Source organism: Gossypium raimondii, chromosome 3 (assembly GCF_025698545.1).
Source record: "Gossypium raimondii isolate GPD5lz chromosome 3, ASM2569854v1, whole genome shotgun sequence".
Classification (NCBI taxonomy): Eukaryota; Viridiplantae; Streptophyta; class Magnoliopsida; order Malvales; family Malvaceae; genus Gossypium; species Gossypium raimondii.
The window spans coordinates 32,481,617-32,553,705 of record NC_068567.1 but is presented as its reverse complement, the minus strand read 5'-3'; the positions used below and the strand labels follow the sequence as shown (position 1 = coordinate 32,553,705).

General features: G+C 33.9%; 3 protein-coding genes across 4 annotated transcripts; 2 read left to right on the top strand and 1 right to left on the bottom strand.

Annotated features, from left to right (window-relative positions):
- Window positions 1-7,242: 7,242 nt before the first annotated feature.
- LOC105794089 (uncharacterized) lies at window positions 7,243-11,038 on the top strand. The gene is made up of 4 exons (XM_012623080.2): window positions 7,243-7,564; window positions 9,151-9,605; window positions 9,682-9,907; window positions 10,102-11,038. The coding sequence occupies exons 2-4, from the start codon at window positions 9,165-9,167 to the stop codon at window positions 10,608-10,610; spliced, it is 1,176 nt and encodes a 391-aa protein (XP_012478534.1). The 5' UTR covers window positions 7,243-7,564; window positions 9,151-9,164; the 3' UTR covers window positions 10,611-11,038.
- A 12,614-nt stretch (window positions 11,039-23,652) lies between these two features.
- On the top strand, window positions 23,653-24,619 carry LOC105794088 (60S ribosomal protein L19-1). The gene is made up of 2 exons (XM_012623079.2): window positions 23,653-23,881; window positions 24,073-24,619. Exons 1-2 carry the CDS (start codon window positions 23,770-23,772, stop codon window positions 24,552-24,554), a joined length of 594 nt encoding a protein of 197 aa, XP_012478533.1. The 5' UTR covers window positions 23,653-23,769; the 3' UTR covers window positions 24,555-24,619.
- On the bottom strand, window positions 24,591-68,825 carry LOC105794087 (uncharacterized). Of its 2 annotated transcripts, none has more exons than XM_052628264.1 (42): window positions 68,658-68,825; window positions 67,413-67,488; window positions 66,193-66,273; window positions 66,025-66,105; window positions 65,365-65,441; window positions 65,062-65,116; window positions 64,892-64,940; window positions 64,533-64,670; window positions 56,864-56,942; window positions 56,379-56,457; window positions 56,240-56,283; window positions 55,897-56,091; window positions 54,675-54,750; window positions 52,870-52,950; window positions 52,724-52,804; window positions 52,328-52,404; window positions 52,176-52,230; window positions 52,039-52,087; window positions 51,797-51,934; window positions 49,944-50,025; window positions 49,766-49,844; window positions 47,818-47,864; window positions 47,110-47,321; window positions 46,091-46,178; window positions 45,821-45,940; window positions 44,031-44,149; window positions 43,805-43,877; window positions 43,593-43,712; window positions 43,065-43,136; window positions 42,783-42,953; window positions 42,129-42,176; window positions 41,830-41,971; window positions 41,546-41,643; window positions 38,312-38,456; window positions 38,133-38,221; window positions 37,936-38,046; window positions 27,276-27,350; window positions 26,645-26,710; window positions 26,326-26,514; window positions 26,131-26,241; window positions 25,158-25,238; window positions 24,591-25,039 (listed from the first exon to the last, which is right to left on the bottom strand). In XM_052628264.1, exons 1-42 carry the CDS (start codon window positions 68,751-68,753, stop codon window positions 24,860-24,862), a joined length of 4,125 nt encoding a protein of 1,374 aa, XP_052484224.1. In that variant the 5' UTR covers window positions 68,754-68,825; the 3' UTR covers window positions 24,591-24,859. The 2 variants fall into 2 exon arrangements, with proteins under 2 accessions (XP_052484224.1, XP_012478532.1); XM_012623078.2 differs by having other exon boundaries at window positions 43,065-43,133.
- Window positions 68,826-72,089: the final 3,264 nt, after the last annotated feature.

Below are 72,089 nucleotides of genomic sequence, written 5' to 3'. Positions count from 1 at the left end.
CATCATTTATGGTGATTTTTCATAGTTGCCCAACTGCTGCCATTCAAAACAGTTTTGCATTCAAATTGTCTCTTTTTTTATTTTTGATTTTCCTCCCATCTTATACATCGGTTGATTAAGTATCAAACCCAATATTCCTCCCATAAACTTGTCCACCACATATATGAATATTCACCTTCCCAATTTACTCGTTGAACACTCGGAATGTTAACTGTTATCGGTGGATTCCGCACTTAGCAACCACTAATGAATCGGGGAATCAGCACACAGCAACCCCTTGGGGGAATCAGCACTTAGCAACCCCTCGGGGGAATCAGCACTTAGCAACCCCCTTTCACATTTAAAATACGGTGCAATCAACACTTAGCAACCACCAATGAATCGGGGAATCAACACACAGCAACCCCTTGGGGGAATCAGCACTTAGCAACCCCCTCTCACATTTAAAATACAGTGGAATCAGCACTTAGCAACCACCAATGAATCGGGGAATCAGCACACAGCAACCCCTTTATATGCAATATGTTCCGGCCTATTCCGAGTGTTCAACCAAAAACCGTGTTTTGCAACCCCTTACCACCTTTCCCAATTTAACAACATTTTTGGAATCTTGCCAAACATTTATTTTATATTCAAATAAATCTCAACACATATCAAATAATATCAAAATAATACATTAAGTCACATGTTTACTTACCTCGGTGCAAAATATCGAAATTTTGCAATTCACTCCACTATCTTTTCTTTTCCTCGTTTGAGATAATCTTCCCGTCTCTCTTGATCTATAATAGAAAATTTAACTCGTTTAATGTTCATATTTATTAAAATAATCCTTCACCCAACTTTTTGAAAATTTACAATTTTGCCCCCAAACTTTTACATATTTACACTTTTGTCCCTAAGCTCGGAAATTAAACTTCATCACTTATTCTTAGGTTTTATGACATGCTGAACATTTTTCCCTTCTATGGCAACATCAAATTCTCACTCTAACACATACTTTTGAACATTAACTATTTTTACCGATTATGTCAATTTGCCCGTTTTGCTTAAAATCGCTTAGCAAAAGTGTTTAACATAATTTCTAGCTTCATATTCCACCATAAAATAGCAAAATAAACACATTTCACCTATGGGTATTTTTCCAAATATGAACCCTAACACTAATTATTGATAGAATAAGCTAAATTAAGTTAGGGACTCCAAAACGTAAAGAACATTAAAAGCGGGGCTTGGAATCACTTACTATTGAGCTTGGAAGCTTAAAAACCCTAACTATGGCTTCCCCCTTGCTGATTTCGTTCACCATGAAGAAGATGAGCACATTTTGCCATCTTTTTCCCTTTTTAATTCTTTTTATTACTAAATGACTAAAATGCCCCCATTTAAAAAAAATCTATTTCACCCATTTCTTATGTCTATTTTTGTCCATCAATTAACTAATGGTCTAATTACCATATAAGGACCCCCAATTTATAATTTCATAACAATTAGACACTTCTAACATGTAGAACTCAACTTTTGCACTTTTTACAATTTAGTCCTTTTGACTAAATTGAGTGCCCAAACGTCGAAATTTTCGAACGAATTTTTTTTGAAATTTATCCGTAAAATTGTAGACCATGAAAATATAATAATAATCATATTTTCTCTCGTCGGATTTGTTGTCTCGAAACCACTATTCCGACTAGGCCTAGAATCGAGCTGTTACATACAGTGTGGGCAACTTGACTAAATGTTTCTTCAGAAAAGCCAGCCAAGCAAGAAGGCATTGTAGCACGTCAGTGATAAAGCCTTAATAAACTTCGAGTAATGACAACCTAAGCGGGATCATTCTCGGGAAAAATAAAATTCTGCATTCATGCAAACACTATTCACACATGTCTAGTTAGGAGCATTCGATTCATTTTGATCATGCCATCCTAATCATTAGGCATAATTAGGTTCATTATACAGGTCATGTTCCCCAGAGAACAGATCAGTGAAGAGAGCAGATCTTGCCTTCCTGCACTGACAGTGAAGCAGATCGAAGACACCAGCCTTGCCTCCCTGGGTTGCAGCAAAGCAGGTTAAAAATAACAGATCTTGCCTTCCTGCACCAACAGCGAAACAGATCAAAGACACCAGCCTTGCCTCCCTGGGCTGCAGTAGAGCAGGCTAAAAATAGCAAATCTTGCATTCCTGCACCGATAGCAAAGCAGATCGAAGACATCTAGTCTTATCTCCCTGAAGTTGCAAGTGGAGCGATCAATAAGGTGTTTTATCCCCGAAGTTGCAAGTAAGGACCCAAAATGGCGAATATTATCTCCCTGAAGTTGCAATGGAGTAGATTTAAGCCTATAATCCTATCTCCCTGAAGTTGCAGTGGAGCGGATTAAAATCACAGATCTTATCTCTCTGAAGTTGCAGAGAGCAGATCACATCTAGTCTTATCTCCCTGAAGTTGCAGTGGAGCAGACTGAATAAGCAAGTCTTATCCCCCTGAAGTTGCAATGGGACAGACCCAAAATGGCGAATCTTATCTCCCTGAAATTGCAGTGGAGCAGATTTAAGCCTATAATCCTATCTCCCTGAAGTTGCAGTGGAGCGAATTAAAATCACAGATCTTATCTCTCTGAAGTTGCAGAGAGCAAATCACATCTAGTCTTATCTCCCTGAAGTTGCAGTGGGGCAGACCCAAAAATGGTGAATCTTATCTCTCTGAAGTTGCAGTGGAGCAGATTTAAGCTTATAATCTTATCCCCCTGAGGTTGCAGTGAGGCAGACTGAAGTGGGCGAATCTTATCTCCCTGAAGTTGCAGTGGAGCAGATTAAGGCCAATAATCCTATCTCCCTGAAGTTGCAGTGGAGCGGATTAAAATCATGGATCTTATCTCGCTGAAATCACAGTAGAGCAGATCGCATCAAATTCATCTTTAAGTTGCAGCAAATCAAGTTGAAGCTATAAGTCTTATTTCCCTGAAGTTACAGTGGGACAAATCAAGGATAGCAAATTTTGTTCTCTTGAGAAACTACAACGTATGAATCCTATCTCCCTGGCATTGTAGTGGAGTAGATTGAAGCACTAGTTCCTATACCTCTGAAGATACAGTAGGAAGGAATGAGGCTACTTGAAGAAGAAGAGTACCAAAAGCCAGCACGACCGGGCAAAATTTGGCATTTTTAAAGTCTTTGCTCTGTTCCCGTTACACGATAACGAGCAAAGAGGGGCAACTGTAATACCCAAATTTTTACCCGGCCCACAATAAACAAATAAAGTCCAGTTTTTAAAAACCCAATTACAGGACAAAACACATGGCCCGATTTCAAACGGTGGCCCAATTACAAACGCGGCCCAAAACAGTTTCAAAAAAAAATCCCTAGGGTTTCTAGGGTAAGCATGGCCGCCTCGCCGTCCTCACGCGTACCAGGCCCTTTGCACGCCTTCACCTACACGACAAGGAAAGAAATCAAACAACATATGGAAAGAAGAATCAAAGATTGCGAATCAAATCGCTGAAAAACAGATTTGCTTATTGTTTCATTACGGTTATAAAAAGCCATTGGAAATATTGTAAAGAAAAAAATGAATACAAAAAAAAAGGTTATTGTTTTCACAGCAAACGAAGTACGCAAGAGCAATAGAATAAAATCAAAGATTCAATTGAAAAGGTTGATATATGTTTTGTTTCTTCTCGTTATCGATTTTTTTTATTTTCATTTTTTTCTTGTATGCTGAAATAGAAATAAAACAAAGAGTAAAAAAACTTACCCTCGTTTGCATCTGAAACATCGTTGGAAAGACTGGAGTTTGTCTCCGAGGAGAAATGGCCTGAAGCCGAAAAGTTTCAAGGGTTTTTTAAGGTTTTCTTCGTTGATTTTGGGAATTTTGGGGCCAGATCTGGGCTTAGAGGCTTAAAAGAAACCGAATAGGAGATTTTCTCACTCTCCGGCCACTGCAGATGGTGAAGCCGTCGCCGGAGGCCGGCGACCGGCGCGGTGGCCGATGATTGGCCGACGATCGGACACTGGCCGGACGAGCTGAGAAGGGGAGAGCTTTTTGTGAAGGTTTTTTTGGTTCTTTTTTAAAAAGAATGAAATGAGGTTTTTTTTAACTGATTTTGGGCTTAAATAGCCCTTCAAAACGGTGTCGTTTAAGGCTCGGGTTTGACCCGATCCGGCCTAGGATCCGCGTGTTTTTATGCAGAGGGGCAAATTGCGCTTTAGGCCCCTCCACCTTTTAATATTTTTGCAATTAAGTTTCTTTTATTTTCAAAATTCGCCTTTAATATATTTTCAATTTCAATTCGGTCCCCATGGAATGACGCCGTTTAGAGGAAAGGAAAAATTTCCCTTCCAGTCCCTCCATGATTATGCGCGCGTTCAATTTAGCCCTTGTAACTTCATTTATTTACGTATTTGCCCCAGATTTTTCATATTCAGTTCAATTTAGTTTTTTTTTATTTTTAAACTAATTAATTTCCATAATGTAATTATTATTTTTATTTTATATGTAATTTTTTATCTATATACGTATATTTGTTGTTTTTTGTACATATTCACATTTTTTTCAACTAATATTTTTTTCATATTATATATATATGTATATTTAGTTTTATTTTTAATATGGTAGTTATTATTTAATATTTTTAATCTATATATATATATATATATTTTATGTACATGTATATATATATTTATTTAATGAATATTTTTATATTTATATAAATATGTATATATATATTTTATTTTTAAAAATGCCTAAATACTTACTTATATTTTTAACACATATTTTATATGTATATTTTTATTTTTTATTTTCATAAATACATTATATATTTTATTTAAATTTTATAATCCAAAGTTTTATATGTAAATTCATATGTAGGCCTCTTATTCTTCATAATTTCAACGTATATATTAGGCACTTTCTTTTCTTTTCTTTCTTTATATTTCATTCATTTGTTTATTGATTTGTGTTCTCATATTTCTATGTTGCTTACTTATTTGATATTTTTACATTGTCATTTTTTATTTGTATTAATTTCGTTTATTTACTATTTGTATTATTTATATGCCATTGTTGTATTTGTTATTGTGACATTCATACATACAATAAAACATTACGTCATCTTTTTACTCGAATCTAAAATAGAACTTTTCAAAATAGAGATAATACTCGTATTTAGGATTTTCAAGAAAATTGAGCCCTAATGTATTGGGTTCCGATTTTCTTCGTTAAATCTAACAATCGAGAATTGCTCTTTGATAAAAAAAAAGATTGTTGTTGGGAATTTAATATGTTGTGTCCTAACGCATTGGATGTGACGTATTGATTTCTCGAGACAAAGATTTTTTTATATTTTTTAAAAAAATAAAAGAAATATTCAATGTTTGAGATTTTAAGAAATCGTGCCCTAACGTATTGGGCTGCGATTTATTCATAAATTTTAAACAATTAAATATTTTCTTAAATTTTATTACACGAATTTTTTTTGGACCAACTCATCTTGAAAAGAATAAAATATTGTGCCCTAACGCATTGGGTGTGATATTTTCTTTTTCCAAAATGAGAAAGTCTTAATAAATAATTTAATTTAAATAAGGATAGTATTTATTAACTCTCGACATTAAGACACTAATTAATCAACTTGGTACCAAATTTTGGGCGTTAAGAGGGTGCTAATCCTTCCTCGTACGTAACTGACTCCCGAAACTGTTTTCCTAAAACTCGTAGACCAAAGTCATTTTAGGTGATCCAATCACACCTTAATAAAAGATTGGTGGCAACTCCCTTTTCATCGACAACTAATTTTTATTTCTCAAAATAAAAGTTGATTTCGACATAAATAAAATAATTTTTTAATAATTTCTGAATTGAGTTTAGACCTGATTAATAGATAATATCAACTAAAAGAAATATATAAATATATAGATTATTGTAGAAATTAAAAATCCAAATTTTACAATAGTATAGATTTTTTTTTGACAAATTTAAAATAGTATAGATGATAATGCTACAAAGGGAAATTCTCCCCAAATTTTCAATTCACTTTACTTTGTCAATAGTCGTGTTCGGCAACTTCCATGGAAAAAGGAATTTATGGATTACTTTCGCTTTTACCATTGTTAATGCCGGCGTAATTTTAAAATAGAAAAGTGAATGTCTTAGCTACTGGGACCATACTTCTTCAAAGTTACATTACGAGAAGTCGAGCAAGTTTAACATTTTTGAAAAAGTTTATTTGAGAAATATTTTTAAAAGGAGTAATTTAAAATTTAAGTGTTTAATATTATATTAAAAATATTTTGATAAATAAAATATTTATTTTAGGGATGTTATTATAAAGTAATAAATATACATTTAAATAATATTTAAATTAATTAATATTATGATATTTTAGTAAGAATATAAAAATAATTTATTATAATTTGTTGATAATGTTTTAATATATGAAATATAAACTTTAAATATTTTTAAGCAATTAATATTAATTATTTATAAAATTTAATTGAATATATAAATTATATTTTAAATATTAAAATATAACCTATAAAATTTTAAATATATAATATTATATATTTAAAATAAATTTTAATAGGAAAATAATTACATATTCAATATAAATATTATATAAAATATTTTACAAGAGTTAAAATTATCCTTATTTCTAAAAACATTTTGTCAAAATCAGAAACTAGAAAATACTATTTTTACTTTTGAGTTCAAAAATACTTTTGAGTTCAAAATACTTTTGAGAAGGAATGTCTATTCCTAAAAGTTTTTTGTCAAAATCAGAAGCTAGAAAATATTGTTTTTACTTTTAGATTTAAAAATACTTTTTTTAAGTAATGTTAAATTAAATCGTCCTCTTATATGCATTTAATTGAGTACCCATATTTAAAAATAAAACATGATTGATGGAATTGAAGTTCAATCGCTGAATTAATGACGTTAAAAATTTTCTTCATTTAATACAAAATTTTAGCCGCCATACTTCAAAAGAAAAACATAATCAATGGAATTGAAAGTTCAATCGTTGAAATAATTACATTAAAAACTTTTTTTCATTTAATACAAAATGTTGATCAGGACAATAGCAGGAAAATATCCATGGAGGAAATATAACAATAGACGATGACTGGCAGGTAGAAGAATATATTATATTTTTTATGACGTTAACACTAACTAATTTCTTTGTCTATATGAGAAAAGAAACAAAGAAAAAGAGTATAGATGATATGAATTGATGGGATGAAATACGGGTGGGTTGGGTTGTTTAGAAGAGAAGAGAAGAGAAGGGGCATAATGAAAATGGGCCGAGCTGAACATTGTAGCCGAAAGACAGCACGCACATGTTTGAATAGTAATATATATTAAACCCTGCTCCTGAAGTGAAGCGAGAAGAAAAGCCTCCCGGTAGTGGAGGAGACAGTGGAGAGACTCTGCAAAATTGCTGCCTTTTTCTCTTGCTGGCCTGCTGCTCCTATTACTACTATCACCCTCCTCTCCCGATTTCTCCCTTCAATTTCATGTAAATTAAATTACCCTTTGCACGTCTCCTTCAAACCCCGCTTTTCTCCGGTATTGCTTTTTCTTCTTTCTCTACCAAAACGCAACGTTCCTCCATTTATTCCTTCTTTCCTTACATTTTGATATTATTATTCTTAGAAAAAAACTTTTACTCCACTATAATCTATCTACACCTTCTCCACACATCATTGTTTGTTATATCTGAAATATTTGGTGTTTGTTTTGTTGTTGTTATGTCTCTGCCAGGGAGCTATATTTGTTTATTTATCAGTTTGAGATTGTTGTGGAGGGAATCGCCCTCCAATGTGCCTGATTAGATTTCAAAAGGATACATTGAATCGCATTTCTTGGATATTAGGGTTTTAATCTATACATTGAATCGCATTTCTTGGATTTTTTTTGTTTGAATTTCTTTTTTCATTATAACAAAAGCCTTCATTGTTTATTTATGATCCTTTTCGTTCAGCTTTTATTATGTTCTTTTTGGTTTTTTGTCTTGGGGAAAAAGTCGTGCTACGATATCAGTTGGTGAATAGCTGTGGCTAAACAAAGGATGATTATTCCATTTTTGAACAATATCAGGGATGGCTTTAAAGAGAAAGCAGCTGTTTTGAACACAATAATAGCCATACTTTCTTCTTAAGAAAAATATAGCATTACGCTAGAATGTCCTGCTTTGGTTTGTTGTTGTTATTGTGTACCTCCCCTGATTGACATGAATTGAAAAATGAGAAAATAAGGACCTTATAGCAAAGTCTATGATGGCGTTGGATTTCAGAGCACCCATTGTTTTATCACTGCAACTGAAGCCTCGAAATATCAAATTTCATGATATTTTTACTTATTTCTTGCGTTCACTACCTCATTAGAATTTCTTATTTTTACTTATTTCTTGCGTTACAAATGATATTGAATGTGGAATTTACTAATCAATGGGAACTAGAATATTTCATTTTTTAGGTGGTGATCTGGTCTATAAATTCTTTGTATGTCCTGGATAGAGATTCTGGAGTACTAAAGTTTTTTGCAGCTATAGTTCCATGAACTTTATCGCTTGATCAGTTTGTGCTTTCAGCCAAAAATATTAGCACGAGGGCTTTAGAGGGTGTTTGCATTGATTAACTTCTAACCTGTTGCGTTTAACTGGTGTAGTTACACTATTTATTACTTCATTTCTGTTGTGGTGAGATGGATTCCGGAGTAGTTTCCTATTACTATTTTGTGAGGCTTAATATTTAGCTTCATTATTTCTTTATTAGTAGGGCACCAAACTAACAAATGATATTGAATGTGGAATTTACTAATCAATGGGAACTAGAATATTTCATTTTTTAGGTGGTGATCTGGTCTATAAATTCTTTGTATGTCCTGGATAGAGATTCTGGAGGATTCTTCATGTTGTCTACTAAAGTTTTTTGCAGCTATAGTTCCATGAACTTTATCGTTTGATCAGTTTGTGCTTTCAGCCAAAAATATTAGCACGAGGGCTTTAGAGGGTGTTTGCATTGATTAACTTCTAACCTGTTGCGTTTAACTGGTGTACTTTTGTGCTTGGGTAGGGTAGGGTAGCTCCTTGTTGCATTAAAATTGTTACATCTTTTTGTATGGTGATGATTGATCTGCCTTCTTAAGTGCAGTGGCTGGTTTTCTCATGGAGAGCTCTGATGATGAAAAGGATGGAATCTATGGAAATTTTGTGCCGAAAGAACTGGGCCATAATTTTGCATTGAATGGTACAAAGTTTGTAGATGAGGTCCTTAATGGACAGAGTGAGCGGTGTTTGGAAAATTTTCGCATGGATAAGCCAGTGTTTTACAAATTATGTGATATTCTGCAAGGCAAAGGCTTACTTCGGCATACAAATCGTATCAAGATTGAGGAGCAATTAGCTATTTTCTTGTTCATAATTGGCCATAACCTACGGACTCGGGCTGTTCAGGAGTTATTTAGATACTCCGGTGAAACCATCAGTCGCCATTTCAATAATGTTCTGAATGCAATTATGGCAATTTCATTAGAATTCTTTCAGCCTCCAGGATCTGATGTTCCTCCAGAAATCTCACAGGATCCTCGATTTTATCCATATTTTAAGGTACCCATAAATGATATAGTTCTGCTAATATCTATATTTGGGTTACATTTATCTCATTTTCAACAACATTTCCTAGGACTGTGTTGGAGCAGTTGATGGCATACACGTTCCAGTGATGGTTGGTGTAGATGAGCAAGGACCTTTCCGAAATAAGAATGGTTTACTTTCTCAAAATGTTCTGGCAGCTTGTTCATTTGATCTTAAATTCCATTATGTTCTAGCTGGCTGGGAAGGTTCAGCATCAGATTTGAGAGTTCTAAATTCAGCACTTACTAGGCGCAATAAGTTGCAAGTCCCTGAAGGTATTTACATATTCACCAGATAAACGCTTACTAATTCTTTTTTGTTTTTTTGGGTTGCTGAGTAGATTGACATATTTGCATAGTGTTTGAATAATTAATCTAAGTATACTTTTAAGGGATGGGATCTTAACATATATACGGACAACATATGTAGCGTTAAACTTCTTGTTGGATGAAAATTTTAATTGATGCAGGAAGATACTACCTTGTGGATAACAAGTATGCAAATATGCCAGGCTTTATTGCCCCGTATCTTGGTGTCCCTTATAACTCAAATGAATTTCCCAGTGGTTATCATCACCAAGATGCCAAGGAGCTATTTAATCAACGACACTTCTTGCTGCGAAATGCTACTGATCGTACTTTTGGGGCCTTGAAGGAAAGGTTCCCTATTTTGATGTCGGCTCCTCCCTACCCATTGCAAACACAAGTGAAATTGGTAGTAGCCGCATGCGCATTGCATAATTACATCCGTAGGGAGAAACCAGATGACATGCTTTTTAAAAAATATGAACCACAGACTGCCTTACAGATACAAGAATCATTGGCTCTACAAGAGGTGGAACAAGCAATAAAGCCTGTTGATACCCATGATCTGGAAGTTGCATTTGAAGCAGAACAACCAGAACTTAGTTCACAATTAAGGGATTCAATTGAGACCGAAATGTGGGAAGACTATATCCGTGATTTAGCAGTCGTGTAGATTGATTGATTTATTGTGGCTTTAGAGTTAGGCTAGGCCTGAAACATTTTCTTAACAATGACCGACCATATAGGATAAATTTTTTTCCCCTTTTGGATGTACATTGGCCCTTGGTTTATACAAAAGAAAGCAGTCCTATTATCTTTTGATGATGTCTACGTTGTTGGGTAATACTTAAAATCTATGGGTGTGCAGTGATTGTGGCGCAGTTCTTAAGGGCTGATTAATGGTTGTCTTTGATGGGTGATGCAGTGAAAGTCGGCACCAGATCACATCTGAATTTTAGAGGTATGATTCTATGTATCACCAAACCATACTTTCTCCCTCTTGCTTGGAATGAGAACGTTTATCACCTTCCCGAAATATTGAAACATTATACCTAACAACTACCAATTCACGTTAGGGTAAACTGTGTTGTGGTGACTCAACTATAGTCCAATTAATTATGGTGTTTTGGTTTTTCTTTTGTTACGTGAATTCATCGATATCTTGAAATCTTCAAGTGTTTTGGGCTTAATCTCAAGTATTGTAAAGAATATGTATTTCTCTTTTCTGAAGATGAGATATCAGAAAAGTTAGGAAGGTGCAATTTGAGACCATAACCTTATATATAACTTTTGCACATTAATTTAAATTTTTAAACAGAGCATCATTAATTAGAAATTAGTTACTAGAATATCTCACATATTTGGCCCATATGTTATTTAATAACTAAAAGCCCAATGAACCTTAACAAAATTAAATCACTTTAATTTGGGCTAACATTTTATAATAGTAAATAATAACATTTTTTTATTATGTGTGTGTGTGTGATGTCCATATCATCCAATAATCTTTCACTTAGACACACACACACACACACATATATATATACATACACACTAATTACCTTATAATTACATGTCATTATATAACCTTACGAGCTAAAAACTTAACTATCATATCCAAAAGGAATCCAAACATATCCAAAAGGGAATCCAAACAATCTCATCCATTAATTATGTTAACATAGAACAAATGTTACTTTTGTTATATATATCGTAACTAAATCCATTTTTTATCACCTATATTAACACAACCAAATGATATAGATCAAGTATGGATGTATAGCATGAAAATTACATGCAATGTGATCTAAACATGCCTATTTTCAGTTAGTCCTCCTTAAACCTTAGTGAGATCAAATATTATTGACTGCGCCTCAGCGTGTGCACGATGAGGCAAGAATATCAACACAAACTATCAAGAATAAAGCGGTTTGATTGCAAGTGTGACAGGTCAGTTGTAAATTTTTGTTTTACAACGGAAAACGAAGTATTTCGATGATCAAACACAAGGGAGCTTAGGCGATAAGGTGACTAATAAGGAAAGCATATGCAATTATGAAGTGTAGCTAGTTACTTGCTAAATATTATTGATACGAGTCACAAAGGCCCAACTCAAGCTCAAGAATGTGATGGGCTCAAATTACCACAAGGCCCAATAATGAGGTCAAAGGCCAGACAAATGCGTTCAAAACTAAATGGAACCATTCAAGAATTTATTAGCAAGGCCTTAGATGCGTACACGAAGGAAAAAGAAAATCAAGATTCACTTTCTTGTTTTCAAGAAAATCAAGAAACCGAATATTGGTCCAATTTTGCTATTTGGAGCGATTTCAAGAATCAAGAAAATCAAGATTTCAAATCTTGGAAATCTTGGTCTAAGAAACCGAATCTTGCAGCTAAGGCGCATTGGATCTCCGTTACGAGTATCAACGAACCAATTTCGGAAGGAAACGAACTACAAGCCCAAGTTCTTGAAGGCAAGGCCCAATAAGATGTTCCAAGCCCAATCAATAAAGTTAAATGAGACTTAGTTGAAAATCAGGCCAAATTGTCAAAGTGCCCAATTTGTAAAATTTTAATTCTTTACATACCTAGTTTAATTTTTAGATTTTATGATTAATGCCTATGTAAAAAAATTCAGCCCAAGCAGCCCATTAAATGCCTTGGCCGAATTTTTCCCTCTAAATTTAATAATTAGGTTTTTTTAGTTTTCTAATAAGATTAGGACAATAGTTAGAAGGTCTATTAATAGGCTTGGCCGGCCACCTTGTGAAAACACTTTAAGAATACATTGAAATTAGATTTGTTTTGTTGAGTGAAAATTTGAGTTCTCCAAGAATTTTCTCTTGAGTTTTCTTTAGAAGGAGTTTTAACAATCTTTTTGATTGTGGGAGCCATCTTCAGCCTTCTTCTTGCCATTGTTCTTCATTGGAGGGGAGATTAGAGCCGTTTGAAGGGAGTTGTGAAATCTTTCTTGATTTCAAGGCTTCTTAGGACTTTATCTTTATTTTTCTTGCTGTTCAATCTTTTTAATTTTCTGCTTGTGTCGATTTCATTATCTAACTTGTTTAAACTCTCTTGTTGCGTCTTCAGCCCCGTTCAACCTTCAAGAATCTGTTCGGCACCAACCTTGGACAACAAGAAATGTTTTGATTTCACAAAACCCCTCTTTATTGTCGTCCAAACCCTAGATCTAATTGATTTCGTGATCTGCTGAGTTTTTTTGAAATTAACTTGCTATTTTGTGTTCTTCTTTTCAGATTCGGCTGTTTGGAACCTATATTGAATTCAATTCCATGTTCTTGGCTTCCAAGATTAGCTATTCCTAAGTGTTTTTAATTCTTGGCTGATCTTTTATTGATTTGGGTATTTTCGTTTCAGATCTAATTGATTCTAAGCCAAATTTTCTATTTTCGTTTCAGATCCAAGCGTTCAGAGTTTTCGTAGGAGTTTCCCGTGACTTGACAACTCGATCTTGGTCCGCGGGCAACCCTCTATCAATTATAGTACAACAATTCATCATCAATGATTAATTAAGCCATCTGATAATCAGAGGGACTAAATTGAAAAATAGTCAAAAGTGCAAAATATCAATTCAAAGAGCTAAAGTTGTCGGTTGAGTTCCATGTTGCTAGATAATTCTTGGATTAGGTATTTAAAGGGTTCAAACTCCTAATTGGTTCAATTTTACCTTTCGGTCGCCATTTTACCAAATTAGACGATTTAGTTTGATTCATCTCTCAATCTCACTAAACTAAATTAAGACGATCGAATTGGTTCTCAATAGGCTTTCCTTTCGATCTCACCTATCTAATTGTCCACTTAAAGGCATCAATTCTAGGTTTTGAAGCCTATCCAACTTGATCCAATTTTTACGATTTAGTCCTTCACCCAAAAACTAAACATGCAACACTTTCATCAACCAACCATCATAATTTAGTTACTACTCATCATCAGTACACAAACATAAGTCAAATATATGCTCAAAAAATTCATTAAAGGAAGCATAAAAAATGAAGGTTAGAAATTCTTTGGGACTCTCGATGAAGCTTTTATGGAAGATGAAAGCAAGTATAATGGAGAAGAAAGCACAATTAAAGTTAGGGTTTTTACACTTTTAAAAGTTGATAAAGATGAAATATATTAAAAGATTTAAATGGAAATCAAAATACAAAGCAAGGTTTTTGTATCTAAGTGCAAAGAAATGAAATCTAGAGTAAAAACTAAGAAAACTACCAGCTAAAAGTATCAAGATGAGAAAGGTAAAGACTAAAACCTAAAAAAATGGAGAAAAGAATAAATACTAAGCTAAAAAGATGATAAAAAGGTGGTCCTTTTAAGTTTGATAGCCAAAGTATCTTTTGTACAACAAAAATCAACCTTAAAATTGACAAAAATGCCCTAGAAGAGTACGGGTTGACTTGTGTTGGTGTTGGACATAAAACAACCCCTGCAGTATTTTTCACCCTATCAGGCAGTAGTGTCGCAACATCCAAGCTTCAATGTTGTGACACCCTCGACAGTGACACACTCTTGACTCTAGGGGTTCTTGATGTTGCGATATTGATCGGATAGTGTCCCGACATCCTTGGTAGTGGTCGTGACTTCTTCACTTCAACAATCAATAGTAGTATCATGACCTTGGAGGCTTGGTGTCGTAATTTTAGGCTCAATGTTGAGACACAATCACCCTTAGTGTCGTGACACTCTCAATAATCTGCTCTAGGTTGATTCTTTGTTGAAGTCTTGCATCCCTAAAGTAATGGAGGCTGTTTTGCGGCATCCTAGCATCAATGTTGTGACACCCTTGACAGGTGTAGTTCTCCTCAAGGTTTGCCCATTTTCGTCCTCCTATACAAACTCAAACACACCATTAGACTTCCAATGACACCATTTTTCCAATTTGGACCTCAAAAGGACTAAAACTAAATAAAACGATCGTAAGTATTAAAAACTAAAAATTAACGAAAGGCATAGAAAGGACTTGTAAATTGTTTGAGAGCAAACTCATTAAGTGTTCTAGTGAGCGTAATTTGACGTATCAAATTACGACAAATCAAAATCTTTCATACTTAAGTCTTTGTTTGTCCTTAAGCAAACAACTAAGACACTACACATGCGACTTAGAGGACTTTTGATCACTAGTGAGACTTGAGAATCAATTGATGGATATGTACAGTGTGATCGATTCTTCTACTATACAACCTAAAAATGATGAATCATAAATTCACAACTTTGATATCAAATCAACCTAGTTCACAAAGTTACAAAGTAAATAGATATAAAGGCAATCATAGAAAAACAGTTTATTTCATATAATTCCATCAAAATAAGATATGCAGATATAATGTATATATACAAGAAGGAATCTAACTTATTCATTTCTTACTAAGTTTTGCAAGTTTTGGTTTTATAAACAGAGATGTTAAGGTTGCATAGTGCTTTTAGGCTTGTAACAGTCTTAAGTTTAGGATGGTATGAATTCAAAGAAAATATTGGCTCAAAATGGTTCAAGCACTAAGAATATTGTAACACATAGTATCGTTCTTATTTCCCCCATATGCGATCATTAAGCTCACTGTCTTATTTCTCCTTCTCTCACCTCCATTTTCTCTCCAATATAATCCTATTTTATCTCATAGTAACCATTATATCTTCCTTCATGAAAAGTCAATTACTTCAAATAATAATTAAGTCATTCATCACAAAGACTAACAACCTATGGTCACATTTACTTGTCATCAACCATCTAATACCAATGAGAGGATATCATTTACCTATATCTCGGGCTATGAACTCTATTGTTGTGAATGATGCTACATACTGCAAAAGTCGTATACCCAACAATCCAACTTTTGATTATTATCTATTTGAACTCAGACTTCTATTTACATCAAAAGTATACAAGTTAAGCATACATAGTCCATTATCCACTTAAGATCAAGTTATGTCACACTTTGATTGTCACAAGTGAATAAATCCATAAACAGATCTAAAATCTATTCTTCTTAGATCCAGTCCGATGTATTGTCAGTCCAATCAATCACATCTATGTCTCTATCTTCTGGGAGTCATCCACTTCGATTCCCAAGACAAGGTATCTCCCCAATTGAACTTGATTGACGACATATTAGTCTTTCAATCGGTTTGCTCATTTTTAATTAGGTTAAGGACATGTTTAGGTTTGTATAATAATATAATTTTTCTTTCTGAATTATGATCCGACCACATAATATCGCTTAGCATTAGTTTAAACGTTAGACAATTAGTGAGCCAATATTTACTTTTATTTTGCTTTGCAGTCAAAAATCACACGAGGACAATTATAAAAAGTATATTAATGTAATCCATGAATTGTTTTATTAACCAATTTGTTTGAAAAAAATTATAAGTTTACAAATAAATATACTACATTCAGGGCACCAAATCCAACATTTCAAACATTAGTTTAACAGACTTCTATCCAATAGAAGCATTATGACCATTCAAGAAAACCTTCCTAAGCTAAAAAATTGTATTATTGAATCCAACAGTTACTTTCAACAGGTTGGGTTGGAATGATCTCTTAAAACCAAAAAGTTCAACTTGAAAAGTGATGTCATTTTAAAAAGTCACTTATGAACCTATCAGTGCATTCTAAATAAACAATAAGTTTGGAGAATTGAAATTTAATTCATTCCATCCAATTTGTGAGTGAAATTTTTAGTACAAAAGTATTCTTTCATTTTTATGATATATATTTAATTTGAGATATGAATTAATTTGTTTATTTAAATCATGATATTAGTAACTAGCATTTGGATGATATTGATGAAACATTATTTTCATTGCTAAAAATAAAAGTTTGTAGATGATCATATAATATAAATTATTTTGGTTGGTGTTTTTGTTAAATAACCATAAGCTAAATGGGTTTTATATATGATTGCACATTTTTAATCTATGTTATAAGTTTGGACTAGAAGTGGTTTTAACTAGAAATGATATAAGTCGTATGCATATGCATGGTTAATTTTTCTAGTCAATGTAGAATAGTGGAAAGCATTGACTTATAATAAGATCACTATTCTGGTATGAAATCTTCTAGTATAATATATAATGTGATAATCATGTAATACCACATACCCAACCTAATCACCGAGTCCGAGTTACAAGATGCCACATACATTGCCGAAGAAACTATGATCAAATACAATTCAATATAACCATGAATACATGTTAATATTTATATTAATCCTTTTGAATATATGAAACTATCATTTTTGGGTCTTATACGAGTTTACGAAAGCTCTTATGCTAACCTGAGGTCAAAATAGGACCAAACTGTAAAATTTACAAATTATCAGGTTTATGTTGCGACTCCGAAGATTCCTCGTTGCGATGCAACTCACTGACGATTTCTCACGACGTCAAGAGCTCGACATCACGACTTGACAGCCTGATTCCAAAAGGGGGTCCATTTTCTACCTATTCAATTCACCTAAATACATAACCGATTCTTCCATTCAACCATTTAACCAAAAATGTCACATTCATATGTTCAATTCTAACCATTAATCAACACTTATTTATATAGATTACACAAATGTCATTCAATACTTTAATACCTATAACAATTACTACATTTTTAACCATTTGATACCAATTCATTTTATTTAACATAACATATTCATATTAAGTTCATTTCAATTTCAACCATCTCAAACATGATATTTACAATACCATTTGACCATATCAAGTTAACCATTTTTACTTAAATATCAACTTATCCATATATATACAAAACCGACTCAACCCTAGGTACATGCCATATATTAAAGTGAAATGGATTATACAAACATTGTTGAGTCGATGATTGTTGGCTAGATGTTGAATCACATCTCGAGACTTCGAGATTGACCTAAACTTGCACACAAAATAAATAAATCGTACACTGAGCAATAAAGCTCAATGGTATTTCCATGATTCAAGTCACAGAATGAGCATATTCAATATAAGAATTCAATCCAGATATGCCACAATTCAACCAAATCAATTTGCATATTCAATATAAGAATATCATTCTCACACACCATTTCATTTGATAATTAAACTAACATCTATATCATCCATTCTATTAACAAAGATGCAACATATCTAAATAAATTACATACATAAACATTTATGTACAAATATGATATTTAATCTTATTTTTTTCAATGCTATTTTATCATTTATTTTAATATCCAATTCTCTTTCTTATTCTACTGCCTTCTTCAACTTTGATTCGACCCCTAATGCTTGTTTAAACCGATTTGCATGGTTTTTCACATGTTGTTGTTTTCCACATATCACATATATATAATAAGCATACGGATTCAATCACATTCTTCTCATTTATCATGTTTTCAATTCATATTTTTATAACCCTATTAATCAGAAATTGACTTAGAACCAATACACGAATCTAATACTCTGTCACCCCAGGTTTCCCGACAATGATAACTCTTAAACATGCACATACTAACACCCTAGGTTGCCCGACAATAATGGTTTTCACAATCCAATTATTCTGTCATCTCAGGTTGCCCGGCAACGATGACTATTAACATATGTACATTCTACCACCTCGGGTTACTCAGTAATGATGGTTCCAAATCATTATACTTGACCCTATGGTATGCCAATTATATTCGACCCTGTCTGAACAACTAATAGAGTAATCAATGTTCCGATTACATTATATAATCAATTTTCATATCACCATTATCAATTCACATATAAAACCAATACAACATAGCATATTTCAAACCATTTTCATTTCACATAACATATTTCAATTGAATCATGCTACTTTCCATTCTATTCAATTTAGTCTACTATCTTGATATCTAATATCAATCACAAGAAATCAATTCATACGACCATTATATACTCACATTGATACCCAATCATGCAATTAAAATGAACATGCAACAATAAAATCACTCTTGAATCATAAAAGTACAAACTGATATCGCGGTTACTCATCAGCGACTTTCACCTTTCTTTTCTCTTTCCCTTTCGATGACCCGTTGTCATCTTTAGCTACGTATGATAATTAAACAAATACAAAATATCAAATTCCATCCATTTCATATTTAATTACAAAGCTAAACATATTTTGTATTTTATTCAATTTAGTCCATATACTCAGGATAAGCATATCTTTCAATATTTAGCATCGGATCAAAATCTGATTTCACATTCTTTCATTAGGGACCCTATGGTGGGAAATGTGCCCATATTATAGTAAACATGTAATTTTTTTCTACGTATTTGAACAATGAATAAATAAATTTCACATTTCACTGTTATACCTTTTGTATTTCTTTCTTTCATTTTTTACATGCATAGCAAAATTGTGACAAGCAAATATTAGCTCATTGATTTTCTAAGTTCAAACTGATGATAAGTGGCACTATAAGAATGTTTACATTGCGAGAAAGACAAATTAATTCATTAGATAATCTAAATGAGCCTGTAATCCTGTAAAAGAATCAAAGTGAACATGTGATTTAAATACTAAGAATGGTTATTATGTTGTCTACAATTCTAATTAAGGAGATGACTAGTCTTGGCTATTAGAGCAGTTGACTCAAATGGTAGAGATGTAGATGTATTCATTGGCAGAATGATACATTGGACTAGACCCAATATGAATTAATTCTGAATCCGTTTGTGAATTAATTCACTTGTGACATTCATGGTGTGATTTACTTAAATCCTGAGTTAGTCACTGACCATACACATGTAACTCATGTGCTTTGATATAAGTAGAGGCTTATGCTCTAAAGATGATCGACCTGATAGCTAGTATGTTGGGTACATGACTTGTGTATGACATGGCTTTACTAGCAATAGTGGAATTCATAACTCAATTAAAGAGTTAACGATATCCTTTTATTGGCATTGTGTGGATTGATAAATATGGAACATGGTCACGAGTTGCTTGTTCTCGAACGAGCAATTTATCACAACCATTTGTTGACAGTGATCATATTAATCATTAAGAAGACACAATGGTGATAATGAGGTAAAATGGGATTATATTGAGTGAACAGATTTAACAGGAATCAAGGATATCATATGACGGTAACACACACATGATGAAATCATTGGGCAAAGCAGTTAAATGACTTTCTTTCATGAAGAGTAAACAATGAGGAGTTTTCAATCATGGTACTTCTTGTGAACTAACTCCATGATTAAGTAATTGCGAATCATCAGAACGATGCTTCTGAACATAATTGCAATTATTAGAGCCTAATTGTATATGTCCAATTGGTCCCTCTGCTAGCTCAACAAAAGCTCGATCGGATTGCTTTTGAATTAAAAGAAAATTCTACGACTTTGGAAATAATTTAATTGAGTTCATTTACTCGATGTGGAATTAAATTGAACAGTTGTAAGAATTGTTCAACTAGATAATTTGATTACAAAAATTTCTTGAAAATTTAATTTGAAAAATCTAAGTGATTATTGGAAAAATTAATTTTGATCAAGTAAAATTAAATTAACCAAATTAATTAAAAGTAATATGATATTTTTGAAAATTAATTTTTAAGTCAGACAATTGGCCCAATGGGTAATTGAACTTGAAAATTGGACCTGAGATCGTAAATTAGGCTTGGGAGCCTAAAATCGAGACCAAGATCCAAAAATTGGTCGATTTGAATCTGGTATGCGAAACTAGGCTGACGGTGCAACCGGTGGTTGGACCAAGCCGATCGGGCTATCATTGGCCTGGACCGAACCTACAGAAATCAAACCAGCTCAAGGTGCTGGCGACTGCGATTGCGGCATCTGGTGGCCGAAAAATGGTCGACGGCGGTGGGTCTTCGATGGTTGAGCAATGAAAGAATTACACTCCTACTGAAACTCTACTAGGAAATTTGATTTCAAATTAATTATTCCAAAAATAATATTATTTTAATAGATGTAATATTAAATTAAATTAAATATTTTTCTTAATAGTATTTTATTAATTTAATATTAAAGTGATTATCTTAATATTAAGTTTAATTTAATGTTTATCTTGTAGATAAATATTCTATTAATAAGATTTAATGTTAAATTTAATCTAATATTTATCTTGATAAATATTATATTAATTTAATATTAAACTAATTAAGTTTAATCATAGTTGAACTCTATAAACTCTCCCTATATAAAGAGATCTTGTGTCACTATTTACACACACTTATGAGTAACTTAGTGGCATGTACATAGAATTTGAATCATATGAAATTTGGTTATAAGTAAATTAGTGGTTTTAAAACTGTGGTCTTGCATGTCTTAACAGCTTTTTACTTTAGTATATACTTATGAGTTATATGAAGATTTTGAATGTTAATTTGACATATTTTTAGTACCAAAATTGTTTAGAAAATATATGAGATGATTATTGATAGTTTAAACTTGGTTTTAGATTATTCAAACATGTTCCAAGTAATCTATCTTTGGTATCGCGACATTGGAGTCACTAGAGCAAATTGTTTTCGTGTTGCGACTTCCGAAGCCCAGTGTCGTAACATCATTTCAATTTTGTGACACCCACTTCCCAATGTCACAATATTGACTTTGTTTACTCTGTTTTGTCCTATTTAAGCCACGAATGACCCCTACTTGTATTCAAACTTTAAAGTAAGCTTAAAAATGACTTAAATAACTTCAAATGAGTATATTTATATTGAAGTGAAGTGTTGAAATTGAAGCTTGAGTTAAGCTAGCTTTAGTGTCCAAATGTGGCATCTGTTGCTTGGAATGTATCGGTTCATTCCGGGTAAGGGGTGTTACATCAAGAAATAAACAAAATAGCTAAATATGAAATTTTCATGATAAGAAAAGATAAAGTGATCACTATAATTTGACAATAGTAGAAAGGATATCCTTAATAGCATTCTTTTACGAAAGAATGAGTAATTGAACATGGTGGGGATGTTGATCTTGTAAATTTTCAAGACACAAATAAATATAAAGTTTCACCATGTGATATAGATAATTAACATATTTATGTTGAAAATTTAAAAATTTAGGGATGAGGTACAAACCTATAATATTTGAGTCACCCATGATAGAATCTCAACTCAACGCTTGGTATAACATCAAGTTTTCAGTTCAATGAGACAAAGTACATCATCGTTATGTGACTACTAGCACTATAAAATAATAAATATATTAAATATCATCCCAACGTAAAAAGTATTAGGCGTCCGTAATGATATGGGGAAAGTGTTGAGAAATGTGCCCATATTGTAGTAAATATGTAACTGTTTTCTATGTATTTGAATGATGAATAAATGAATAAAGTTAATTTCACATTTCACTATTACATCTTTTGTATTTTTTTTCTTTCATGTTTTGCATACATAGCAAAATTGTGACAAACAAATATTAGCTCATTGATTGTCTAAATTCGAACTGATTATAAGTGGCACTGTAAGAACATTTATATTGTGAGAAAGACAATTTACTTCAGTAGATAATCTAAAAGGTCCGTAATACAATTCCAATTAGGGAGATAACTAATCTTAGCTATCGGAGCAGTTGACTCCACAGGTAAAGACATGAGAACTCTTATAAATAGGAGCCAAATTTCATTTGTCTGACACACCAAAAAAACACATTAAAAGTTTCTTTCCATTCTCCCACCATCTTTTATATTCCTAAATTGTTCTATAAAGAAATACTGCAATTTTTTTATAACAATTGATATCATTGCTATGCTCCACTCAGTGCTCAGTAGATTATTTCTGTCGGTTTAAAATGCAGATAGTCATTGGACTTCATTGTATCATCCGGGTTCATTTTCCAGTAACTCTTTTGCACACCAAAATATAGGTGGAGCGAATAGAACATTAAAGAAAGTAGTCTTGATACACACCTTAAAGCCTTCATCAATTTTTCATAAGTTTATTTTTATTCCCACGCGCCAACAATGATAATTTAACAATTTATCTTACACCTAAGTTTATCCCTATCATATCATAATTTAAAGTCTTAACTAATAATAACATTTTATAAACACATGCACGCATAAAAAACTAATTATATACAAAACATGATTTGTATTTCCAATGATATTGTAGCATTTTATCATTTATCTAATAGTATTATTAAGCATGTCCATAGAATATATATATATGTAAAAACACTTTACCAATAGCAACTCAACAAAAAGTACCTATAAAAAATGAAATAATTACAAAAATATATAAAAATAAAGGTGAATATGTGTTTTACTTAATTTTTATATTCCTTATATTTGTTTTCGATCCATATTCAAGGTTTGTGGTTGCCCTTCCTATTATTCTCATCTCTAAGGTTCAAACATATATTCTCCCTTAAGAGTGTAATGTATTTTACCATTACATCTAACACTCATCGATTTACATGTTTTACTTTTAAAAATTATAATCATTAACTATATCAAAATTACTTTTAACATAATTTAGATTCTAGTGAGTATATATATATATATATATCTATGCATATGTATAACCTAAAACTATTTCCGAAAAGCCAATGAATCCCAAGTAATATGGTAGAAGTATATTTGTGGAATGTAATATTATTCTGGTGATTAAGTTACGCTTCTTAGATAACAAACTTTGTCCCCAAGAAAAGGAAGGAAGTGACATGTTGAAACGGTGATAGAAGTCAAACAAGCAACATGGAGTACACTTGCAGCCCACGAAAGAAAACCATAAGCATAGTGGAGAAAGTCAATTGTCAAATATTTCTGCCTTGGTTACTTATATATATATATAGATGGGAAGAAATAGAAGTTGAGTGTAGATATAGCAATAGCGATGGTGTCATTGAAGGTACAGAAGCGGCTGGCTGCTAGCCTTCTTAACTGTGGAAAGGGTAAAGTATGGCTCGACCCCTGCGAGGCCCTTCTTATCTCCATGGCAAAGTCCAGTATGTCTCCCTATCCCCACTTTATTTCCTAGTTATATGAGTGCGTGTATGTATTCTATTTTATAAACATTCTAGGCTAAAATCAATTATGATACATTCTACTAACTAGATCGTTTTCGGGAGCTAATCTTAACAACTCACCCACAGTCCATAATTTTTTATTAATGGCGCATGGAATAATGTTGGTGCAGGGATGGACATAAGAAAGCTTGTAAAGGATAATCTTATTATAAAAAAGCCTAACATAAGTAGATCGGGATGGAGGTACAGGAAAGGTAAGGATGTTGGGAATCCTAGGAGAAAAGGATATGGGAAGAGAAAGGGAACAAAGGAAGCAAGGCTACCATCCAAGCTTTCGTGGATGAGAAGAGCTCGAGTCCTAAGGCGACTCCTTCGAAAGTACAGGGAAATGAAGAAGATTGATAAGCACCTGTACCATGAATTTTATATGAAAGCCAAGGGAAGCGTTTTTAAGCATAAACGTGCACTTCTTGAGGCCCTTCATAATAAGGCTAAGAGTGAGAAGGATCAGATGGTTCATTTTGATCAGGTTATATCTATTAAAGCCATGGGTAAATTAGGTAGCAAGGAGACTAGGGTTCCACGGAGGAAGCAATGTTTGAGTCCACCTGTGGAAGTTATTGATGTGTTGAATAATGCTTATTTAGTTTGAAAGGGTATGTATGAAATAAAGTTGAAGTAATAATGCTTATTACATCTATAAATTGGATTTCGGAATTTTGTATTAGAAACCAACACGAATCGGTGAAGAACACAACAAGGTTACAAAACAAGACGATATACAAACCCAATTCTTGCTAATTCAACCAAGTTTTTTCTTATTGGTTTAAGCCTTTCCAAAAGGAAATGAACCATAATGTTTTTAATGCACAAAAGGATCATAATATGTTATAAATTGGGAAAAGAGCAAGTAACCTTAGCTTCTATTTTTGTAGGATCTATGATCACCCCAACCCATCAGGCTTTTCCAGCAGAACCAAATAGATGCATCTTTTCAGCAACCACAGCTTTCATGGCCTCTATAGTAGAAGCCATTACATGTACAAGATCTCCCTTGGGGCTGCTCAAGGATTCCATGTAAGCTTTTCGTACTTCCGTGTTCACATTGAACTTCCTCACACCGCGCTCTACGCACCCCTGTCCAAGGTAATTTCAATTCGCTTTAAGCTTTTATGATATCTAATGCAAAACATAAGCACATACTTCCAACTATCACATTATATATTAATAACCCCACAGAGATGGTAGATGGTACCTTCACAAGTTCCTTGGACAAACCAGAGGCACCATGCAGCACAAGAAATACTCCTTTCTTCGAACTTAGGGCATATAGATCCTGAACAACGAGGAAAGGTTTACCTCCGCTACCAAGGATTTATGTAGGATGGGTTCATTAAAATGATATTATGCTAAAATACTGGAAAATCAAGAACTAGAAATTAAACAAACAAAAAACAGTTAGTTTAACAAGATGTTAAAGGCAGATTTACTTAACATTAATGGATAATATTCTATAAGCATCTAACTGCAATACAAGGCATTAACATGGGATTGTATTTCAATCAAACCTCTGTAGGAAATAAAAGTAGACATTAAACAGAGGGGTAAGGTCCAAATTTACCAATCTATTTATGTGAATATTCCAAATTTACCACTAACATTTTACTAGTGTAGTTGTGCCAATAATATTTTTAATTTTGGAGCACTTGGTCAGGATTGATCACTTCGGGAACCTTTTAAAATATCCATTACAAGATATTTAACAAGTCAAAACATGATTTTGGCATGGAATGAGAAAAATGACCAAGCTGAAAAGGTTAACTAAAAAATATGGCATTATAAACCAAACAGCAAGCCTTAATCCAATATAACGCGTCATCATAGTTAGTTGAAAAAGAAAGTAAATAAAAAGAAAATTATGGTTTTAGTTTCATCTAAGAGGGAGAAATATAGAGAGAATTTTATTTAAAATTATGTAGGAGAGAAGGTTTAATTGACTTTTTCACAAACTCGAAATATGATGAAATTTTTATCAAATTGAATTCTACTGTAAGCACGCATCATGTTTTCTTTAACATACTGTAATTTAGTCAAAATAAATACTCCCAAGTAAAGGCAGCCTGCCACTACTAAGAGAGAATTCAACACAATGGTTAAATGTGAACCAACAAGCATCGAAACTTTAATAAAAAAGCTACAGTATAAAATGATAATTAGGTGTACTTGACCTTAAGCAAATCAAGTTTGAGATTCGGGCCACTTGCTGGGTATTTTCCATGTACATTCCCAATGCATACTGCCAAGGCATCTATGCCAGTCTCAACTATGAATTCTTCAGCCTGAAATTCATGAGGTGAACTTTGATATGAGCAATAGAAAAATGATAGTAGTTAAGCATTTTTAATTTGATTGAGCACAGTGACCTGATTAATATCAGTCAGCTTTGCTTCATAATCTTCAACAGTCAAATCATCTTCCGTTCCTGACAATCTTCCAAGTTCTGCCTCCACAAGCATATCCCTCAAGTGGGCCAAGTTTGATATGTGCTTCGTGTATGAGATATTATCTTTAAAGGGAAGATGTGAACCATCCACCATTACTGAATCAAAGCCCTTGCAGTGATAAAAAGAAATTCCGTTTCAAAAAAATCTAGTACCATTTAAACACACAAGGAATATCGATAATTACCATTCCACAAACAAAATTGTATGATGGTTTTAATATAAAAACAAGCCAACTCACCAGCTCAAGAGATTCCAATAGTTCTTGCTTTGAAGTACCATGGTCAAAGTGAACAGTGATGGGAACCTGCAATACATGTACCCTGCATCAAATCAAATTTATCTCCCCCCCTGTTTTTGTAAAACTAGTACTTGAGTAATTATGTTTTTTGCAATAAATTTCATCTTCCAGGTGATAATTTCGTACTAAGTCCTATGTGGCGCTTAATGAAGTCCTAAGTTTATATTATTACGCCCCCGCAAGATTGAGGACCAGTAGAGCAGCAATCTTGGATTATTGATGACAAAAAATATCTTAAGATTACGTTATTAGTGCTAACAACATCCAGAAGATGTACTGTATGTTACTTCACGAAGTAACAAATAACATCCTCATCCTGAGCTTTTTACTCAATGGTAGGTACAATGCATCCCCCTGCTCAAAGAGCTAGAGTTGAAATTCAAAATAAAAATAAAACATCAGTTTGTACTTGTACTGTATGTGTCTGCTGGGAATCTCTAAAGCTTTTATCAACTCAGTTTTAGCATGACAAGTGATTGAAAGAAAACAAAGGAGACATCTTAGTAAACCCAAACTAGATGTTCATCACTACTATTACCAGGACAAAGTTTAATAGACAAAGGAGACTTACGCTGGCCTCTTCTGCGGCAGATATACAACATGCAACTAATGTAACCCCTCCTTGCTTAAATGCACCAGGATGAACCTGGAAAAGAAATTAATATATTAGAAAATTTTCTGGAATTGAAACTAAAGAAACAGAATTCCAAAATTCAGAAACACGTTATATGATTTGTGTTTAGACGATTTTTCCTTTTCAAGGAAAAAGGGGCTTGCTCTAATTTCTGGCATAAACAAATCAAATGCACATTGAAGAAAAAAAAAAGAACAACTAAAAATGGAAAAGGTTCCAACAAATTGAAGATGGTGGACTGATGGAACATGGTGGTGAAGGAGTACACTACAACTTTTCTTTGTAGGGAGGATAGAAAGGAAAAAGGGCGAAAACATTTTAAACAGATAACTAAGCTAAAATTGGAAGGCAGTTGAAACTTGACCATTAGATTAAAATTTTGCATACTTCCTCCTTTCTGTCCTACCTACCAAGAAATCCCTACAACCTCAAGCTGACAAGGGCATTCAAGTTTCTTATTTTCTGTATCCTTGCTGTGTATGCAAAATCAGGACTATATGAAGGCAAACCAAGCTAGGCTGGGTTAGGTTGGGCCTGACACATGTGTCTGCTATATAGTATTAAGGTCTTCCCCTAACCTATGATCAGCTACAATAACGCAATTTGCATCTCTTAATTTAATTACACCAATGCCATAGGATATTGCAAAAACTGGGTCCCGATTTTAGCTGTTGGACACGTGTATGCCATTTAAGAATGGCCTCAATGGTTTGTTGCTGGACATATATAAGCCATCTAATGTCAGGCTCGGGGGGTCGTACTTTTAAGAGTATTTTGAAATTAAGAAGAATTTGAGAGACAAAAAAATACTGATTCTCATATATTTTGTGAAGAACAAAATTCACTGAATTTATATACACAGTAAATGCCTAAGGGAAACTAGTAATGAATAAATCCCTAAAATCAAAGCTAAGGATTATGCTAAGAATTTGCCTACTCTCTATCAAATCTGAACAATCTGTTAGATATGAAAAAATGGCTGTTAAATGTTAATTTAGTTAACACTCCCCCTGAAGGTGGTTCTTAGATATCACACATGCTCAACTTGCAAACCAAAATATGATAGATTCTGTTGCTAAGTCTTTTAGTGAACACATCAACCAATTGCTTGTCAAAAGCCACATGAATTAAGCTCAAGACATTGATGGCAACCTTGTTGTCACACTACAAGGATAATTTTCCTTTTCCGGACAACTTTAATTCCTCCATTACTTTCTGCAACCACTTAGTTGTATGAACCTTGTTCCGGATTTCAAAGATTTGACCATCATTTCTAACTAGTGAGTATGTAAGAGCGGCTACCTTCCATATTTTTGTTGCAATATCAAGCAACAAATATGTCTTGGAAATTTGTGATTCCACAGAGTTGATGAGTTGATGAGCCCTGCCATCAGAAGGAATTCTTGAGTCCCACTGATTGTAAATGGGGTTGTTCACTGTGAGCTTTCTTGTATCACTAGTAACATACCCCTAACATTCATCTAGCTTTGATGAATGTTGTAATATTACACATTATTTTGTTAGAGTTTTTATTAACTTCTTTCCTTAACCAAACTCCTGTAACTTGTATATATATATGATATTCTCATATGCAAATAATATAAGTTTTTCTCTCAATTTCTATTTTCGTTGCATGGCATCAGAGTTAAGGGCTTGATTTTATAATTTGAGATTCGTCAAATTTATCGAAAAACGGTACTTCTTTAAGGTATTCTCTTCTGTTTTTTTTTTTTTTTTTGAAACAAATTCTTTAAGGTATTCTCATGTACCACTAAAGGGGGGTTTTATGTTCTCACCACTAGCCTAGGGAGGTGCACAACCCCTTTTCCTGCCAACCCTTGAAATTTGGCAGCAAAAATCCCTGCACATGGCCCTCATGTGCCGCCAGACTGTTCGGCGGCAAAAACACTAGGCAGCCTTGGAACAAATTCTTTGTTATTTGAAGGGGATTCCAGAACAAATTTTATTATATAAAAATCATAGACACTAATATTGAGTGTTTCTCATATGCAAATTGGGTAGGATCGAATGTTGACTGGGAGATCTACAACAGGATACTGCATTTCTGTTGGAGGAAACTTAGTTTCATGGAAAAGAAACAGACTATAATCTCTCGAACTAGTGTAGAATCAAAGTATAGAGCTATGACACAATCTGTGTGTGAAATTGTATGGATGCATCAACTATTAAGTGAAGTCGACTTAGAAACTACATTGCCAGAAAAGTTGTGATCTGACAATCAAGCAGCTCTTTATATATCCTCCAATCTAGTATTTCAAGAACGAACAAAACATATTGAAGTTGATTGTCATTTTATTCGTGAAAATTTTCAACAAAAGTTAATTTCTACAAGTTATGTTAAAACTGAAGATCAACTAGGAGATATCTTCACAAAAGCATTGAACGAAGTCGAGTAGATTACATTTGTAACAAGTTGGGCATGATCAATATCTTAACTCCAACTTGAGGGGGAGTGTTGTGAATATAATATTAAACATAATATTTCGTTAGAGTTTTTATTAACCTCTACTTCTTTCCTTTACCAAACTCTTGTAACTTGTATATGTACGATACTCTCATGTGTAAATAACGTAAGTGTTTCTCTCAATTTCTACTTCTGTTACAATGGACAACAAACACGATCGTGATATTACGATTTTTGTTTCCAAAGAGCTTTATAGGACTGAATTGAAAAGAGGGATTGTCGAAGCTAATGATTTTCTTGTTATATGCCATTTCCTTTTTTCTCCTTTTAAATGATAATACGAGAAGAATAAAAACCAAATTATTTCTTCAAAAAAAAAAAGGACTTACAAAACCCAAAAATAGCTTAAATAAAAAACTCAAGCCAGCACCAATGGAGCCAACAACAAGGGAGGCTAGAAATAACCCCACAAAGTTGATAGTGGTGATCGGAGAAACAACCTCCAAGGAGGTGTGCTTCTCGTGCTGGTGTGTGAACGAAGGCGCAAGAGCTTCTGGTGGCACTTGAGGCTCACTTGCAAGGAGGTAGGCTATCGAAATCTGGGGTTTGGCTGGAAATGAAGCTGTGGCTCTCTTGAGAGTGGCGGTGAGAAGAAAAAAAAATAGGGCCACAAAGGTAAGTACCAATTTTTTATTTTTAGGGTTTGAGGAATCTGCAAAGAATTTCAAAATTGGATTTCTAAATTTGGAATTGTAGCTATGATAGCATGTAGAAATTAGAGTATTTCAAACTCAAGAAGAATTTGAGAGAAACTTATTCTCATATATTTTGTAAAGAACAAATACATTGAATTTATACACTATAAAAGCCAAAGTTAGGAAAGCTAGTGATGAATAATTCCCTAAAATCAAGCTAAGGATTATGCTAAGAATGTGCTCGTTAGTTGTCTTTCTATATCTAGTAATAGCATGTCTAACTCTGATTTACATGCTTCTGATGGAACTACCGTGAAATTTAATGGTAGAAATTATGCCCTTTGGTCTCAAGCGTTTCGTACCTTGGTTCTCAAGGCCGTGATCATCATCTAGTTCAAACAATGGAAAACACTCAGGATCCCAAATATGCAGCTTGGCGTCAATCTGATTGTGCAGTGAAAACTTGGCTGTTGAATTCCTTGGAACCTGAGATTACTGCCTCTGTTGGATTGATATCAACTGCTAAGGAGATGTGAGACTCTATCAAAGATGTTCTCTAATGATGGTAACAATTCTCGTATTCTCTCTTTGTTTCAACAACTTGTTGATAATAAATAAGGTGAAAAATCCCTTCCAGAGAAATTATCAATGAATTTCATGAATTGCAGCCCCACTCTACAGATTTAGAAACTCAAAAAAATCAATGGGAAAATTTCTTTGTTTGTGGTTTTCTTATGAATTTGAATGACCAATTTAATACTCTTAGAAGTCAATTACTTGGTGAAAGCACTATGCCTACTCTTCAAGCAACTTTTTCTCGCTTGCAATCAGCTTCTTTTATCTTTGTCATCTCAACATATTACTCTTGAACATTCCGCTATGGTTGCACAAGGACGGGGGCACAATAATGGCAATAGTAAATGACGTAATAGAAAATGTGATTTTTGTAGTAAAACAAATCATATTGAAGATGCATTTTGGAACAAACGTGGTAAACCTGATTGGGCTACCAAACGTACCAAAAGGCAAAACACTTCTAAGGCTGCCGCTGTTACTTTAACTTTTGATGGATTTGTTTCTTAAATTGGACCTAAGATTGTTATTCAAATTTCTAAAGTGGAGTATGAACGGTTAATTCACTCACAACCTAATTCTATTGCCTCTCATACTCTTCAAACATTTACCGTTGCATTAGCAACTCTTTCTATAATTCTTGGTTAATAGATTCTGGTGCATCAAATCACATAACTGGTGACCAGCGCCAATTTGATAATTTTACTCCTTGTCAATCTCTGTCACCTATTACTGTTGTTGATGGGTCTGTTTTCACTATCTCTGGTTTTGGTACAGTCCATACCCCTTCTCTTACACTTAATCAAGTCTTACATGTTCCCAAATTATCATTTAATCTTCTTTCAGTGAATCAAATCACAAGCTTTAAACTGTTTTGTAACATTCTTTCCTACTCATTGAATTTTTCAAGATCTCCAAACGAATACATCGATTGGACACGACTCTGAATCAGGAGGTATTTATTATCTTAATTCTTCTGTTGCTGCTGCTGCTGGTGGTGTGGGGGCCTTGTCGTTATCCTACATTGTCTGGTTATAAGTATTTTATTACGTTTGTGTATGGTTATTCTCGAATGACTTGGATTTATTTGTTAAAAGACAGGTTTTTAATTTTTTATGTATTTCAAATAATTTATAATGAGATAAAGACTCAATTTTCTACAAGCATTCCTGTTTTACAGTCTGATAATGCTTTAGAATATACGAAAACTGAATTCTCTTGTTTTTGTTTTGCTAATGGCATCATTCACCAAACATCGTGTGCTCATACTCCACAACAGAATGATTGGCAGAACATAAAAACAAACATCTTCTCGATATTTGCCGTACTATTATGATTCAAATAAATGCGCCCAAATATCTTTGGGTGTCATCTTCTACACTTGGAGGTGATATTCCTTTTAAATATCTTTTCCCAAATTCTCCTCTACATTTTTAAACTCCTCAAATTTTTAACTGTGTTTGTTTCGTTCATTTATTTGAAACTGGTATGGATAAGTTGTCTCCTAGAGTTGTTCGTTGTTTTAGGGTATTCTCAAACTCAAAAAGGATACAAATGTTATGATTCAGTGTCAAAAAAAATTCAATTTTTTCAGCAAATGTTACCTTTTTTTGAGTCAAAATCATTTTTTTCGAAACTCTAAAGTCAAAGAGTCAGTTCCCCTTCCTACCACAATAACATCTCCTGTGACTCTTCCTTCTTCGAAACCTTTACCAGTTTACACTACACGAAATAATTTGCAAACTCCTCCTATCTCTCAGCCATCTCCTTCAGTGCATTTTGCCAATGATCCTGATGATTTGCCAATAGCTTTCCGAAAAGGTAAACAATTTTGTACCCAACATTCTATTGCTAATGTTATTTCCTTTAATCACCTTGGTTTTATTTCCGTCATTTAACTTTATCCCTATCGTCCATATCTATTCCTAAAAATTATATAGTGGCAGTTCAGGATCCTAATTGGAAACAGGCCATGAATTAGGAAATGTCAACTCTTCTCAGCAGACTTACATGGGACTTGGTACCTTTACCTAAAGGAGTTTCACTTGTTGCCTGTCGTTGGGTCTTTACTGTAAAATACAACCCTAATGGCTCTATTGGTCGGTATAAAGTACAATTGGTTGCCAAAGGATACACCCAAACACCAGGCATCGATTTTTTTGAAACCTTTTCACCTGTTGCTCGACTGAACTCTATTCGTGTGCTCATCTCTGTTGCAGTCAATCATGATTGGCCACTATAAAACTGGATGTCAAGAATGTGTTTCTTTATGGAGACTTAAATGAGGAAGTTTATATGGAGCAACCATATGGCTTTGTTGCTTAGGGGGAGACTCACTTGGTATGTAAGCTGAACAAGGCTATTTATGGATTGAAGTAGAGTTTTAGAGTTTGATAACTTCAGTCAAGTTGTTTTTGTAGTAGGATTCAAGCGAAGTCAAGCTGATCTTTCGGTATTTGTGAAACTTAGTTCATCGGGGATTGTAGTACTTATTGTTTATGTTGATGATATACTCTTGTCGGGTAGTGATGTAAATGACATTGAAGCAACTAAGAAGCACTAGCAGCAACAATTTGTCACCAAAGATCTTGGTCAGTTAAGGTACTTTCTTGGCATTTAAGTTGCCTGTGGTAAAGAAGGTGCAGTTCTATTTCAAATAAAGTATGCAATTGATCCATTACAAAAAGCAAGTTTACTAGGTGCAAAACCATTAGATACACCAATACAACCTAATCTAGACTTGTGGAAGGAGGATGATGACTTTGCAGACCATGGACAATACAAAAAACTTGTTGGGAAGCTTATTTATTTAACACTTACTAGATCGGACATTATGCATGCTAGAGGCTTAATTAGTCAATTTATGAATAAGCTTAAAAAGGGTCATTGGGAGGTTGTCTGCAACATTTTGAGATATATAAAGGAATCTCCAGAAAAAAGGATTATGATTCAAAAATAACAATCATGTGGAATTAGTTAGCTTTTCTGATGCAAACTATGCTGATGACAAGAGTGATAGAAAGTTAACATTCTATTCAGATCTTATTCCTATGCATTGTGATAATTAGGCGGCAATTCATATTGCAAGCAATCCTGTTTTTATGAACTGACAAAGCACATTGAAATCAATCGTCATTTTGTGAGAAATACAATTACTAATAATGTAACAGCCTGAATTTGGGACTAGTTGGAATAGTGGTTTCGGGACTACAAATTCGACGAGAAAAAAATTTATTTTCATTATATTTTTATGGTCTATGATTTCACAAAATTATTTTGTGAAAATTTCGTTCGAAAATTTTTACGTTTAGGCACTCAATTTAGTCAAAAGAATTAAATTGTAAAAAGTGTAAAAGTTGAGTTCTATATGTTAGAGGTGTCCAATTGTTATGAAATTTTAAATTGGAGGTCTTTATATGGAAATTAGACCATTGGTTAAGTTGGTGGACAAAAATAGGTATGGTTAGGCATGTTTCTAAAGTTTTTCATTAAAGTCATTTTAGTCATTTAGTTATTAAATTAATTAAAAACAAAACTAAAAGCCAATTTTTCTCTATCTTCCCCATAAAGCCGAATTCAGCAAAGGGAAAGCCATGGTTAGGGTTTTCAAGCTTCCAAGCTCAATAGTAAATCCATCATTGCCCCGTTTTTATGATTTTTACGTTTTTGAGATTACCGTAATATAATTTACCTATTTCTACTATTTATTTGACCTAGAGTTTATGTTTAAAAATTTACCCAAGGAGAATATGCATGTATTTTGATGTTCTATGGAAAAATATAAATGTTTGGAGTGTGATAAACGATTTGTACTAAGTACTTTTCGATGAAAATACCTAAAAGGATTAATTTGTAAAAGTTATAAAATATGTCACAAGTGTGTGAATAAGTGAGTATTATGGACTGTTATAGTTATGAAAATGGTTCAGCTAGGCTTAAAATGCAAGGAAATTAAATAAAAATTATTTTACGAGCCTAGGAGAAAAATCGTAATTTTGTAAAACTTTAGGGGTAAAAATATAATTTTGCCAAAGTATGCTTTTTGGACTGGAATGAATAGTGTGAATTTATATAAGTTAAATGTATTGTTATAAATTAAGAAAGACGAGAAATTGAAATTGATTAATAAAAAGAAAAGTGAGAAAAAGTGAAAAATTCCCGAATGAACCTTTGGAATAAAAAGGGATACGACTGAAGTGACAGAAATAATCACATGTGGCACAGATTGTGTGTAGGCCACTATGTCAAAGTGAAAGTGATAGTCACATATGTAGTACTATGTGCAGTCTACTACGTGTACCGGAATGATAGGTCGTATAAGTAGTACTATGTGCAGGCTACTATGCGTACCGGATAGTTTCGATCACATGTGTAGTACTATGTGCATGCTACTATATGAACCGAACATCATTGATTAGCAATGTGGTTGCTATGTGCTGATTCCACCGGACATCATTAATTAATAAGGTGGTTGCTATGTGCTGAATCCACCGAGTATCTGTTATTATTCCGAAGTTTTTATCGGGAAATTGACTAAGTGTAATTGAATAATGAATATAGGTGTGGAATTGAATTGAATATCGACTTAGAAATGAAAAAGTGAATTTTGAATTGAATTGTGATTGAAAGTGAAAAAGTGAAATTATGAAAGAGTACATTTAGCTATAAAACAATTTAGACAGCAACAGTTGTGTGACTTTGAAAAATCACCAAAAATGGTGGAGATTGAATTAGAGGCTGAATAATATATGAAATTGAAGCTGAATGAGTCTATTTTCACATAAAAGAAACAGAGCAAGCAAAAAAGTTATATATTTTGAGATATTTAAAGTTTAGTTAGACAGAGTCAGAATGAGTTCGGAATCCCCTATTCCGACTTTCGAAAATTGTCAAAAATTGTACAAAAATAATTATGGGATAAAATTTATATGTTTAGAATCCTCAGTGAATCTATTTTCAAGAGAAACAAACAGAAACAATATCTGAATTCTGTAAAATGAGATAATTAATTTTTAGTGAAGAGAGGTCAAAACTTTCGAGTAGTGAAATAGGGGAAACTTTAAAGAATAAACTGTACTATTTGGCTAAACCAAAAATTCTGAAAATTTTATAGTAAGAAGATATGTGAATCTAGTTTTGGAGAAAATTAACGGTTCTTAATTTGGAGCTCTGTAGCTCCGGGTAAAAATAAATTAGTGACTCTGACTCGGGGAGACAGTTTTAAGTATACATGTAAGTGAATAGTGAAACTATAGAAAATGTTATTTCTAAGAGTATTATGTACATTAAGGATGTGAAATGGAGAGGAGGAAAATTGGAAGAACATATGAATGATTTGTGTATAATTGGCCATATGCTCGATTATAATCGATAAACGATTAAAAAGAAATGATGTTTATAATTGTACATTATTAGTTTTGGTTAAAGTTCATGTGAGAAAATAAAATTTCATAATATGTGTATGTGGTGTGGTATACTTGATATATGATTTGGTATGTATCAATGTCAGAAATGGTTTATAAATTAACTCATGTTGATAAGTTTGATACATAAATAAATGTGGTGCTTATCCATGCTTATAATGCTTATACTATATGTTTATTTGGCTAGCATGTTTGGTGTGTATGCTTAGGCTTTGGCCAAGTTGTGGCTGGATTACGCCACATTAAATTTATAAAATTATGCATTGAGATAGTAAATGCCTAGATGGAAATATGCTTGTGATCATAAAAGGGTGGTAAGGTTGAAAGTTTGTAATATTTATTAAAATGGTTTATCATGTAGTTAGTCTTCAAAAAGAACTAGCTTGCGACTATGGTTGAGTGTAATATTTATATCTTGCGTGATATGCATAAGAAACGGGAGTGGAAAGGAAATGAAATACTAAGTTCATGCTTGAAATGTAAAATGACGCACAAAGGGGACGTTAAGTTAAACGATAAATATGTATTAGTATTGAGTTTAATAAAATTGAACTGTACGTAAATTAAATGGAAATTACAAATGATATGATTTGAATTAAATGAATTATTGTGGTATTGAAATGTATATTGGATTGAGAAATTGAATTGAATCGTGAACATGAGAATCGTGAATTAAATGAAATGGAAATGAAGTATTGAATTGCATGAGTATGTATTGGGTCTCAGAAGCTCTATTTGTTACAAATATAGTATTTTGAAGTTATAACGTGAAGATTTATAAAAACATGTTAAAAATTTGAAGAGTTTAAATTTGAATAAAATTTTATAACTCGGTTTAACATGTTTATAAGTGTATGTGTTCTGGTAATGCCTCGTACCCTATTTCGGTGTCGAATATGGGTAAGGGGTGTGACAAATAAGAAGATTTGCACTCCTTTTTACCCTTTCAAGAGAACAAATTGTTGATATGTTCACTAAAGCACTTAAGAAGGAAGACTTTCTCATATTGAGTGACAAGCTTTGCATAATAGACATCTATACTCCAGTTTGAGGGTGAGTGTTGTTGTCTTTCTATATCTAATAACAATTTGTACATAATCTTATGCTGATTCACAGAATTGATTTGCAGGGATCATAGAGCTTATTTGTAGGGATTTTCTTTTATTTCTTTCCTTTTTCTATCCTCTGTAACATGTATAAATTCTTCACTTCTAAGATGAATAGCATACAACAATATTCTTTCTGCCTGTTTACAACGCCTACAGTCAAATCTTTACAATTTGTCAGATATGAAAAAATGGTTGTCAAATGTTAATTTTGTTAATGGTATGTTAGGAAGCATTAGGTCACATGGTTTACTTTTTGAACAACAAATAGCCTAATCTAAGTTTGAAACTCGATGTATGGTGCAATAGAAAAATGGTACAATGTCTTCTTTATGTCAATATTTGTTATGTAATTTTTAAAAACCAATTTCTGACCTGTAAAATAGCGGGACTACGCTCTTGCTCTGCAGCTGATACTACAGCCTTAACTCCTTCCATGTTATAGACATTGAAGGCTCCAACAGCATAGCTGCCCTTTTCAGCATTCTTTAAGCAGAAAACATCGTCAATATTCGAGGAAGAATAATAATAAATAAAAACAGTAAAAGATAAAATCTACAAATTATACTTACAATAAGGATCTCTTTAGTCGATGAAAGTCTAAGTGGGTGAGCCCAAGATCTCACTACTTCCACCAGTGCTTTACTGTCACCAACATTACCTAACAAAGGTAATTTACTAGGGTAAGGATCAATTTTTTGCTTTTAGCAGAATTCATCAAAAAACATGAACAAAACCCGTCAGAATTTACCAGGGAAAACAATATAGGGAACTCCAGGATGTCTACTTTCATGCCCTAGCTCCCACAAAGGTATTCCAGCTAGGGCCTGTCCGACTACTTTGGCACGTTTTGCTTCCAAAGCTTTTGTTGCAAGGTCTGATGAAGTGATTCCACCCTGAAACAAAAAGGCATAGACTATTATATTCCTTCAATACTTTTTGTTTGAAAATACCACACCAACTTTTACTAATCATCATTCATACTGTCATACAAAATCTGCTCATGTAACATGTTGGGGTAATCAATCTCAAATCACTGTCACTATCTTTACTTAGCCAAATCATGAGCTACTTTGTTTGCATGTTGAGTAACAAATGCAAACATTACAGAATCAAAGTTATTTAGATAGATAAATCTTAAAATAAATCATTTGAGATATTTTAGGAATATTTCATTTTATCTTTTAGTAGTTTATTAGAATAAGGGAATTATTTTCCTTATCTTTTAGTAGTTTACTAAAATAAGAGAATTATTTTCCCAATTAGATTATGATCTTTTTCTCTATTTAAATTCAATTTTTTAGTTAATAAAAGACAGAACAGCTTTATTAAATGCTCTCTTGAAAACTTTCATGGCATCTGAGCTAGGTTATCTCTAGTAGCATCATGGTTAAAATAGCCTTCATTGAAACAACTAATGAAAATTATGAGGGCCAAAGTTCTCTAAAAGGGTCTCCATTCACTAAGGAACAGCTAGAGCATCTACACAAGCTTTTTCAATCACCACAATTTCGGATGAATTCTTGTCTTCCTAACTCATCCAATAATCATTCTTCGTCCTTTGCCCAATCAGGTACTGATTTTTCTGTTTTTTTCAGTGCCAGGCCTTGTAAAACGAACACGTAGATCGTTGATTCTGGAGCTAGTGATCACATGACTAGTAGTCATTTTCTTTTTTCAACTTACACACTTTGTGTAGGAAACAAAAAAATCAAAGTAGCAGATGGATCGTTCTCGACAATAGCCGAGAAAGGCGCTGTTAAAATTTCGCCTTCCTTGGTTTTACATGTGCCAAATTTAGCTTGTACTTTCATATCGATCAGTAAATTATCCTAGTCCTCGAATTATCATGTTATATTTGACTCCTCTATGTGTAAATTTCAGGACATAGTCTCAGGAAGGATGATTGACAATGCTAAAGAATCCGGTGGAATTTACTTTCTTGACGACGACCATCTAAGTCAACCAACAACTACTTTATGTTTAAATTATGCTTCTACTTTTGATAAGGTTATGATTTGGCATTATAGACTTGGACATCCTAATTTTTACTATTTAAGATATTTGTTACCTGATCTATTTAAAAATAAAATTCCTTCATATCACTGTGAATTTTGTGAATTGGCTAAACATCATCGGTCATTCTTCCCACCTCAAAAATAAAAAGCTTCCAAACCTTTTTCATTAATTCATAGTGATGTTTGGGGACCTTCGAGGGTCTTAATTTTTTTAGGAAAACGTTGATTTGTCACATTTATTGATGATCATATTTGCATTTATTAGGTGTTTTTTCATTATCTTGAAACATTTGCTCCAGTAGTCAAATTAAATTCTATTAGAGTTCTTTTATCAATTGCTGTTAATCTTGATTGGTCCTTACAGTAGCTAGATGTGAAGAATGCTTTCCTAAATGGGAAACTTGAAGAAGTTTATATAGATTCTCTTCCAGGTTTTGAAGAAAAATTTGGAACTCGAGTATGTAAGCTCAGGAAATCTTTGTATGGTCTAAAGCAGTCTCCTCGAGCTTGGTTTGAACGGTTCACTCAAGTTGTTAAAAAATAAGGTTACTCACAAGGGCAAGCTGATCACACAATGTTCTATCGAAACTCATCAAGAGATAGAATAGCAATTATTATAATTTATGTCGATGGTATCATTCTTACAAGGGATGGTGTGGATGAAATAAGGCGTCTCAAGGAGCATCTAGCATTGGAGTTTGAGATCAAAGACTTGGGTCCTTTGAAATACTTTCTTGGAATGAAAGTTGCTTAATCAAAGAAGGGTCTTGTGTCTCTCAGAAAAAATATGTAATTGATCTTTTAAAAGAGGCTGAGATGAGTGGTTGCCGCCCTACTGACACACCAATTGATCAAAATGTAAAATTCGGAAATTTGATAAAAGGCAGTACCAAAGATTAGTCGGTAAGTTAATTTACTTATCACATACAATGCCAGACATTGCTTTTGCAGTGAGCTTAGTGAGTCAATTTATGCACTCCCCAATGGAAGAACATGAAGAAGCAGTGTTTCGAATTCTGAGATACTTGAAGAGCTCACCTGGAAAGGGCTTATTCTTCAAGAAATCCGAACAAAGAGGAATTGAAGCTTATACAGATGCAGACTAGGAAAGCTTAATAATAGATAAAAGATCTACATCAGGATACTGTACATTTTTATGGGAAAACCTTGTGACTTGGCGAAGCAAAAAACAAAATGTTGTAGCAAGAAGTAGTGCAGAGGCTGAGTTTAGATCAATGACTCAATGAATTTGTGAAATGATGTGGTTAAAAAGAATTATGGAAGATCTGAGGAAACCAATAACTTCACCAATGAAGTTGTACTGTGATAGCAAAGCAGCCATTAGTATTGCTCACAACCCAGTCCAGTATGACAGAACTAAACATGCTGAGATTGATAGACACTTTATCAAGGAGAAGATTGAAGAAGACCAAGTGTGCATGCCATTTGTTCCTTCAAAACAACAGATTGCTGACATACTCACCAAAGGGCTCTCTAAGACTAGCTTTGATTTTCTTGTAAGCAAATTAGGCATGATTGATATATATGCACCAACTTGAGGGAGGGTGTTGAAATATGTGAAACCCATATATTTTGGGATATATTTTAAGGTTATTTAGATAGATAAATCTTATTTAGGTAGATAAATCTTAGAATAAATCATTTGAGATATTCTAGGAATATTTTATTTTATCCTTTAGTAGTATATTAGAATAAGGGAATTTCCTTATCTTTTAGTAGTTTATTAGAATAAGGGAATTATTTTCCCAATTAGATTATGACTCCTTTCTCTATTTAAATTCAATTGTTTAGTTAATAAAAGACAGAACAGTTTTATTAAATGCTCTCTTGAAAACTTTCATAACTTTTCTGGAAGATGGACGTATATAACTTGCAACAAATATATCAGCTATGGAGTAGCGAAAAATATAACCAAGTAATGCTTGGTCAGAATAAAACTAAAGTACCTTGGCCAGAATGTAACGAGGTCTTGTAGTTATCCGCCTAACTACTTCAACAAGTGCAGAGCTCACTTTGAAATTGATCTCCAAACTCTCAGAAGCAGCTATCAAGAGGAAGGTAAAACAGTTTCCATTTCAATGAATAGAAAAAAAAAAAAGAATTACCTTTAGTACAAACAAAATAATTGCACTAATATCTGTCTTTCAGAAACAGGAAGGATTATTTCATATTCATGCATGAGGGTTTTGAGTGGTTGGAGAGGATTTTCAAAGAGAATTAAGAAACAAACTTTTTCCAGTGATGAGTTCTCTGCTGCTCATTATCAGAGTATCTTTACGAGCTGCAAGAAAAACAGAAGCCATCTCTGCAGTTCTATTAATTTCCTCCTCCCTCTCTTCTGATGACTTCATAGCAACTTTATGAACAGAAACCTGTTGAAAACAAAGAAGGAAAACTTAGTACCCAACGCAAACCACTAATACAGTGGGCACATTGCAAAACTGTGTGGCCATTTCACATAATTGGATGTCAAAAAGGCCACTTAAGCCTAAAGTAGAAAACAAAGATGCATATATGAATTCTGGTCACCTCAAGGCTTTTTAACATATGTCCATGTTGTGAGTGAAGCTCTTCAACCTGGAATTGTGAAAGACATACAATGAAGAGTATATCAACTTAGAAGTTAAAGGCTAAATAATTCATCTATCAAATGAGCCCTTATTCTTTCTAGTGCATTCAATTGAGCCCCTAATCCATTATCTACAGTCAATTGAGTCTGTATGGGGTAAGGACGGAAATTTCTATACCATCATTTGCCAACTGAGACAGAATTGTTAACAAGCCATAGATAATGTAGAATAAATAGTCACATGGCATCTTTTTTAGCATGTTATAAAATAAAAAGATGGTTTTCTTTTTCAATTTAGGCACATGTGTGAGCTACCATTTACTATATGGCACCTGCTTATAAAAATAGTATGTTGATGTATTTATTCTACACTATTCATACCACATGCAATTCACCCACCAGGCAAAAGGAGTTGATGGTGTAAAATTTCCATCCATCTATAGAATCAACAGATCATAAATATTGCAATAACAGGATGGGGGCACATACAATAAATTCGATTAAATACAGTGGTCTTTGTATTTTAACCAAAATAGAAATAACAAAAAAAAAACTTTTTTAATTAATTTAAAACTAATAATAAAAATAAACTTTAAAATTCATCAATCTTGGACCTGTTTTGTTGTTTTTGGAACATACGAACCCACAACTATTAGTCCACCGCTCCTCTCTTTACTTATTCCTAGATCCTTTGGGCGGATTGGAGCTTTGGAGATAATTCCAATGCGGGCAGAAACAAAGCTGGCCGCAGAACGGCATAAGAAAGACTTCCCCTTCAGTTCCGCCTGCCAGTGGAGTTAAAGCTTATACACCAAACCTCTCAAAATCTTTATCAACATGCCCAAGAATATATATATTTATATATGCTGAAAACTATAAGATTTGCAGTATCTTGCCTGGATCATTCCAGCAGCAAATACAGCCATGTCTCGTTCACTAACTGCATTTACAATGCATGTCGATCCCTGCTTCAGCCATAAATGAAAATATAGTGAATACTTTGCATCTAATCATGTAGTTCTCTATAGAAATCCAGCCAGCAGTATCATTACAAAAATATCTTTCATATAACAGGTCTGTGATGCATTAAAGTTTTGAAGGTTATTCCATTGAAGTAAAGGGACGCTTATGAAATGGTTCCATTGATTTATTTATGAAAACCTCTATTCATAGAGGTAAAGATAGTTACATAAAAATTTCAATTACTACTTCAAAAAATAAGATAAAATAACTAATGTGCCTAACTTTTAAAATACAAAAAGTGGTAAATAAGTCAACAATAGCCTTGCAGCAACTTACAAGTCCAACATATATGACAGAAAGCAAACAAACAAAAAATTCTCCCTACATGAATACTGGCATTGGCATGTACTTGTACATAAAGAGCAGCACAAATGCATAGAAACACACATCACATATAGTACCTTCTCCAAACTGCAAAGAAGCTCACAAACAGCATCTGGTCCACCTTTTCTTAAAAGTTGGATAGAAATGGATGCAACACTGCTAGCTGGAATTCGTCCTGCTGTTTTCTCCTCCACCCACTAACACATTTAGGTAAAGCAAGTAGCAAATTCAAATTAGATAACTTTTTACAAAAAAATATGAATTGGCATGTACTTCAAGAAAGTCAGACCTCTCGAAGGTTTGAAGATTTATAGCCAAAGGCAGCATCGTTAGCAAACTCAGTGTCTCCTGCAGGAACAAGCCTGTAGCCAATATAATCCAATAAGTGCTAGATATCAGAATACATAATTTTCTTATGGTCATTCCTTTTCCTTCATATTCAGGCAGGTTTGTGTGAGAGTGGATGGGAGGAAGCAATAAGAGAAATCAATTTGAATTAGGGTTAAAGCCGATACCGATCAGAATCTGCAACATAGTGTATATCATCAATGGTATAACGCCCTCCTTGGAGAAAGAAAGGGCAAAGAATCCAAGCATCCACCTGACCTAGTATTGAGACAGCTGCATCTGGTTCCTACAATACATGGATAGAAATGTTAAGACAGCTAAAGTCATTACCAAGGGTTTCAATTGCAGTTGTGTTCGCATTTTTGTCGTGTTGCATTTATCATGGTTGCAAACAAAACATATGCTATTACGCAATTGTGAATTTTTTTTTCCAAATTTGCCAAAGATTTTTCAAGTCATGTACGAGGTTGTATGAGCTTTTATTAAAAAATTTCACTTTTTTTTTTTCATTATAGTAATATTTCCATACTAAAATGCTTTCATTCTTATCTATAAATTTCTAGGAAAATTAATAATTAACAAATTAAGAACATGTTAAATTCAAACATTCATATTTAGTACATTACAAACTTAAAAATAAAATAATTTAAAATTTCATCCACTATAAATATTGATGCATACTCCAATTTTTGCCACATGGTAGATAAATGAGGAGAAACAAATCCATCTAATTCACTTTGAAAACCACAATGACCCATTTTGTGACCTTTATCCAAAAATAATCATATGAACAAATATTTTCTAAATTCAAATATAAAATATAAATTAATACATAATCAAATCAATATATATATTTAAATGGCATAAATCCCAAAACTATACATGAACTTTGGTTTAATGTGCAATTGTATACATGAACTTTGATTTTGAGCAATTTTATACATGAAATTTTGATTTGATTCAATTCTCGTAAATTATTAACACAATTATTGATATATCATCATTTTATATTTATATATTATGTATGAAAATAATTATATTTATCCAATATAAAATAGATTGATGTATTTATTTCTTTAAATGTGTATGATTAAATCAAAATTAAAGTTTCAAGTACACATTTGAACCACAATCGAGTTCACATGTATAACTACACCAAATAGAGTTCATATATACAATTGCACATTAAATCAAAGTTCATCTATAATTTTAGATAAATTATTAATATTTAATAATTACATTTTCACATAAATTCACCTTTATTAAAATCTATAAAATTTTACTGATAAAAAATTAAAATTTTCATCTCAAATTAATTTCACTGAATCAATAAAGTATTAATATTTAAAAAGAGGATTCAGGACTAAAACGGACCCAACCCAGCCTCAAAACCCTCCTAGCACCAATCCTTCCTAATTCCCTCAGCTCACCAACCCAAAAACCCCCAATTTCACTTCCAATCCGATATGCCCAACCAAACCAAATTACTTTTAGATTCTCTTTTTCTTCTATAAAACATAGAAGAGAGTAACAAACACTATCCATAAATTAAAAAATGCAGGTTATTTAAAAAGTTATTTGATTACATTTGATGATTTTTATCTTTGATTTTTACCTGAGAAACTGTGTGAGTCTGTTACTTGATTAGTTGAGTTGTGAGTTTTTGTGAACATCAAAATCTGATTGAATACTGAACAAGAAACAGGATAGTGGAAATAGCAGGTTGTTATCACCATTATTCTCCATTTTGCCTTTTTCAGCACCACAAGAGGCCGTTTTTTACGTATTTTTTTCACTGTTATTTAAGTGTTTAGTGGCGGCAGACACTGCCACTACTGTGAAATAGTGACCGCAACACTGCTACAATACTGCTTGTTTAATCCATGGGTCATTATACCTAGACATGTTAGTGCAACATATTTTTTACTTAATATATTCTCAGATTTATTGTACTTGCCTCTGGAAAGTGACCTCGTAGAGTTGAATCACCTCTCAAAACTACTGTATAATCAATATGCTGAACTGATTTCGCTGCAGAACAAAGATTGTTGCATATATCTTTGATCAGCACAGTAGCCTGCAAAATGTTAAATCTTTAGTCGGTCAAGAGAAAAGTAAAGAGAAATTTGATTTGGTTGAAATAAATTTTCAATAAAAATATTTCCATGGTAATGCAAAATGAGATCTAGGGATCAAATAACTTGACATTTGACAAAAACTTCTATACCTTCTCAGAGCTTAGTGCTCTAGAGTTAGTCAAAATATAGAAGCATATAGGTTTTTTCCTGAACTGTTCAACAAGTGATTTTATACTCCTGCAGATGGCAAACATAAGTGAAGTAAGGAATTCCTTCTAGATGGCAAAACTGTTATATAATACAGCTGACAAGATAGATAGATATAACTGTAATATGGGTACAATATATGATATATCAATAATAGTATATAGGTAAAACAAAAAAAAAACAGTATACAGGTTGAATATTTATGTGTGTAAACGTTAATTAATATTAACCAAGTAGACAATAAAAACTCTTGAAATGAGAATATAACTAAAATCAGTATAAAAGACTTTATGTTATAACAACAGACTAAGATGATTCAATTACTACCGGGAGAATATTTTTATAAATTGGCTGCATAACCTCAACTTTTTTGGGATTTAAACATGTTATGATCAAATGTGATGGACCACAAGGTTAAAAGTCAATGCAACCCATATTCTATGTCCCACAATCCATAAGTTAGACTTATCGCTACTCGTTACCCGAGTACCTCCTTTCCCAAACCATAGACCACTTCAAAACAGTCAGTCCCCTGCCACCACCCCCATCCTTGCCTCCATTTTATTGCTCTAATGGCTCAGTTAAATTTTGTGCCCATAAAAGCAAGGCCATTGTAATGTTCAGGTCAGCCTTGTCTCTCTTTCTTTTCTTATATTTCTTTTTTTTAAACCCAAATTTTCTCATAGCCCTATGTCCAAGGTGAGGCCGCCACCACCATCACTTTATTGGCAGCAGTGTTATCCCCTTTCTGCCTGCTTTATTTAGAATCCAGAAGCTAATCCGTATCCAGCCGCAGATAAATAAAATAATGAAACTTTTGTTTGTTTACTGTTACACAAGTATCTCAGCATGTTAGATGCATGCATATGTCCAAAACAGACATGACACAGATACACCAGGGGTCGAGGCATATCCATGCTTCATAGCTAAGCAGTAAGACAATTAAAATAATGACACTTACCATTCAGTTAATACCTCAACATCATGAACAGTTTGTGTTCCAGTTGGATCATCATCAAGAACAACCAGTGTTCTTGAATTTTTCTGGTTTAGCTTGTGTATATCATTTATAGGATCCACTGGCCACTCAGGTGGAAGACTTTGCAAGACAACTTCTTTCTTAAGAGCTGGAAGTTTTCCTTCAACTTTAACACCTGTGAGGGTTTCATATACCTACAGAAAAAGTTGTTACACCTACAATGTGCTAATTATAGCAACCAGATTATATTTGTGAACATGATAACTTTAAACACCATAATTCATATTCAATTAAGCTATAAAGATTATAAAGATTGTGTATAACTTGTAATAGTGTGTGTAACTACCTCTACAATAGGACGTAATCACAAGGTACCTATCAAAAAAATAAATCACAAGTTGCTATGTACGAGAACATGAAATTATAGGGGACATAAATGTAATTTACCATTCACAAAAATAATAAGAAGAAATTAGTGACACATGACTAAGCTTGATGGTTATATGCAAAGCGGTCAGTAGTTTTTTTTGATAGATCATTCTTCCAAGTTCAACTTATTTGAGCAAGTAGAAAGAAAGAACTTTAGACATTCAATATTCTTTAGATATTAACCATATCTTTGAATTAAGTAATCTTTGAATAGTGCTTTCTATCAATTGAGAATAATGGAATGATACTAGACGTGCATACCTTTACCACACCAGCATCATCTTGTCGACCCCAGCCAGCAGCAGATCCTTCTCATTAGTAACATTATAAGTGTTAATTGTATGGAAGACAACTCTAAAAGAGAATTAAAATGAAAGGGCAACACACAAAGACAAACATGGAAAACTGCATCACAATATAACATATATGTTTGGTATATAAGATCTAATTAACAAGTTAACCAAGCGTTGCTACACCAAACATACACTCTTCCAACAACTTTCATATTTCAATTGGAGGTTTATCTAAAATATGAGTTCTCGGATTAAATTTCTAAGCCGAATTAGCTAAGCCATTTGCACACCTATTACATTATTGTAGGATATTTAGAATTTCTTAAATCCACCCTGCCTACATGATTTGCATACAATCTTGTAATAATACGAAACAAAGATGACAGCCTTAATCCCCTTCCTTAAAACTTGAACCATCACAGCAGCATTTGATGCAACTATAAGAGATTGGATATTCAAAACTCAAGCAGCATCAAACCTTCTCAGTCCCCACAAATAGGCTGTTTGGCATTCCAATATTAAGATCAAACCCCTAACCCAATTCCCTTCCCAATCACATAGCAAAGCCCCCGCCAAAGCTAAACCGAAAATACTCTTCATCGCTCTCTCTGTATTAAGCATTACATACCTTGCTCTAATAGTTTCCACTTGATCCATCTTGGCATTCTTCTCACACTATTAATCCCAGCTCCTGCCACCTCCATAACCTACTTAGCAAACTTCTTCGCAATTGAACATACATTTGCAGCAGTATCATATTTCATTTGAAAGAGTCATTTATTCCTACTCTTCCATAAACCCCAAAGAGTCTTAATAAAATGCAACTTCCAGAAAACTTCTCCACATCCATGGCTATTCTAAGACATTTAATAAATAACCAATTCTTCAAAGAGAGGGTAAGAAGTTCATCTCTAAGTGTCTCATTCATTGATTGACAAGAAGCAACCTCACGAATAAAAGAATAGTCCCAAAATGCATGCAAACCCATCTCTAACTCTAAAAGGTAGCACCCACAAAAGCCGTCCAATGTCATCTTATTCTTTATCTGAATTTCATTTGAATTCATTTAAATAAAAGCCAAACAAAGAAAAGACTAGATTCTAGACATTCAAATCTCTAATACATCTATGGTCTTCCATCATAGTTCCTCCATACTTTATTGAATGAAGTGAAGGCTGACCTAGCCAAGAAGCATCAATTTCTCACCCCCTCTGGATCTTTAAATCTTGTGTTTCAATAATCTGAGGTAGTGGAATAGCTCTTACCTCATGCAACTATCATAGGCAGCAAATGGTGCAGTTGGTCTAGTGGTATATACATATAGACACCCTTTTCTCAAAAGATGGAAGGTAGTTTCACCATGAAAGGTGGAATATGAGTCCCATGGATTTTCAAAAAAAATCAATACTGTCCATATAAGATTTTGCAGATTTTACACTTATCTTTACATGATACCTTCAACTTTAATTTTTTCTTATTCTGTTAGAACTTTTTCAAATTTCTTTGTTTATCCCTCAATATTTTTCTGAAATTTCACTCAATGCATAATACCTCGTATACAACTCCTTATTCAAAACTAAGATCCTTGGATGGTAAAAATTTTAGCTGCTACCATCTCAAATTAAGTTAGATATGAGACATTGACCCAGTTCAAGTCACAAGACAAATCCTGGTCAAATTACAGGGGTAATAAAAAAGGAACATGAAGAGAAAGATCAATGCAAATGGAACTCCCTATCTTCCATGAGTAAATGTGTCTCCCCTTCTTCTTCAGGTAAACTAGGTAACTTTAAATGAACAGGCAATAAAAAGGTAGTATAATTTATGCAACAAGTCACCTCAGGTCAGAAATGTAAAAAGAGAAAGATCAAAATAAGTCACAATTTCTACACAGAATAAGAGAGGTTATGCTTCACCTGCGATAAAGAGTTGGTGTGCAATAGTTGAAATATGGAGTGGAATTTTATGTGCTGAGCATTCACGAGCAACAATACCCTGTAGTCAATTAAACTTTGTCTTACAGCTAAGTAAAAAAATCATAAGTATGGCCATATTTGTTTCCATTGAAAAGATAAACGAACAACATTATCTGACCAGATCCTTCACAAAGATGTCTAGAGCAGAGTAAGGGGTATAGTCATTGTCTAACATGTGTGGAACGCGATTCTCAAACATCCTGCAATACAATCATAATCCAATCAGAACTCATCAAAAATGAAAAATATTCTCAAGCTAGAGACCAGTTATTTTAAGATAAAGGTAATGCAAAGGTTCCTCTAAAGACAAGGGTTTTTCATAGTGATGCAGTTTCCAATTCTAGAAATAAGATATCAAGTTTTCCATAGATTATGTTACACTAAACCATGTAACCTGTGGATCTAGGATCAACTTGTTTGAACATGACCATGGCCTAAATCTTGCAACTTGAATTATTTAGACACAAGACACAGCTATAGAAGTGTGGGTCATGACCTTTCCATATACTAAACACTTATCTAATTAGAATTGATGTTTCTTTATCCTAGAAGAACTAAAGATATACTAAACTTTTGTGATAATGCGAAGGGAAGTGACAAACTTGAGAAGAATAGATGAGCACCTGCACCTACACTTCCAGGATGAAAGTAAAAAAATGAAGGCCATATTCTATTACCGCAGAACATAAAACTATAAGAGTGCCAGAGAAAGGCAACTGCCCTTTTTTTTTTTGTCCTCAAGTGAGTGGCAATCACTATTCATTATTATGTAAAATCAAATAGAGCTTATGAAAAGAACAAATTTCACATTACAATTTTTTGAAAGAAAGCATGAGAATGAGCACAACTAGATTATAGTAAAAGAGTTGCATGAACCTGACCTGCAAGGATACTTCCCAAAAGTATGTTTGTTAGGATCATCAATTCCAACAATCAACTTTGAAAGAAAATTTGAGCATACAATACAACACTTCAATGGATAATTCCCAAAAACATATCAGTTAAGTTATAAGTCATATTTAGCCCCATACCCTACATTCAACAATAAGTGGAAGTGATCATAATTTAGTAGCTCATAATTTAGCCAGTTTGGGTTTAGCTACTTTCGATCCTTTGTTTTTCAATTTTGATTCTCCAGATGTTTTGCATGAAGTTATTCTGAACGATGCTATTTCTATTGCTGCTTAATAAAAAGTATTTGAACTTTTCCATTAATTTTTTTAAAAAAAAAGAAAAAAATATAGAGTGGCAGTGGTCATGTCAATTAAGGACAAAATAAGGGAAGCCATTTAAGGAAATATGGAAATGTAAGATGAAGAGCTCCAAATGAAACTGTTTGTAGATAACTTTTAATCGAAAATGCTCATGTCAAAAGAGGGCAGGAAAAAAGTAAAGAGACTGGAACAAACTCTAAGAGGATCTCTCTCTTGATGATCTTTCCCAAGAAATGGTCATAACAAGAGCATGAGTAAGAAATATGACTTATGTAGCTGACCCAACAAAAAGGATGACATTTGTCTGCTGTTGCTGTTTTAGTAGTAGTAGAGCTGGGAAATTAGTTAATTGTTCAAGACAATGTAGTCTTGTAACCATTAGCATTTCAATTCATGGTTGTGTCCTTGTTATGAAGTTTAGGGTTGGATAAAGCATATAAATAACCTTGATATACAATTCAGTGACTGTTTCACCAATTTAAAATGGAAACATAAGTGCTAAAGACTCTGCAGCATGTATTGATATGATAGTCCTTCACGAACAGCTACAAGCTTCTAATAGTTATTCTGCTTTCTTTAGGGAACTACAGACTTCTACAGAAGACCAAATGGTCTAGGCAACATCTAAGTTTAAGAACTCATAAAAATGAATATTAAGAAGAAATCAAACTCAGGCCTGTAGTCAGGTTTCAATCAAAGTTTAAAACAAAGCAATTAAGAAAACAAAGTACTTCCACTTCAGTGTATATGAACCTACCAGGATGTTGCCCCACTATTGCTGATGATATCAAACAACATTCTTGTGCTAAGACCTAATCGGGCCCCAAAAGCCATTGCCTCAGCTGATGCTGCTATATGAACTCCAGCAAGTAATTGATTAACCATCTTTACACCACTAGAAATTGAGAAAGGAAATAAAAATAATAAAAAAGTTGCTTCCTTGACAACTAAATGGGAAACTGATGCTTTATGCCATGACAAATAATTGCTCAGAAGTACCTTCCTGCTCCACAACCCCCTTTGATAACATAGAGCTTCTCACTTAATGCTGCTCAGTGTCAACAACCAAGATCAGTCACAACATAGCTCAGGTATTCCTTCAGCTGAGAACTAAAACTTTACTACATGCAAATTACCTGAGAGGATAAGACCTGCACTTTTGAGAGCATCATCTGAACCTGCAGCCATTATCTAGAAATAGAAACAGAAAAAGAAAATGAACAAACTTCAGAAGGACAAATCAAGAGCTTTCCAATCGAAATTTTATGTTAAATTCTCGTTTGCATACTGTAAGTTCTCCCATAGAAGCTCTTTTAACACCACCAGAAACAGGAGCATCAACCAATTTCAAATCTTTGCCTTCATCTGCACATGCACAGATGAATTACTATAGGAATAACCATGACAACAAGTATAAATGAAAAAGATGTGCACTTTTAACATTTTGAACAAAGTGATTTGATTCATGTAAGCTCAGCTCGTGCTCAGGAGCAATGAGCTGAAGCTCAGTACCTAACCATGAAGTGTACTCGAGGAGGATAAATCGCAAGCAAGAGGGGGTTGGAGTGAGCGAGATGGAGAAAAACAAACAATGGGAGGAAAGCTGGAATTTGAATAATAAAACAATCGAGAAATTTTGCTTTGTGTTACTGCAAATAGATAACTGAATGAAATAAATACATACTCTGTAAACGCCGTTCAAGTTGGATCACATATGCAGGGGAGACTGTGGAAGAAAGAATTATAGATGCTCCAGATGGAAGGGCTACAAAATATAGAGAGTGAAATCAGCCCAGCTCGTAAATTGCAGATATCAAAGTAGAAATATACCTGAAACTGCACCCAGATCCCCAAATAAAACACTCTCAGCTTGAGCTTCATTTGTGACCATGACTACAAGCACATCAACACCTGCTAGAGATGACATGTCAGAACAAACATGTTCTTGGCAGTGAATGAATCATGAGAATTTTAAAATAACATTTGGCAATCTCCAATTCTGGAACATTTGTGTTTCATTAAAGATTTAAAACTGACGGTTTACACAAAAGAACTGAGATTCAACACTGGAGCGCACAGAAGAAGCAGTTTGACCTTGCATACGGTCATGCTTTTAATATCACCCAAGTATAAGAAACCAGCAAAAATCAGGTGAAGTCTGGAAGCACAGTAGATCAGACTAAGGAAGATTTTAAAATAGTAATTTCTCAAAAAATATGACTTGAACAAATTTATTGCTTGATCAAATATCTGCACCCCATGCTAGACTAAAACAATGCAAGCACATCAATGCAAAGACAGTATAATATTCTCAACAACTTGAAGGCCCATATTTTTAAAGCAATCTGGACTTAACCTCCCTGCTTAAATCATCAGGCATCAGACCTCCCCACTTTGATTACTCTATGTATGAATATGGGTATCTGCTATTCGTCTCACTGTGTAAATACAAAAAAAGTAATTCTAAATGTTGCTACTCTCAGTCTCTTATTAATCTTTATATCCTTGAATATAATCTTACTTCATTTTCTGACACCGTAAGTTTTTGTATTAATTCATACAACTAATGGTGTACTAGACCTGAAATATCTACAACACTTCTTCAAAGGCTAAGGTCTTCGTTTCCCTTCAAGATAACCCTGTATTGCATTATATTTCAGCACCTTGTTAATAAGCACTCCAAGGATCATGTTATTGCCAGTTAGTCACTTAAGCCTCCAAAAGACTTATTTTTGCTACCTTGATTCCTTTATATCCAAATGTTGGCATACTCTTCCAACTTGAAAGAGTTTGAGTGTTACCATCCACAAAGACCATACCATAGCACACATAAGGATTTACAAATGGCTTGCTTCCTATTTTAGTAAAAGAATTTCCAGGTTAGAAAAAAGAGATCCTTGTTTGAGTGTCATGCTAAAGTTCCATTTCCTGACGGCATTGCTTGTACAAAGTGTTACTTCTGTTTTAAGTTACATGACCATCTATAGCAAATCTAGAGAGCTATAGAAACAAAATTTCAGCCTTCTATTCTGATAGGTATCATTAATTGTTAAATCTGAACAGCTCAAATCAAGATTATAATGGAACTGGTAATTTTAGCTTGCAAGTAAGCCATCTACAATACTAGAGCACCTTCGGAGGTAGGCATTTGACGATGTCCTTATATCCTTTTTATAAAAGGGTGCAAAGTTGTTCAATTATTTTGTAGTGTATTCGAAAATAGTTCATTATTCAACAGTCTTTAGTAGAATTATATTCCCATTGGTCAACAAACAAGTTAGTTAAAAGAGTAATAGATAAAAACAATCAAAGATGAATTTAAATAATAGGCCCTATTTTATTTTTTTTAAAAATAATGAAAAGAAAGAGTTGATTTCAAAACTAATGTGAATGTCATGGAAGACAAAAGGCACATGAGAACTTTATGTCTTGCACTATTAAGAAACAAGCTTGTGTAAGCTCAAGTGTTAGACTCCCCAATGTTTCCAAGTGTCTAATCTTAAGAGGACCACAAAATGTAAACTGCTAATTTCTCTCAAAACCATGAAATAAATTTCAATCATATAAAAAGCTTCAAAAGTTGTTATTTCTTAACTAACTTGGACTGGTAGGTCATTGAACAGTTCAGAAATTACCTTTAGATACATCTTCCGGAGAGCTTCCAATCAGGCCGCCAGCACTTTCAAATCGAGTTAGTGTAGGTTTGTACACCTACCATCCAATTGAAATTCAGGAACATAGTTAAACTTTAAACTTAAATCTCTTGATCACAAATAACAACTAACTAAAATTCCAAGAGGGATACCATGGATTTATTTAATATGTAGGCATAAAACAGAAAGTGTGTGATATGCAGATTTTCAGGCAATCTAGAAGACAGTATGAGAAGAATATCACTTTTCCAACTAGTCAAATCATGAAATTACCAGCAAATCTAATGAAGTTTTCCAAAAATCTGTGCAGCTTAGAAGACAAACAAAATGTCCTATAATTTGAACTTCATTTTCTTTAGTTAATAAAAACATTTCATATTGACTCTAGATGGTTATGACCCTCTCACTCCATCAAGAAAGCCATAAAAAGGTATTTAAGGTAAAAGTTCAGTCGGAGCCATTTATCTTTAGGAATTTAAAATTGCACTTTGTTAAGCATCCAACCTAAAACCAAATGGTAATAGGTAGATGGGCACAACTTTTATATAAACCATAGAATACCTAATACTTAACACATGTGGGATAACACCACTTAACACTCCCCCTCACTGTAGTTCACAAGGCCTACACGTGGACAACCTCACTAGGAGTTGTCAACCTCAGATGGGGTTAGGCAAGAATACCAACATAACAAACCCTAGGCTTTAATACTATCATAGCATCGAACCTAAAACCAACTAGTAATAGGAAGAGGGGCCCAACTTTAATATAAACCCACAGGATCTAATACTTAACCAATGTGGAATAACACATTCAACTAGTGAAATGTAAAACCTCAACTTAGGCTCAGTGTAAAACTACTTTATTCTACAAAAGAAAGTGAAACCTAATTTGACTTACGTCCCCCACTCACTCAACTTGTAAAGTTCCTTATTGTCAACTAGAATACATCCAAATATTGGTGTTCACTAATCAAGCATGGTCATAACTCATATTGCACGTAAAGTGCTCAATGCAGAAATTAACACATTGAGACATGTTAAGCGTTATCAAGTTTGGTTTCTTGTGGTCTTATATTCAAGTTGGACACCTTAACCTATTGCCAACTGGTTTTAGGTCGGATGCTTAAGAAGAAAAGGTGGGAAAATAACCCAAGGCATCAAGTAAAGAACACATTGTCAAACAAGCAGTGGTTAGCACTTACATCATAACCAACAACACAGAAATTTGACTTCACAAGGTAAGTTGCCATGCCAAATCCCATTGCACCAAGACCAATAAAACCAACTCGGTTCACAGTTTTTGATTTGGCTGTGATTTGAGTTGCAAGTTCCTCTGGGTTGTAGCGTTCAGCATTGGCAGCATCAGCAGTATGCACTCCAAATACTTGGTCCCAAACCTGTTCATCAATCATATAGATAAAAGTAAGTTTTAGATTAGAGAAACATCTCCATCTTTCCCCCTTCAAGCAAAGGAATCTTAATGTTTCATTTAAAGTTGGGTTCTATGTGGCTGAAAGTTCCATTAATAGAATTACAAGTAACAACCTGACCCAATGGGGTATTATCATCTCCATGACCAAGTAAAGACCCTGAAAAAGGAAACATATTAAGAAGCTAAGAAATAAAAGTTGCCCTGAACCAAAACCAATGGACTTAGATTGAAAATAATCTAGTAGATTAGTACCAAGAGCCAATTGTTGATGAGCACTTGCCAAAAGTGGAAGAGGAAAAGTAAGCAATTTGGCCATATCCAAAACAATACCCTTGAATTTAGGAGGGAAAAAGAGATTAATAACATTGGAATGAAACATGAACAAGCTAATGTACTATAGAGGAATATGCCTATCCGGAAACATATTAGTAAACATATTAGTTTACAAATTAAACATTTACTAACACAGAGCAAAGATTATTATGGTACTTGTTATTAACCATTATAATTATGATGCACACAAAAGTAGCATCTTCCAGATAGCTAACAGTTACAAATTTTAGTTACTTCTAAGTAGGAAGTATTACCTTAAGGCTACAGTTTAAATTCTAAAAAATTAGCAGAAAAATATAAGTCTGCAGAAAATACTTCTTTGAAAAGTCAAGGCAGTACAGTCTTCATAAGCCAGCTCAACGAAACAATAAAAAGGAAACACTTGTCATTGAAGTTAAACTTACCAATTTATGATTAAAAGGATTCAAGAAATTATATTTGACATTGCCACTCAGAAGCTGTGGGATATAATTCTTGAAAACCCTGCATACATGGTAACAACATCCCACACACCCCCAGGGAAAAAACAGGGGGGGGGGGGGATGGGGAATAGGAAACAAAGATAGATTAAAACTCAATTAAACCTTCCAAGCATATGGTTTATTTGAATTCATTCATCAGGGAAAGCATAAAAAAGATATATGCTAATAAACCACCTAAGACAAGGCTCCAAGAAATTACCATCCATTTGGTCATTGTTCTAGAAACTTGTATGGTAGACCTAGCATTTTCAAGTTACATATACCACCAAAAGAAAATAACTAAATCCTAAGTACAGAACCATGTCCTAGCCAGCATACACTGACTTGATGTGGAGTTTTTGTCCCCATATTAAAGGGGCGTGATAATTGATAGATTCACTTCATCTCAAGGAAATAGGTAGTGAAAAATAAAATACAAGCTAAGGAAGGTAGTCAGGGAACCAGAACTTTGGAAACAGTTTCAAATGCACCACACGAGAACATAAAGGCTACGAAATAATATAACATGAAGTGCTGAAGATAAATCTAATTTTTTTTTTCCTCTTCTAAGTAGAATCGTATTACAACCTAATATAGGCTAAAGAGTGGCTAAAAAAATGTTGATCCCTTTTTCTACAAGTGCCTTTCTGAAGTTAAAAAATATTTTTTAAAAAGATACTCTAAAATAATATGGGTTATAACTATCATCAAAACCATAAATTCTTTTAAGCGAATCTGTATGGAGCTTTATGTTTGTTTACTCTAGGCGGGGTTAATCGGATTTATTCTCGGTTATGTAGGTCCAACCTTGGTGATTTCTTTGCTGACTCTGTTTAAGAATTTTCATCAATATATTCCTACTTGAATGAGCCCAAAAGAATAAAACAAAATATAAAAGAAAATCTAATTTCATTTCAACGTAATAATCATAAACGAAACATCCTTGAAAGTGAATTTCTTCTGTATAGTGACATTTGACAGAAGAAATGGGACGTGTATCCCACTGTATTCATTGTGCATCTAAGGTGTTTTTGGGGTTTCATTACAATATTCAAATTAAACAACTTCTACTTTACCAGCCAGCAGCACTTGGAAACTGGAGTAATCTTCATCAGAAAAATATCTGGAGTAGTCAAACATGTTCCGTCACCTTAGTGCACTCCAGATATCCAACACATTAACTTAAAACCTGTCTAGCTTTTTGAACGTCATTTTCCAACTCGTGATAATTTATTCAGTCTAAGCATGAAATTCGACTAAAACTGAAGCAGAATTATCCCAAAAGATATTTCCAGCAATCCGTCCAAGTTCATTATTTGAAGAATCATCATAAATGGCATTGCTGCACTGGCTCTAGTTTTCTGAAAACTAATGAGAAGGGAAAAGGGAACCGAAATGGAACTAGTAACATGAGGAAAGGACAATCATGTGGTCTGCTTTTCTTACAAAGACCATTTGTTTTCATAAAAGCATCTACTCCAACTAAAGTAGGACAACTGAGCATGATAAGCAACCCTAATCAGAGAACAAAAAGTAACTTCTTGCTTTGTGCATGTGATGCTGCAATTATTAATCAAACCCTAATAAACTGGAATAGTTTTTCTTTCATAGTTCAAAGAGAATGGCTAGAATGATTGGGAGAACCTAGCAGTTTTACTAGTACATAAGAAGCATGAATTTTCATTTTGTACTTAACATTCATGCATTCATTAATTAAAGGAGAACATTTCCTCTTGAGGATGCATGAGGTCAAGTTACAACAGTCTAGCAAATGTAATTTAAACTTACATTAGATATTGTGACCTTGTTATGAAATAAAAATGTTGAGAATCTTTTAATTATTTGATAGCATTAATTAGTATCTTTAGAGATTACAACTGATTTTTAGAGATTCTAATTAAGAGATATTTTTCCTTAGATTTATTCAATTTTCATGTATATAGAATTGTACATATTTCTAAAAAATACATACTTTGAGAGAGTTTTTGCTCAATAAATTAGAGTATTCATCTCTAATTTCATCATGGTATCAGATTTCTTATCCGATTTTTGGGATTTTTTTCTAATTTTAATTTTTTTTCCAAAAACCCTAGAAACCCAAATTTGGTACTTTCCACCCTAGCCCTATTTTTTTCTCTCACCGTCTCTACCATTGGAGTCAGCATCCACTCGTAGGCAAAACCCCAAACCCCAGTGACTAAAAGACCCGTGCGTGGACTCCACTTTTTGCCACCATGTTTTTTCCGACGTCGTCGCTGTGCCCTCTACTCTCTTCCGGTCATTCTCCTCTAAGTGGTGGTGTGTTTTGGCTAAGTTTTTTTTGTGTGGGATCTATTCGGTATTTTTTTTGTGATTTTTTATTCTAATTGTGCAAGCAAATTTTTTGGGGTTTAGTTGCTTTTTCTAGCATTACATCTACAGACGAGAAGCTCGTGATTCCAACCGATAATCCCTCATTGTAAATTAGCCCTATAAAGCTTGATAAATATAATTACCTTGTTTGGTCAAGGTCCTGCTTGTTGTTTATCAAGGCTCGTGGCTTGCAAGGATACATCACCGGTAAATCGTCGAAACCTGAATTGATTCAACCTTTAAGTCAATGGCATTCAACGAGTTCCCTTGTTATGGCATGGCTTATCAACTCTATGCAGCCTCATATTTTCAAAGCCTATTTGTTGTTTGATACTGCGGAAAAGATTTGGAATGCTGCTGGTCTCACCTACTCTTGTGTTGGAAATGATGCGCAAATTTTTGAGATTCGTAATAAGGTCCATGGTATAAAACAGGGGGAGCTAACGATTTCTTAATATTTTGCTGAATTAAGTGGGTTGTGACAGGAACTTGATTATTATCAACATTTACAAGCGAATTGTGCCAAGGGTGTTGAAAAATTTCAAAAGATAGTGGAAAAAGAGCGTGTTTTCTATTTCTTGGTTAGGTTGAATACTAAGTATGATCAGTAAGTTAAAGTTCTTGGCAAGACTCTGTTCCCTTCTCTTCATGTGACATTCTCCTATGTACAGCAAGAGGAGAGTCGTCGTGTTGGTATGCTTTATAATCCACCTTTAGAGAAAGTTAGCCTCATTGCTAACCAGGATGGTCCATTGGGTGGTAAGTCTGTCAAGGATCACTTGATGTGTGACTACTGTAGAAAGCCTCAGCACACTAAAGATTCGTGCTGAAAGTTGCATGGTCGCCCCACTCGAGGTCGTGGTGGAAAACGAGAGGGTAATTCTTGGCCTCAGGCAAATTTGTCAGACTCTGTGACAATACAGGATAAGTCCACTTTTGCTAGAAGTTTCACCTCGGACGAGATTCAACATCTTTGACGCATCTTGTCTCAATTGGACTTTACCTCGATTGCCAAGTCTAATCATGCGAACTCAGGTACTGTTTTAAATGCTCCATCTACTTCTTGGATTATTGATTCCGATGCAAATAGACAAATGAAAAGGTTAAACAAAAGCTTATTTAACTATACTATTTGTCCATATAAAGATAGCGTATGACTAGCCGATGACTCTCTTACCGCTATATCTAGAACAGGTTCTGTTGTTTGTACTCCAAATATCACCTTGTCTTTTGTCCTCTATGTCCCTAAATTCCCAGCTAACCTTACGATTGGCAGTGATAGATTATGTGATGATTTATATCTGTTGAACCGATCGTCTAATGTCTCAAGCATTATTTGGAGACAATAAAAATGTCAACCGGGAGATTATTCAATGGCGTAGGTGGTTAGGACATCTATCATTTATTGTTCTTGCCAAGATGTTTCCTAATTTATTTTCAAGAACTCAATTAGACTCTTTAATTTGTGATGCCTATGAGTTTGCTAAGCATACAAGAAACAATTATCCTTTGTATAATAATAGAAGTATTGTTCCTTTTGAGATTATTCATTAGGATGTTTGGGGCCCTACTTGCCTTCTTTATTTAGTATTCGTTGGTTTGTTACTTTTATTGACGGTTGCACTCGGATGACATCGGTATTTTTATTAAAGTCCAAAACTGATGTTTTCTCATGTTTTCGTTCTTTTCATAAACTGATTACTACTCAGCTTGATGCTAAGGTTAAGATTTTGCGAATTGATAATAAAACCGAGTATAACTTTAATGATTATTTGGAATCATATGTGATTTTACATCAGACCAGTTGTTCAAGTACAAGTGCTCAGAATGGTGTTGCCGAAAGAAAAAATCGACATCTTTTGGAGATGGCTAGATCACTTGTGATCACTATTAATCTCCCAAAGCCTTATTGGGGGGATGCGATTTTAGTTGCAGCTTATCTTACTAATCGGATGCCTCTACAGGTCCTTAATTTTTTAAGTCCCATAGAAACCTTACAGGGCAAGACGAATTACCCAGTTTCACCGAAGGTCATTGGTTGTATTTGCTTCGTTCATATTCAACATGGGAGCAAACCGGATCCTCGAGCAGTCAAATGTGTTTTCGTTGGATACTCTCCTACATAGAAGGGTTACAAATGTTATCATCCGCCATCTAAAAAGTATTAAGTATGGATGTAACATTTCGTGAGGATGAACCCTACTTTTCTTCATCACACCAATCTCTTTAGCAGGGGGTTATTGAAAATGAAGAGATGACACCTTATTCTGTTACTCTTTCGAGGGAGAATTTAGTTCCAGTAGAAACTTTGGTTCAAGAGAAGACTAGTGGACGATTGTTGGATAGATCTGATTTAAGGACATACACTAGAAAAGGCAAGAAAGAAGATGCCATCATACAATCTACTTTACACCCTGACTCTTCACTGTCAGGTGAGTCTTCTTTACCTACGATTGTTACTTATTTGGAATTACCAATAGCCCCACGAAAAAGTATTAGAACTTGCACTTTACATCTTATCTCTGACTTTTTCTCTTATGATTCCTTATCCATATCCTATATAGTTTTTGCTTTATCTTTGTTATCTATGTTTGTTCCACAGGATTGAAGAGAAGTTATCACTAATCCAAGATGGAAGAAGGCTATAATTGAAGAAATGAGGGCTTTAGCAAAAAATGAGATGTGGGAACTGGTTAATCCTCCTAAGGGGCAAAAAATAGTTGGCTGCAAATGGGTGTTTACTATCAAGTATAAGGCTTATGGTTCAATTGAAAGACTCAGAGCCAGATTAGTAGCGCAAGGACTCAAACATATTGAGTGGATAATCAAGAAACATTTGCTCCAGTTGCTAAATTGAACACGATTAAGATCCTTTTATCGTGAACAGCAAGTCTCAACTGGGACTTACAGCAGTTTGATATAAAGAATGTCTTTTTACATGGAGACCTAGAAGAAGAAGTGTATATGAAAGTTCCTCCAGGATTCAAGGATAAAAATACTCAATGAAAGGTATGTAGACTAAAAAAGGTCCTATATGGACTAAAGCAATCTCCCAGAGCCTGGTCTGACAGATTTAGTTAGGTCACGGTGTCATTTGGCTATCGACAAAGTAATGCTGATCATACCCTCTTTATAAAGCATCACAAGGGTAAGATTACTCTCCTTATAGTTTATGTTGATGACACAATTATAACAGGAGATGACAATGAAGAAATGTTCCAACTTAAGAAACAATTGGCTCAAGAATTCGAAATCAAAGACTTGGAAAAGTTACAATATTTTCTCGGAATAGAAGTGGCCAGATTGAAAGAGGGAATTGTGATTTCCTAAAGAAAGTATTTCTTATATCTTCTGACAAAGACTGGCATGTTAGGTTGCAAATCAGCCAAATCACCTATTGAGAGTAACCACAAGTTACAAGCAAGGATCAGTGAAATGGTGGATAAAAGGAGATACCAAAAACTCGTCAGACGTTTGATTTATCTCGCTCATACTCGACCTGATATAGTCTATGCGTTTAGTTTAGTAAGCCAGTTTATGCATGATCCTCACCAAGCTCATATGCAAGCAGTATTACAAATTTTGTGCTATTTGAAGTCTGCACCGGGAAAAGGTATTCTTTTCTCAAAAAAATAGTCATCTCAAGATAGAAGTATTTACAAATGCAGATTGGGTTGGCTCTCTTGATGACAAAAGGTCTACCACGGGTTATTGTACTCTTATGGGAGGAAACTTAGTCACTTGAAGGAGCAAGAAACAAGCTCAACCAAGTGCAGAGGCTGAATATAGGACCATGGCTCAAGGTGTTTGTGAGCTTTTATAGCTGCAAAAGGTATTGGAAGAGCTAAAGTTGTTGAAAGAAAATGGATCAACCTGTACTGTGACAACAAGACGGCCATTAGCATAGCTCAAAATCTAGTACAACACGATAAAACCAAGCACATCGAAATAGATCGTCAATTTATAAAGGAAAAAGTAGCCAATGATGCCTTAAGTCTATCTTATCTTGCATCCGAAAAACAGTTGGCGCATGTTTTTACTAAATGGCTCAACTATAAGACTTATCATAATCTTCTTTGCAAGCTAAACATGCGAGACATCTATGCACCAATTTGAGGGGGAGTGTTGAGAATCTTTTGATTATTTGATAGCATTAATTAGTATTTTTTGAGATTACAACTGATTTTTAGAGATTCTAATTAAGAGATATTCTTTCCTTAAATTTATTCAATTTTCATATATATATATAGTTGTATATATTTCCAAGAAATACATACTTTGAGAGAGTTTTTCCTCAATAAATTAGAGTATTCATCTCTAATTTCATCATATATAAAACTTAAAGCAGTCACTTCATATGCTATTATACTAGACTAACCAAAATAAGGCTTTGTTTGGTTGAGTGGATAGAATAATAGAATGATAGAAAAATGTAAAGAAAGATATACATATTTTTCCTTATATAGTGTTATTAGTAGGAAAGATGGAAAATTGGAAAGAAAAATAAGTTTCTTTCCACCAATTGCTAGGTATGATTGAAAAATGAAATGAAGGGGAAATTTAGAAGAAAAAAAAACACATTTATTTACTATTACTTTTCGTAAGTTAAGATAAAAATAAAATAGAAGTTAAGAAAATTATGGATAATCTTGTAACTATACATACTTGACTCACACTATGCTCATTTTCTTTCATCTTTCTCTCCAATTTGGAGTGGTCAGTTTTTGTTAATAGGTTCAGAAAATGATAATCTTTCCTACCAATCATTCTCAAAATCCATTTTCTTTCCACTTTAACACCCTCTATCCATCATTTCACTTTCTCACCCCACCAAGCACACCCTAAATCTATACTTATCTCAACAATACAGATCATAGAACAAGTCACGGTTCCCTTAGGATCTTTCAGCTCTAGTACAACTAAGTTATAGAAAAGAGTAAATTACATGCCATTGGAAAGACTAAGCCAGCAACATAAAGAGCTCCGATAACCATTTCCAAGCCTTATATGCATGCCTTAAAGTTTCCTACCTACTACATATCCTCTGAGCATAACAAGGGAACCATTTTAGCTCAATTAATCAAGTATAAGAAATCTTTCATTTCTAATATTATGTATGATATATGCTAGTATAGGGTATGCACCATATGGGGTTTAACTTTTTTCAATCTGAAAGCAGTCATCAAGAACCCAAAGCAAACATAATAAGCCATCAACTATTCTAGAACACTTATAAAGAGTAAATAGAGGCATAAATCACCAAGAATTTCCAGCAGCATTTGAAATGATGTCATAGATTATCCATGGATGGATCCCAGCTTTAACACCAAGTGATATAGCTTCTACGGCAGCAATAAGATGAATGCCCTCAAGCAGCTCAGTGACCAGTTTAGTTTTGCTGAAACAGTCAGGAACTAAGAAACTTAGGAGCCAAAAGCACATTTAGGAATTTGAAGACCAACAGAAAGTATTTACAGTTTTTAAAAGTAATTTCATTTTTAAGTGACGGATTGATGAAACAGACAAATATTGTGGAACTTAATTAGCATGTCACTGATGTCATTGATCTTATAGAAAAATTTGCAGAACTTTGGACAGCAGGTCAAGATGAAAGAATACCTTCCAGCTCCAGTTTCACCTTCAAAAGTGTAAAGCTTTTCGGACATTGCTGCAATAAAAAAGAAAAAGAAAAAAAGCTCAGAGACATGTATAATCAACATCTTTTAAGAGCATAAATATACAGGTGTAGAACTCATCTATAGCTAATTACTTTGCAAAATGATCAATACCAGAGAGAAAAGGGTAAGCCTTAGAAATGGCATCAGACCTTCCTGAGGAGATAACCTAAAAACATTTTAAAAGAAATTATTTAGAACTTCAGCAGAGGACAAGAATAAAATACCCCATGTGATAGGATGCCAAGGCTAGATTGAAGTATACCCTTTCCTATATCCTTCTTCCAAATTCCCAAAAGATACATGGGAAAAGAAAATGATAACTAAGTAAACAAAATATAACCCGGAGATTGGCCCAATAATTTTAGAGCTAAGCCAGAAAAGGGAAAGAAAATAAAGGTTTATATATAATATTACCATAATTTTTCCATTTAAGAGCTCTGATGTTGCCTTAAAGACATATGCATCTACTACTGAAGTTGTCAGTCCATCCTCTATCAGAAATGACAGGACAAGAAAAGAACTGCTTATTAGCTAGGGTAGAAGGGAAAATAGACCAAAAAGAAAGATTAAGAGAAAAAACAGAGAAATATTTAAAATTGATGATCAACTACTTCAGGCTGAATAAACAAGAAACCAAAAACCAAATTGATTGTGAAACATCCTAAAATGTCCTCACACCATAGTACCTTTAAACTCTAAGAGTAGATGATGTCAGAGAAAGAAAGGGCTTCATCAAAGTTAAATCATATGTGATTCTCCTTCAAGGAATTAGAGATCAAACAAGCCATTTTAGTCTAAATAAAACAAGCTAATGGTGACCCATGCCTCTTGAAATACCTAGGATTTTTTTTACAATTGAAGGGAAAAAAAAAGAAGACATTTGGAGGTCATAGATTCATTGTTATTAGAACATGTATGCTGGAATACTTCCGTTGGTTTCTGATCAAGCAAGCAAAGAAGCAGCATACTGGTATCAGCAACCATGTGTTTTTGAGAAACAAATGCAGAACAGAAAATAGTATTCCCTATGAATGTGTCATCACACCAATCCACAAATATTAAAACCACAACTACCTCTGAGATTCTTCTCCAATTTCTGGATGTGTGATGGCAATATGGTCGAATGAAGAATAATGACTGTATCTTTCTGTAATCCTGAAAATTCATAAAGATGTAAAATCTACCTAACAACAGTGTGAGCAAAAAATATTTTTGACATAAACAAAGAAGCTACATAAAGACCTTTCAAAGCACTATCATGACCAAAAATTATATCGTTTATTTGATCCACGTGAGATATTAAGACAATTAAAGCAGCAACACCTGCATAAGATAAAGAAAGAAAAAAGGATCAGAGGGTTGACCACCTCCTTATTATATAGTGTTTAAATAAAATTGGAGGGATTATATACTTTTTCTTAAGATTTAAGAAAATTGATAATAATTGAAAACAGGAACACACAAACTAATACGTCTTTTCAAAATATCCTTGTGTAATTGCATATGCCTCCTAAATAAGAGGATATCACCCTGTACCAATCACATCAGAGCAAGCTCCAAGGCGGGGCTCATTCTGATCAAGAGGTCCAAGCAGTCTTCCCTGAAAACTGTTTCTGGATCTCTAGTCCCTAACATTTCCGGAAACAGATATGGCACCGCCTTAGTTGGAAAAGGTCAGTAAATAAATTATTGCAACCTCACATGGTAATCAAGGTTCCTGTCTTGCATGTAAGACACAATGCAACTATAAACCTCCCACCTATGGGTTTGCTGATAATAATTGTACAATTTTCAGTTTTACCCTTCATTTAGTTGCTGAATATCAGCCAGAAATACACTGCATTTATAAACAATTCAGAGGCCTCTTTCTACTCAGAAATTAAATGGCAATGGCCATCATCTTATCTTAGCACTAGAAGATTGCCAACCCCCTATGAAATGAATTGTCTGGGTATTAGAATATTCTGAGATAAAACAACTCATCTTCTATAGTAGCATACTACCCAAGACCCTCACTTGTTAGCCATTACAGTGGAAAAAAAATTAATTTTATATATTACTTTAACTTACCCAAGACCCTCAGTTTTTAGTCATTACAGTGGAAACAATTTTTTTTTTTATATTATTTCATTTCCCAATTAGTTGAGAACATACATTTGTCTATCATTCTTCAAAAAGAAAGCACATTTTTGTTCTTTTTACACCTCAAATATATCAAGATCAATTACTTGGCTCATGAAATTCCCTAATTGAAAAATGAAAACCAACTTATTGTAAAGTTGTAAATGCATGGTTGAAACAGTTGAACACAAACATTATTGTAAAGTTGTAAGTTTGGCTCAAATATAGATGCAAGTAGCTCCTTGACCAAAAAGCTGCGTACGATCCCCCCCCCCCCAACCCTTAATAATAAACATAATAACAACAATAACAGCAAAAAGAAATGCTCAATATTATATTACCTTTCCCTGCCTCCCTAAGGCTGAAGCATTCAGTGCCCCCTAGCTTCAAAAACTCGTTCATCAAAAGATTTTGGACCTGCAGATAGAATGTTGCAGCGCAACAGAAATTAAAAAAGCTCTCAAAATCAATTTCAAATCGCAAGGTTGTTCTGATGTTGAGCAATAAAAATCTAAAAAATGTATGAACTGCAGAGAATTATGAAAAGAAAGATACTGTACTTGCGAAACTCATGATAAAGATGGAATATCTTTAAGTAGTAGCTAATTGCTGAAATGTTACAGTTAAAAGTTGGGTAAAATTCTTCCACAATTGACCTTGAGCAATGTTTCATAGAAATATAATATTGCACTTGGTTCCTCATGTATATTTAACAACACTGAAGCTAATATGATGAAGTGTAGATAACTTATTTCTAGAAAGTAGAAACTTTCAGTTCATGAAATCCGGCTTATAATGTAGCTGGTTGGGTTACAAATGCAAACTCGTAGATGTAGTTTTTCAGAATTCAGTATCATCATCCTACAACTACAATAGAAGAGCATTAAAGGAATTTTCAGCCATGATCGAGGAATAATCGAATCTTCACCATCAAAGGAAAGCCACACAGGACTAAACACTAAAGTCAAATAAACTTAAATGTCAAGATGAACAATGATATTTGGAATCTCAAAAATTGACTTGATAATCGGTAAGGCAAAAAAACAAAATAACTCAAATTCTATTGCTCCAAGTCTTCACTTTTCTTTAAGTATGGGTATCTAACACATTAAATTAGATGGTTAGGACGACTAACCCTCCATATATGTTAAGAAACCTAGAAAAAATTGAATTTTCCCGTGGCGTTGCATTTCCGTTTACGACATTCACCCAAAGTACCGAGGAGCTTAGAATTGAATGTCAAAGATACAAAATTCTGACATTGCAGCTTTATGTTAGCCAAATTTCAGCTCTGCCTATTGAAACTATTAGTATAACATGAATTTAAGCACTTGAATATGCAATAAAATTTTCAAGTACCCATCTGTATCAAATTCCAAAACGGATTAAATAACAAAACATCATTCCAGTTCTTAAATGTGAAGTCTTAAGGAACAGCTGCCACTGCAACTGAATTAACTAAATATTCCGATTTGGATTACAAATACGCTTTCACCAAGAACCAAACTGAGATCTTAAAAATCAATTAAGTTTAGCAATAGTCAACTGGCAATATCTTGAAAAGGAAAAAGTGAAAGATTTGGAACCTCAAAAGCTTGGACTTTGTAGCCAGCGCGAAGAAGCGAAGCAGCCATGTCCAAGCTCAACTGGTCCAACCCCACGAATCCTATAACGCCCGACATTGCAGAACACACTTTTTCTCCGCTTTGCTTTGCTTTGCTTTGCTCGGCTTCGGTGATTGTTCATTAATTAATAAATACCACTTGACATGAAACCTGAAAGTCCAGACCAGCTCGCTATCAATCAAAATGGGCCCAGCAATTATTAAATTACTATTTAAAATAATTTTATATAATAATATTTTAATGATATAATCATTAGATTAAAATATTACAATGAATAATCCATTTTGACCAAAAGGCTAAACTTCAATGGCAAATTCTCTCTCTGACAGTAATGGCAGTAAGTCGCGTTCTATTGAAGATCGAAACATTAAGAAAGAGCGATTTAAGGATAATAATGCAAACGCGGACATGGATATGGTTATGGAATTGCCACATGAATTGATGCTGTCTTGGAAAGATAGGTTAATGGGGAAAGGCCTTATTGGATCAAGGAGGTCGGCTAGAACCGCTAGACTTGAGGATGATGATGATTTCAAATTTTTGGAAAGGGATGTCACGAGGTCGGCTAATCCCCTCGATCGAGTTCTCGGATAGGGTGTATCAACTCTTGGTCAAAAACATGGATACTATAGTGGTTCTTAAACTGTTGGGGTGGAACATCGGGTATGCTACTCTCCAAAATAAGACATATAGCCTCTGGCGGCCTTCCATGTCATTTTAACTAATGGATATCGAGAATGGCTATTTCTTGGCAAAGTTTCAAAACAAAGAAGATTATGAGAATGTGTTATCTCATGGACCTTGGGTCATGTACGGGCAATACTTGACAATGCAACCCTGGATCGTAGATTTCAGTTCATCGCAGCTTTACCCGAATATTGTGGTTACCTGGATTCGACTATCGGGTCTTCCGGGATACATGTACAAATGAAGGATAATTGAGGAAATTGAAGACATGGTGGGGAAGGTTGTTAAATTAGATTATAACACTGATAGTAGAACAAATAGTCGATTTGCTCGTATGGCGGTGTATGTTAATTTGGACAAACCTTTGACCTCTCAAGTTTTGATTAATGGCACAACCCAACTTATTGAGTATGAATCTTTGTGGATGATACAGCCATGTGAAAGAATTGTGTCGAAAGGTCGTCATGGTCATGTCCTAAACTGGAAAAAGAATGGCGACATCTGGTACATCGTCGACGAAATCCAGCATGGTGAAAGAGGAGGAGGCATACAAACCTTGGATGCTGGTTGAGAGAAGATCAAGGCAAAAAAACAAGATATTCCCAAAAGCAATGAGCTAAAAATCCAGAGGAGGAAAATATGATATCACGTTTTAATGCTTTGGTTCCTTTGGATAGAAAGGTTAGTGAGACTAGTTCAGAAATTAAGAAGACTTCGAGATTCAGTATTAAATGAAAAGATATTATGGAGGTTGTGAATATAGAAGATTCTAATGGCAAGCAACGTAGGACACTGGCCTACTAAGGAAGGAAGTTGGTCAATGTAGGAGCATGGATTTAGGGAGACAAGTCGAGTCAGTTGGTATAAAAATTAGCTCACCTACCAATAATAATAGTATGGGCCTAGGGGATGTGGGAAACCCTTAAAGGCCCTAGGTAAGCAACCAATACAGGAGGGTAACATGAACCAAGGGAATAAAGTGATGTCAGCAACTTTCCAAATTGGATCCATTACCAATAATGCTATGGCGGGCTTAAATATTTCGAACAAAGCTGTGGTGGCTGGGGTAAGCTTTAAACAAGTCAAACCAACCAATGTTTTTAAAGTTATACCCAATTCCTCCTTTGCTAAGTTTGGCTTTGTAGTTGAAATAAATAATTCTGTTGGAATTCATTCTACTACTATATCACATTTTACCCCAACTTTTGAAAGACCAGTTGAGGTTGTACGTTCGATGCATGCAGGTATTCTTGACCCCAAAAACATTCGGCTATCTCTTTTAAGGAGAATTAGGAACCAAATAACTTGTGCTCCGTTGATGAAGGCCCCTCAGTAGTTTTGAAAAATGGTGACTCTAGCTCTCAAGGGCAAGGTTCTAGTATGAAAGCAACTTATGTCAAAAAAGGAAGTAAGTTAAATAGGGCACTACGAGGCTGTGGTAGTCATTTTAAGACAACCGAGAGTAATCGATTCACTATCTAACACAATAAACTCTACGGTAGAGCTTATAAACTCCCAATTGGAACTAAAAACTAAAGAAGGTGATCCGAATGATGTTGCTAAAGAGCAGTTGGAAAATATGGTGGTATCCAACCAATAAGGTTCGATTTTCTTTATTTAATTATGAATATGAATTTTTCCATTTTTTCTTGGAATTGTTAGGGTTGTGCTAATGACAAGTTTCTTCATATTCTCCGAGAGTATACCATGGAGCACAAGCCAAATATAGTTAGCTTACTAGAGATAAGGGTTAGTGGTTCTAAAGTAGATAAAATTATTGCTAAGTTGGGGTTCTAGCATTCTTATCGAGTGAAAGTTATTGGTTTTTCTGGAGGCATTTGGGTTGGTTAGAAGGACTTGGTCCAGGTTGAGGTAATCTAAAACCATCCTTAATTTATTTTGATTTAGGTTCTCAACAACATATCTTTTCAGTCTATTTTTGTCACATTTGTTTATGAAAGTCTGGATAGGCAAAAACGGAAGGTTTTATAGGAGGATTTGAAATCTTCTATTCCTTCGAAGGCAGTCCCTTAGCTTGTTATTTGTGATTTTAATGCTATCTTTTCCTCAAGTGAAAAGAAATATGGACAATGTCGTGGGAAGAGATGCCATTTCTTTGGTGATTTTGTTTATTTGGCTAAACTGTAAGATTTCATTTTTAGAGGTCCCTGCTTTACTTGGCATAGAGGTGGAATATTTGAACAGCTTGATCGAGCTCTCAGTAATGATCCCTGGGTGAAGGCCTTTCCCAATAGCATGGTTACTCACCTTCCAAGGATTAATTCTACTCATAAGCCTCTTCTCCTTTCCTCAAGGCCGGTGATTAGTTCAAATAATAGGCGCCTTTTTGTTTTTTGGCTAGGTGAACTGAACATACAAATTTCTTTGATTTTGTCAAAGAAAAGTGGCAGTTTAATGGACGTATGATAGCTTCACTTTCTGAATTTACCTCTAGCATTAAGGAATGGAATAAATTCGTTTATGGTCATATCAATTCTCGTAAAACACATTTGTTAAATCAACTATCTGGCATTCAAAGGGTGATGGAACATTTTTACTCTAATCATTTATTTCAGTTAGAATAAAGGTAAGAAAGGAGTTAAAAAGTGTTTTACATCATAAAAAACTTCCATGGAAACAAAAGGCTAGATGTGACTGGCTTAGCTTGGGGAAATATAACTGAATCACTACTCTACGAAATAACGA

What these genes read in the sequence shown, in the direction of transcription:
- LOC105794088 (XM_012623079.2), top strand. Translation starts at nt 23,770, where the DNA reads ATGGTGTCATTGAAGGTACAGAAGCGGCTGGCTGCTAGCCTTCTTAAC. An exon ending in TATCTCCATGGCAAAGTCCA is followed by an intron (nt 23,882 to 24,072) that starts GTATGTCTCCCT and finishes ATGTTGGTGCAG; the next exon opens with GGATGGACATAAGAAAGCTT.
- LOC105794089 (XM_012623080.2), top strand. Translation starts at nt 9,165, where the DNA reads ATGGAGAGCTCTGATGATGAAAAGGATGGAATCTATGGAAATTTTGTG. An exon ending in GATTTTATCCATATTTTAAG is followed by an intron (nt 9,606 to 9,681) that starts GTACCCATAAAT and finishes AACATTTCCTAG; the next exon opens with GACTGTGTTGGAGCAGTTGA. An exon ending in TAAGTTGCAAGTCCCTGAAG is followed by an intron (nt 9,908 to 10,101) that starts GTATTTACATAT and finishes TAATTGATGCAG; the next exon opens with GAAGATACTACCTTGTGGAT.
- LOC105794087 (XM_052628264.1), bottom strand. Translation starts at nt 68,753, where the DNA reads ATGTCGGGCGTTATAGGATTCGTGGGGTTGGACCAGTTGAGCTTGGAC. An exon ending in ACACCAACTCTTTATCGCAG is followed by an intron (nt 47,865 to 49,765) that starts GTGAAGCATAAC and finishes ACTAATGAGAAG; the next exon opens with GATCTGCTGCTGGCTGGGGT. An exon ending in TTCCAAAAACAACAAAACAG is followed by an intron (nt 42,177 to 42,782) that starts GTCCAAGATTGA and finishes TCACAATTCCAG; the next exon opens with GTTGAAGAGCTTCACTCACA.